This window comes from Camelus bactrianus, chromosome 8 (genome assembly GCF_048773025.1).
Source record: "Camelus bactrianus isolate YW-2024 breed Bactrian camel chromosome 8, ASM4877302v1, whole genome shotgun sequence".
NCBI lineage: Eukaryota > Metazoa > Chordata > Mammalia > Artiodactyla > Camelidae > Camelus > Camelus bactrianus.
In genome coordinates, this window is record NC_133546.1 from 14838697 (window position 1) to 14910588 (window position 71892).

Consider the following 71892-nt stretch of genomic DNA (forward strand, 5'->3'; position numbering starts at 1 on the left):
GGAACATGGCGCTGCAGCCGCCCTCGGGCTTCGACGGAGATGGCCTGAGGAGCATTAAAGGGCCGCTCAGAGGTCCGCCCTGTTCATCAGATGGACACAAAACGGGCACAAAACTCTTCACAGAAGCCTCTTTGAGTGACAGTCTTCCGCGCCAGTCGCCAAGGGCTGTCAAGGATTTTCAAAAGGGCCGCGCAAGGGGCGGGGACCCACGGCAGGGCGGGGAGTGACACCCACCGGAGCAGCAATAAGGAGACTCCCGGAAGAGGGCGGTGTCGCCGGAAGGATGACGTAAAAAGGCGTCGCGCCGAGGGTGACGCGTGGCGTAGATGACGTCCGGCTGCGCCTGTCACCCCCCGGGCTTGTTGCAGAGGAGGAGCAGGCGCCATGGCGGTTCTGCTGGAGACCACTTTGGGCGACGTCGTCATCGACTTGTACACGGAGGAGCGGCCGCGCGGTGAGGCCCGAGCCCAGCTCACCTCTTGCTGGACATCGGTCTCCTTTCCCCACTTTGCGTTTTCTGCCTAGTCTCCGGTTTAGACTGGTTCCAGCTTCTGGGCTGCTGGTGCCCTCGACCGGGCTGTTTCATTAGAGGGTCTTGGTTAGAAAAGTTTTTTTTTTTTTTTCGAGGAGCAGCCCTTCTCCCGCATCCGGTGATGGCCAGTCGAGTGGCGGGTACTTGTGGTTATTAAATACCTCTGTGTATGTGTGTGATACAGGCTGCGTATACAATGCCCATAGCTCCCGTGGCTTTACTGCGTTTTACTAGCCAGAGGAACACAACTCATATTTCTTCGTGTGTAATCAGTAAGTCTTTACGAAAGCAGGGAAATTGGGCTTGGAGCAGTGAGTATGGACATCCCTCCTGGATGGAGAAAGGGCTGTCCGGAGGTGTGCACCCAACCTTAACAAACACTCCTTGACCGTCCACTGTGCGAGACTTCGTGCCAAGCCCAGGGATGGGCATCTTGCCCTTCAGGGTCTTGTTTTTCCATTGGTGGGAAGGAGGCGCGGCAGCCCATTTAATTTCTTAAGTGTTGTAGTGGAAGAACGTTGCCATGGAAACCAGAGAACTGGAGTAATTCTTCCTGGTTGTGGGCGGGGGAAGCGAAGCTAGCAAAGAATACAGAACACTTGAACTTGTTCTTTCAAAGGTGAGTGGGAACGAGGGTTTTCTTAACAGTTTGCTTGGAATTTTATGGAAATAGCAAGTAGGCTGGCGTGGCTTGACGGTGGAATGGCAGACTGCGCGTCTGCTCGTATACGTTTTTAGGTTAGGTCAGGTCGTGAATAGCCTTGTGTGCCCTAATGATGACCAGAGTCTTTGAAAGGTTTAAAAAGCAGGGAGGTAGCAAACTTCTTGTTTTGGGAAGATAATAGGCAACAGTGTGGAGAATGTATCAGAGTGGGGAGAAACTGGAGCCCAAAAGAAATTAGTTACTATCGGAGTCCTGCCACCCGGAATGCGGATTATCAAAGAGGATGAAACAAGCTACAATACAGTAAGAGTGCCTCCTGACATACTATACTACACTTTATCCCACACTCAGCTATCCCCGCACCCCCACCCCCAGCACTACAGACTCAACCATACATCAATGCCTTTTTTATACTATTACCTCTACCCTACATTTCTCTCCACTGTTGTCCTTTTGGCAAACTTCCTGCTTACTCTTCACATCACAGGTCAAGCATGATCTCTTCTGTGAGGCTCTCCCGTGTCCCTAAGCAGAGTTAGATCGGTTTCTTCTGTTCTGTCTCAGGTCTTTTATAAATCACACAACAGGTATTTTGTTGTAACATTTACCTCTTGTCCTGGAATTATTTGCAAGTCTTGGTCTCCTCTCAAGAATGTAAACTCTAAGAGAGCCGGGACTGTGCCTTAGTTATCTCTATATCCTGAGCACCTAGTGCACTGTCTGACACTTTCAGGGCACACACCAAACATTCATTATATTGAGTAATGCAAATTGCATTGTTGCATTACTCTTTTGCATTAGGACTTGCATTAGGACTCTCTCTTTGTGCAAGTGGCAGAAACTCAGCCCAAACTGGCTCAAAGAAAATAATCGATTGCCTCGTGTTACTGAGGTAAGCTTTAAGGATAGCAGGGTCCAGGGGTTCACAGGATCTTATAGGGAATTGTATTTTTTTAATCTCTTGGTTTTGCTTTGCTTTGAATTTGACACTCTCCACTTGGAGCAGCACCTGGCAAGTGATTGGACATTTTTCTCTAGAACTGTGAGAAACTAAAAGGGAGGTAGGGTTACCCCATCTGATTAACACAGAATGGACAAGCAGTGTTTCTGCAAAGATAGCTTGGAACACTAAAAACTTAAGTTCCACCCTGTGTATGTATTTGTAAGCATGTGATTGGATTATCTACTTATATGTATAACTACTTATCAATCTATGGTAAATATATTCAGAATTATTTTCCTCCCTCTCTCTTCTTTTTCTTTCCCCCTTTTTTACTTTTTATTATAGAAAACTTGAAACATATACAGAAATAGAAAGAATCATGTAAATGAACCCTCACGTCCTGATGATCAGTTTCATTTAACAGTTGTGAATACATGTTTCATTTATATCCCCACCTCCAGTGGGTTTTTTTATAATAAATTTTTTACATGGCATTTATTTAATCTGTAATTATTTCAATTTGTATCTTAAATGATACTTAAAAAAAGATAATATAACCACAAATTATCACATCTTAAAAAATAAGCAATAATTCCTTAGTATCATTCATATTTTTCTATTATTTCTTAGGCATTTAAAAGAATATTTGGTAATTTGAATTAGGATCCAAACAAGGGCCATATGTTATATTAGTTGACAAAAATACCTTTTAATCTGCAGGTTCTCCCCCACCTTTTTAAAAATTAAGACTTTATTAGAGCAGTTTAAGGTTCATAGCAAAACTGAGGTGAAAGTACAGAGATTTCCCCTCTGTCCCATACCCCACACATGCACAGCCACCACTATTGTCAGTATCTCCCACCAGAGTAGTACTTCTGTAATACATTTGTAATGTTTGTACCATGTAACATGGTATATACTGTACATTTGTTACTACAGTGGTACCTTAGATGAACCTATGTTGACATTTCATTATCACCCAACTTCCATTGTTTACATTAGGGTACATTCTTAGTGGTATACATTGTGGGTTTGGACAAATGTATAGTGACATGAATTCACCATTACAGTATCTTACAGAATAGTTTCACTGCCCTAAAAATCCTCTGTGATCTGCCTGTTTATCCCTCCCCTGCCAGCTCCTGGCAACCACTTAGCTTTTAATGTCTCCATAGTTTTGCTTTTTCCAGAATATTATATAGATGGACTCATATAATATGTAGCCTTTTCAGATTGACTTCTTTCACTGAGTGAAATGCATTTTAGAGTCCTCCATGGCTTTTCATGGCTTGATATCTCTTTTCTTTTTGTGTTTAATAATATTGCATTGTGATTGTACCACAGATTATCCATTCACTTACTGAAGGACATCTTGATTGCTTCCAAATTTTGGCAGTTATGAATACAGCTGCTATAACCATCCATGTGTAGGTTTTTGCTTAGAGCTAAGTTTCCGACTCCTTTGGGTAAATACCAAAGAACATGATTATGTGGTAAGAGTGTCTTCAGTTCTGTAGGAAGGTCCATATATTATATTGGTTTATATGTCTCTTAAATATCTTTTAATCTGTAGGTTCCCCTTGGCACCCTCTCCCATTTTTTTCCCTGAAAAAATTTTGAGAAAGAATTTGGGTCATTTGTTCTGTAGCATTTTCCTCATTTTGGATTTCACTGATTTCATCCTTGTTGTATATATTTTTTTAACATTCTTCTATTCCTTCTGTTTCTCATAAATTGCTTCCTTGGATCTGGAACCTTGATCAGATTCAGGTTTAATGTTTTTGGCAAGAATATTTCATATAAGCTAGTCTCTACTTTCAACTATATCACATTCAGGAGGCACTTGATGTCTGGTTGGATCTTTTTGTGATGTTAAAATTGATTAGTGGGTTTAAGCTTGTCTAACTTGATACACCTGTTACGGTGTTCCTGTTAAGATTTTGGTAGCCACTGATGATCACTGCTTAGGTCCATTATTTTTGTTTTCTAGTTAAAGGACTATTCCTATATGTTGAATAGTAAGCCCAGAAATATATTTTTCTAGAAAAAATGATCAAAAGCCTGATATTCAAGACCCTCCAGTAACTTGGCCCTACCTTACCCCTCTAGCCTTTTTATCTTCTATTACTCTGTAATACTGGAGTATTATAGAAGTTATACCAGTCTTCTGGACCCTCCCCCAAACATTTAAATTCCCACTTCTAGACCATATCATAATGTCTTCCAGGCCTGAAATGTCCGCTCTTAACTCTCTGCCAATCCAATTCTTTTAATGCTCACCTTAAGCCTCCGTGAGGGCTTCTCATTTCCCTAGCCAGGAACAATCTATCTTTTCAACTCTTGTGGCATTTTTAAAACCACTTTTTACTGTCGTACTATTTAAATACACAAGTGGTATTATCAGGTATGCCCAGTATGTAACTATTTGTATTCAGGTGTAAGGACCTTGGTTTAGAAGCTCCTTGGGGGCAGGTACTGCCTAATATATCTTTCTGTCTGTTTTCTAGCTTAGTGCCTTGAGAACTTGTGAGCCTATTTCTCTACAACTAGACTGTGAACTTGTTAAGGGCAGAGACCAAGGTTTAGTGGCATTTGACTTAACAGCAGTGCCAAGTACCTAGAAGATACTCAGTCAATATTTATTGGATAAATGAGTGAATTTATTTCAGAAAGCTGAAAGTGTATGGATTTTTGTGAAGAGCTACTCAATCATTGTAAAAAAAAAAATGGTCCCAGATATTTGATTCTCTAATTTACACAATCTGTATTGATTTTCAAGATACTCTGTTCAATTATTTCCTATCATAATATCTTTAGTTTTCTTTTTTTCTCTTGCAAAGTTAATCCATCAATAAACGATTGCTTATCCGAGATAAATTTCAGTTTTCTGCATAGCTCAGATGCCCAAGAAATCCAAAGAAAAAGAGAATAAAAAGAATTTGAAATATATTGCCTTTTTCTAAACTTACTACCTTTTTTTAATGGCTTGGGACATTTGACTATTTGGGGGGGTTTGTATGATAATTTAGAAATTAAATTACACTAACTGTACTTTTACTTGGTTAAAAATGTATTTGTGAACTACTGTAATAAACTTAGTATTTACTTTCTTTCAGCTTGTTTGAATTTCCTGAAGTTGTGTAAAATAAAATATTACAATTATTGCCTTATTCACAATGTACAGGTGAGTTAGTGGATATTAGTCATATTCTTTGTTACTGGAACCATCTAGCAAACTCTGTGAATTAACAAAGCATCCTAAATGTTACAGAGGGATTTTATCATACAGACTGGTGATCCAACAGGGACTGGCCGTGGAGGAGAATCTGTTTTTGGGTAAGTTCTTTTATTTTTAAATGAGTGAAAATAGATTTGCCTCTTAACAATGTTAACTAGCATGTTTCAATCTGCATCTTAAAATATGGTTCAAGTATAGATTTTTCCCCCAAGTTCCATAAATGTCTATAGCAAAAAAAAAAAAGACTATTTTGAATCATAGTGGCATTTCTATAAAGAAATGGTAACTATATGCTAACTCTAGTGCCCTATATATAACTCTAGTCCTGTATTTCATGTTGAAAGTACTTATATTTTATAACCTTATTATGTGTATTTTTAGTCAACTGTATGGCGATCAAGCAAGCTTTTTTGAGGCTGAAAAAGTGCCAAGAATTAAGCACAAGAAGAAAGGCACTGTGTCCATGGTGAACAATGGCAGCGATCAGCATGGATCTCAGGTTAGGAAATGGGTGAGGAGATGAGTTTTGCTGGAGGGATCCCAGAAAATTATCTTTTTAAACTATCATGAGGGGAGAATTTTGATCAAAGGTATTTGTTAGAAGAAAAAGATTGCACTATTTTTTTCCATATAAAAAAAGCTTTATTATGTTGTTCTTTTAAATGTAAGGCATGTCCGTTGCGAGGAATTTAGAAAATACAGAGAAGTACGAAGGAGAAAATAACATTACCCACAAGCCCAGCCCCACTTTCATGGATCGTCACTGTTCACACTGTGGCCTGTTTCCTTTCAGTGTTTGTTACTTACTTCAAAACAGGTTATGTTGAGCACTTTAATTCATTGTCACAACAGCCCCATTGGGGTAGAAGCTTTTTTTTTCTCACAGTTTACATGTGAAGAAACTGAGATTTGGTTTGTTCAAGTATTTTGAACAGTTAGGAGAGCGTCTGTGTATGTGTTGATATTTTATGTTCAAGCTTTGTGCTTTTTACTTAGTACTAGTGACAATTCTTGCAGTTAATATAGAGTCTTACTTTTGTGTATTTTTTGTCAGTGTGTAACTGATTTCAGTTTGAATTACATATATATTTTTGTGTTTATTCTATGTCTTTCTATATAGTTTCTTATTACTACAGGAGATAATCTAGATTACCTTGATGGTGTTCACACAGTGTTTGGTGAGGTGACAGAAGGCATGGACATAATTAAGAAAATTAACGAGACCTTTGTTGATAAGGACTTTGTACCATATCAAGATATCAGGTATGGTTACGGTTTACTATCTGAATGTACTAGAATGTTTTGATGCTGTGTTGTTTGATATGTAGAGGTGATGGCGTACAGAGTATTGATTTTTGGATAATTCTGAACTGTGAATTAATACAAGACTTTAAGAATCTTTGTAATAGAGAAGACCTATTTTTAAAAAAAACAAGGTACTTGTACTAATTATTTATAATTGCTTATGTCAGGAGGAATTATTAATCCTCTAATTTAGTTTTTTAAAAATACAGATTATTGAGAAATATGGCAAAATCACAAAGATTTACACATTCATATTATATCTTAGTGTAATGTAGAGTAGTAAATATAGGATCAAACAATGAAAAATAGTACAATAATTGTGAAAGTATACTCTAGTAATATCCTTGTGCAATAACATTTAAGAACTTACAGTTTTTCTGGCATTAGAGTTACTTAAAACATTTGTTACTGTTATAAAAAGTAAAACATGGGTTTTGAAATAACATACACGTAACATTTGACTTGGATTTATTTTGTAAGGATAAATCATACAGTGATTTTAGATGATCCATTTGATGACCCTCCTGATTTATTAATTCCTGATCGATCACCAGAACCCACAAGGGAGCAACTAGATGTAAGTAGAGTCATCTTGTGATTGAACATACACACATATTAGTGCTTTGCATAGATTTCCCTTTATAGACTATTGAACTTATTTCTTCAGGATGATTATCCTGCTTGATCAAGAATACTAGGACAAATTTAGAGTTTTTTTTCTCTTCCATGGTGATACTCATTTTCTAGGTATCTAGTTCCCTAATATTCTTTCTTTAGTTTCTGTTCCACCAGAACATCTTTAGCTCTGGAAGTTTATATGAACACCTTGGGAAAATGTTTATCTTATCTCTTAACTCTAGATAAGAGTGTATGTAGCTTTAAGGCTAAATTAAATTATCATCTTGCGAAGGAACTTTTCAACTGGGGATACTCTGGAGCCAAGATAGAACCCAGAAATCTCTGTGGAATAAAGGAGACATTTCCTTCAGGTCTTTAAATGTATAAATTTCTGTTTATTAGGTTTCCTCAAAGCTGAATTTTCCTTATAATTGGGATTTGATGCTTAATTTCTAAGATCATTTATCTTCTGTATTCAGCTCTTAGTTGGATATCAGGTAGTTTTTATATAAATGTTTATTTTGATTTAAAAATAAATTAGAAGCCTAGTCTGGCTAGTAATTTTTGAATTAATTTAAACCAGTTTTCATAAGTTTGTAAGTTTGTTTCACATTTGTGAAACAAATGTGTTCTATTCTAACATATTTGCTGAAACTAAGAATAAAGCATAATGTCTCCCATGTTTTTTAGATGTTTCTATTCTTTAAATGTATATCTGAGTAACTTCTGCCTTACAGAGTGGTCGAATAGGAGCAGATGAAGAAATAGATGATTTCAAAGGAAGATCAGCTGAAGAAGTAGAAGAAATAAAGGCAGAAAAAGAAGCCAAAACTCAGGCTATTCTGTTAGAAATGGTAAGATAATTACTTTGTTCAAACACTTTTTCTGCAATATATTTAATACATATTCTCTGTGAGTTTATTTCTGGCTTTTTGATAGTCTTAAAATATTAAAAATTTAGCTAAGAATTTTTTTCTGGATTGAATTTTATATGACATAATAATACATATGAAAGTAAACAAATTTGATTCCATTATCAATATAGTGACAACGGCCTTTTTAAAAAATGGAAAGTGGGTATCCAACTTAACAAATATTAATTGGATCTCAATTGTTTATACCCACCTCATTTTTAAAGAATTTTTTTGGACTGAATTTTCGGTGTATTCAAGAATAATTCTTTATACATCTCAAGTATTGAGATTTAGTAGCAGAATTTAATAGGGTAAAATAAACCTAGGCAGAAATTGAACATTCTAAAATATACTCCATTTCTGTATTACTAAAAATATCTGGGGAAGAGTTATTTAGTAGTTGATTAATTGACCTACTAGGCATTTTTTCCATTTCTTATTTTTGTGGAAAAGGTATACCTTTCATTCACATAAATTATCAATAAATATTGGAATAGGTAGATAATAATTTAAGTTTTTATTACTGTTATTGTTTTATATAGTAGAGCTTTTAGATTCATTATTCTAAAATTCATACTAGCATCACTAGTCTGAAGGAACAAATGTTAAAGATTATAATTCAAGAAAACTTTACTGAATTTAAAAAAATTAAAAACAAACAGTTTAATAAGCACATTAGAATTGTAATTCATTGCTAGTGAGAATGTAAAGTGGGTAATTCACTTTCGAAGAGAATTTAGCAGTTTCTTACAAAGCTGAGTGATACAATCCAGCAATTGTGCTCCAAGGTATTTACTCAAATGAGTTAAAAATTATGTCCACACAAAAATCTGCACACAAATGTTTATAGTAGCTTTATTCATACTTGCCAAAACTTGGAAGCAACCAAGATGTTTTTAATAGGTGAATAGATAAACAAACTGTGGTATACCCATATTGAATACTATGTAATTATTAATAGAAATGAGCTATTAAGCCATGAAAAGACATAGAGGAACTTTAAATACATATTGCTAAATAAAAGAAGCCAATCTGAAAAGGCTACACACTGTGCGACTCCAACTGTATGACTTTCTGGGAAAGGCAAAACTATGCAAACAGTAAGAAAAAGATCACTGGTTGCCAGTAGTTAGGGGGAAGGAAGGATGAATAGGTGGAGCACAGAAGATTTTTAGAGGCATGAAACTATTCTGTATGATACATGGCATTTGTCAAAATCTATAGAATGTACAACACAAAGAGTGACTCCTAATGTAAATTATGGACTTCAGTTAATAATCTATCAATATTGGCTCACCAGTTGTAACAAATGTACCACAGTAATGCAAGATGCTAATTAAAAAGGTAAACTGTTGAGAAGGGTGGAGTCCATGAGAACTCTACTTCATGTTCAGGTTTTCTTTAAACCTAAAAATGCTCAATAAAATAAAAGTCTATTTATTAAAAACAAAAAAAGGAATCCATGAGTCCAAACTAATAATGAATATATGATAAGTAGATAATAAAGGAGTGCTCTTCCTTACAGTAGAAGGCAGGCTGGGGGACCATATAGAGATGTGGTAAAACTATAGATATGTAAGGGACTAGCCAAAAAGGAAAACTAAAAATTGCTCATTTGTGGTGAGGGAAGCAGAGGGTTGATGGAATCAGGGGACATTTTAGTTCTTAAGCTAGTTGGTGGCATCATGGGTATCCTTTATTTTCATACTTCATAACTTAGGTAAAGTTTACATAAATTCTTTTTAAAATATATCAAATACTTGGGGAAGAAAAAGTGGAGATAAAATCGGGCTTTGAAGCCAGGTAGACCTGGGTTCAAGTCCCAACTCTGTTGCTTACAACTGTATAGCCTTGGGCAAGTTAGTTATTTAACCTTTTTGAATTTCACTTTACTCATCTTTAAAATGGAAATTGCATGGTTATTTTAAGAATTGGCAAAAATGTATATGAAATGCTAAGTACAGTATTCACACGAAGTCAGAGTCAGGTAAATATTTTGGCTATTAATATTGTTACTGCCAGGAAGAATGGAGTTTTGAATTTTGAAGTCTATTTAGCTTTCTTTTCCTGAGCCTGCAGTTTATAATGTAAGTTTAGATGTTTTAGGGAAATTAACATTGTGGGCCTGGATAGGGTATTTATAGTGGAAATTAAACAAAGGAGTTGATTTATATTCTTGTTTATCTGTAATTTAGGTGGGAGACCTACCTGATGCAGATATTAAACCTCCAGAAAATGTGCTGTTTGTATGTAAATTGAATCCAGTAACCACAGATGAAGATCTGGAGATAATATTCTCAAGATTTGGGCCAATAAGAAGGTAATCTCTAGAATTAGTGAAAGATTTAGAAAAGTTAGGTATTAGTTGGTCATTTTCTAATGACATTTTTGTTGAGTCTGTGAACTCTAGGTGAATTTTATACTGGTGAGTTTTACAGATGAGTCTTTTGAATGGTAGGGAATGAAAATACGTATGAAAAAAATATATGAATTGAATGAGTCTCTCACTACCAACACAGGCATTTTCAACTCTAAAACAGGAAGTGAATGAAACAGTTTAAGTCTAGTTCTTTACTATTCTCAATAACCTTCTTTAGTATTTTAAATATCTGTCCATTTAAATTCTCCCTAGAATTTCTAGCAACCAAAAGTAATTTGAATATAAATTTTCTAAAATTTTTCTTTCAATTTATTTTCCTGGCATTATCAATGCAATGCTAGTATTTCTATGAGAAAGGGGAATATTTTGTAATTGATTTAAAAGTATTATTTTATGTTTAGAATTTCCTTTCATGTTTTTTTCTTCTATGAAGCCATTTTTTATTCTTCCTATTGAAAGAAAAATCTTGCCATAAAATATTACCTGATTTTATTTCTCCACCCACTTACAATGTATCGTGTTTATAAAAAATACTCCATTATTGCTATTTTTGTTTTTTTTTAAACTGTAGACATTATAGACTGACTTCTTGCTAAGGAAGATGAGGATTCCCTTCTGTTTCTGTCCTCCCCCCTTCATTCTTGCCTCCTGCTTTGGTTATGTCATAATTTTGGTTAGATCCTTCCATTTTAATGTGTATTTAATTATTGCTAACAGCTGAACCATGTGCTGTGAAGTGATAACTTTTTCTTCCTTGTATTTCTTTGTTTTATTTCATGTTTCTAAAATGAGGCTTAAGATGCATGAGGAAAAAGCATCAAGCCAGGGCCAACCTTATTGGCTCTTTCACTTAGTTCTTAAGATGGATTAGTTCTGTGCAATAACTATACCTAATTTGACTAAATTTGAATTTGGTTTATATAAAAATTTAAAACCTTTAGGTAGTGATAGAAATGTTAGGTACCTTGTTTGTAGTGATAGTTTCGTAGGTGTATACATCTGTCAGAATTAATCAAATTGTACATCTGAAATATGTGTAACTTACTGTACAGAAATTATACCACAATTAAGTTGTTTAAAAAATTTAAAAAATAAAATTCAAAACCCCCAAATTAGAAGTTTGCTAATAAACATGTCTATATGTATGAATGTACATACATTATTCTACAGTAACATTAGCTAGTCTATGATTCACCTATATTTGGACTAGAAATAAATTAGGATTTTAAAGAACTTTTAGCAGTAATTTCCTTTTGTCAAAGGACAGTTAAATATTTTTATCTTATTCTTTCTTGAATGTTTTAGAAATTCAGGATTGTAGGCCTAGGTAGGACGTTTATAGTAGAATCTGAATAATTTAGTTACTAGACTGGTAAACTATTTTTTAAAAAAATAATTATTATTGAAGTTTGGAGAAATACAGTTCTGTGAATTTAACTTTGCCTTTAATAACTGGCTTATTTTGTTTTTTACTTTTGAAAAGTGAGAGTAAATGCTTTTTCTTTAAAGTCACTTTTTTCCAAACTTTCTTTCAGTTGTGAAGTTATCCGGGATTGGAAGACTGGAGAATCCCTCTGTTATGCTTTTATTGAATTTGAAAAAGTAGGTCATAATATAAATATATTAAGTTTGTATTTATTTTGTTCTTATATGGTATTAAAGTGTGAAAAATTGTAGAACTTTTTTAGTCTCTAAGATTAGAAAATCAGTTTCCCCTTTCTTTAGGCACCTGGAAAAATAACCTTATTATATTCAAATTAGGGGATAAATTTGACATCTGTTAATGTTAGTGTATGTTTTACTTTAGGTTTATGTTCAACCTATGTGAATGTGAACATAAAAATTTTTAAGTTTCAGGTAAAGTCTTTCTCATTCTATGAATAATTTTTCAGTGTTATTTAGGTAAATATGTAATTGAGTAACAGAAAAGTGGACTGGGTGTTAAGATCTAGATATTAATCTGAGCTCTGTCACTGACTAGCTATTCTATGATACCTGACATTTTATTTAGAATTCTTCTTCTGGGCATTACCTTCCTTATGAATAAAACTTGAGTATTGGATTAGTACTTTCTAGATCTAGAATAGTAATGATAGTTTATGTATTCAGGTAACTTTCTTTAAGCAGGCATTTTGCTACATGACCTACATTTAATCCTCACAACTCTGTGAGATTTGTACTGTCCTTCTTTTCCAAATGAGTAAACTGAGGCACAATGTGGTGATGACTTGTTTAAAATCATGCACCCAATGAATGTCATAGCCTTCTGTCCTGCTGTTTTATTTTCAAAGAAATAGTTAATAACTCAGTTAACATTTTATGTAACAAATATTAACTACTACCTATATTTATAAAATTGTTCAGATATAAAACATTGTTAATATTCATAAATTTTGGGTATTTTTAAAAAACCATCAAATTTAGAGGGGGGTATATAGCTCAAGTGGTAGAGCACGTGCTTAGCATGTACAAGGTCCTCGGTTCAATCCCCACTACCTCCTCTAAAAAAAGAAATAAATGAGTAAGCCTAATTAACACCCCTGCCCGCAAAAAACCCCATCAAATTTAAATGTGAGTTATACAGTGACTAGGAATATTTGTATTAATTCTATTTATTTTCTGTACTTTTCTTCATCTGGTAAACAAAAGAGCTTGTATTTGCTCCTAGAATTTGAACTTAGGTATGTCTGATTCTGTTCCTAATGATTTTAGCCATTATGTGAGGCTATGCTGTTTCTTCATGCAGCTTTGGATTGACATGTGTCGAGTAGTAGCTTATTCTAAGTTACAGCTATTCCAAAGCATTTGTCAAACACCTATATTTCAGGCACTGTGATAGGTCCTTCGGGTACAAGATGAATAATAGATGGTTGAGGAGGACAGCACGTAACAAATTATACCTAGACCTGGTGCCAGGTGTACCAGAAGTAATACTTACAGGGTACATTGGTGTCAGCAGGAAAGAGATCTCTACCTTCAGGTTGCTATGAATACTTTATGTCGACTTGACAGTGTGATTCCATCATTAACACTAAGGATTATGTTGTTGATTTGCTCACAAGTATAATTTCGTTTCGTTTTTGTCAGATAAACTAATGACTGCCTGTGTTTCTCAGTCTTCTGCAGGTGTACCATTCACCACGAATAGGTCAACTATAGAGCGTAGGGTGATTCTAGACTCTATGAATTCTTTATCATGATTCAGCATTTCAATTTTTGATGGCTCTTTTGCAGCCTTTCTCTGTCCTTGAAAATCAGATTAAACTACATTATTCTGCTTCATAATTCTCATGAGTGGTAACCTCTTTTTAAGTGTTCATTACTGAGTCTTTTTTTTTTTTCATGTTAGACAAGTTCTTTATGCTTTGGATAATCTGGTCAAATTTTTTTAAAAAACTGAATAATAAAATACATACAGAAAACGTGTAGCTCATGAGTGAACATCTTGATAAATTATCAGAGTTAATACACCCATGTAAATCACCACCCAAGTCAAGAAATAAAAATGTTAGCAGAAGATAGTTACCAGAATCCCTGAGGCCCCCCTTCTGTCACCTTCCGGTAACTTCCCATCACTGCTACTTCTGGTATCATAGATTTATTTTGTCTAATTTTAAACTTGGTATCAGTGTAAACATAGTGTGTGTTTTTTGTGTCTAGCTTCTTTTGCTCATTGTTACATTTGTAAGATTTATACATTATTGCATATAGTTTTTAACTTTTTTTGGTTAATTTTCATTGATATGGTATTTTATTGTGTGTATGTAAATTTTCATTGACATATAATATTTCATTGTGTGTATATGAACTAGAGTTCTTTTCTGCTATTGATGGACATTTGGGTCCTTTCCAGTTGACTGTTACGAATGTAGTACTGTAAACCATTTCTATCATGTCTTTCAGTGTACAGATATGCATTTTTGTTAGGTATATATCCAAGAGTGAATTGCTGAGTAGGTATAGCTTTAGGAGATGATTCCAATCAGTTTTCCAAAGGGTTTGTCATAATTTTCACTTCTACTAGCAATGTGTGGGAGTCCCTATTACTCTGTATCTTTACCGATTCTTGATATGGTCTGTCTTTTAGATTTTACATTCTACTGTGGTTTTACTTTGCATTTCCCTGATTGAGCCCCTTTTCATATGTTTATTGTCCTTTGAATGTTCTTTTTTAAATGAAGTACCTGTTCAAGACTTGGCCACTTTTTGATTGGGTATTTGCTACCTTTTTATTGATTTGTAAGAATTTTTTATATTTTCAGGTTACAAACTTTTTTTGGTTGTATGTGTTGCAAGCATCTTTTGCTCTGTGGATTGCCTTTCCCCCTTTCTTAATGGTGTCTTTTGATGAGAAATTTCTAATTTTTAGTTCAGTTTGTCAGTATTTTTCTTCCATGTTATGGCCTGTTTTAAAAATACTTGCCTACTCCGAAGTCATGAAAATATTCTCTTTACTGTCTTTTGAAGCTTTGTTCTGAAATTATCTTTCCCATTTAGATCTGAAATTTGATTTTTGTGTACTATGTGAATCATGTTAAATTTCATTTTCCTTATATCAGATAGCCAGGTTACCCAGCACAGTTCATTAAAAAGGTTACCTGTTCACACAGCTCTTCAGTACCACCTTTGTCATAAATCAGGTGTCCACATACATGTAAAGTCTTATTTCTGGATGCTGTACTGTTGTACCAGTCTGTCTGTCCTCACACCCCTGTCAAATTGTGTGAATTACTATAACCTTACAATGTCTTAATATCTGGTAGTGTGAGTCCTCCAACTTTGTTCTTGAAATTGTATTGAAAATTTGGATAGTTTTGTCCTTTTAATTTCCATATGTATTTTTAATCTCAATTTTGAAGAGATTCCTTAACTATTGTTTGAGTATACATTCATCGAGTACAAATATTCTCCTCCTGAAAAAAGTATCAGAGAACTTTTTCTTTAGGGAATTGGCACAGTGATGGAATTATGTCTGGAATTATAAGTATAATCAATTAGATTAATCAAATATACATTAATTGCCTACCACGTGCCAGATGATGTTCTAAATGATATAGATTCAAAGATGAATGAAACTTTGTGTATATAGTCATGGAGTTTATAATTGGTTTAATTCTTGACATACATAGTAAATAAATATGATTATAACTGGTTCTTTTATCTGCTTCTCTTTGAATTGTTTCTAGTTGAGTTGTGACCAGATCAAAAAATGAGTTTCCAGGAATCTAGGAGAAAATTGATCAGTGCTGGGTTGAAATGTGTCATTTCCAGTCTTCAGATGTCAGAAATGGAGATGTAGGGTTCGTCACGTTACTGACAGAAGAATTTCTGTGTAACACATACCTTGGTATCATAGGCCCACAATCTATTATCCAAAACCCTTGGGAATAGCTATTTTTTCCATTTCAAACTTTTTCAGAATTTAGAAAGGTAATTCTTATGTGTGTATATGTGTGTGTGTATGTGTGTGTACATGTACACATATCTGTGAATTTATTTGATAATCCTCTGGGTCAGCATTCCATAGTCACAAAAATACTTCCCTGATGAAACAAATTAATGTTCATACTTAGTGGAATAATCCAAAATCTAGGTCAGGTTTTGCTGTCACATGGATTTTAACACCAAATTTATAAAAACAGCTTTCAATATTCAGGGTATTTTAGGGTTTTGAGTAAAAGGGATTGTGGATTTATATAACACTATTGACAAGTACATGTATTTGCACTGTAATCAGACTGCCTTGGTGCAAATTCTGGTTCTCATACTTGCCAATTGTGTGACCTTTGGCAACTTCTGTACCTCTCTAAGTGTCTGTATTCTCTTTGAGAAAACGGAAGTAATAATAGACAATACCTCATAGAGTTGTGTTATCAGAGTTAATTGAAATAATAGACCCCAAGCATTTAACAGCATTCAGTGCATAAATAAGTATTCAAATTTTAGTTTTAGTAACAAGAAACTTTTTGTACTTTCACTATTTGTTCTAGCTGCAGGAATCTTTTCCATAATGATTTATACTTGAGTTTTTATAATTACTGTCAGGAAGAAGATTGTGAGAAAGCGTTCTTCAAAATGGATAATGTACTTATAGATGACAGAAGAATACATGTGGACTTTAGCCAGTCTGTTGCAAAGGTTAAATGGAAAGGAAAAGGTATGTTGGTTCATCTTTCTTTGTTTCTGTTCTGCTTTGCATGCTTGTGCGTGTGTGTATGTGTCTCCTTTGACAGTGCTGTTAGAGATGTTCAGTGGTGTAACTGCTGCCATTTGATTTCACGTAACTTGTCTGGCACGTAAGATAGAAGAGGGTGTGTGTGAATGTGCATTATGTGTATTTTAAACTGATGATGAATATATTTTCTATGTTTGACTGTAACTAATTACTTACAATTACCCGTTGTAGACATGACATGTTTCCAAAGCAGGTATTATGACCTGGTGGTGGTTTGGTTCTTCTAGAGGCAAAACTCTTAAAAAAATTTTTTTTTTTCTTAAGAGTGTTTGTTTTAGTTGCCATATGGTACAAAATTGAAAAGATCTATGAAAAGGTGGTGGAACACAGTCTCCCTTCCACTCCTGCTCCTCTACCCAGTTTCCCTTCCCAGAGGCAGCCTCTGCTACCTGTTTCTTTTGTAACCTTCTACATATATTCTTTAAATACATATAATTTCACATATTTAAATATGTATGTTTATACACATATATAGTATATATTTATTTGATGTTTAGAATTTCATGTTTTTCCTGTATATATATTATGTATATATAGTTTTCTCCTCTAAAAAAGGAAATACACACAGAGTTTTCTCCTTTAGGCAAGGAAAGCACAAGTGGATGCAAGCCATACATACTATTTCTGTACCTTGCATTTTTTGTTTTATAACACATCAAAGAGATAGTTTATATCAGTGTATAAAATGACAATATTCTTTTCAGTGTGGCACAGTGTTCTGTTGAATGTATGTGTCACAACTTATTGAACCAGTCCTACTAATGGACAGTCAAGTTGCTAATCATTTATTTTCTGTGTATTATGTCCTATCCCTAAACATGTGGCATTTCCCACATATGCATATACACGTCAGATAAACTCCTGGTAGTGGCATACCACCCTGAAGGTTGACTCTGTGGTATGCTGAAATCATGTGGGTTTTTGATTGTCGATGCAACGTTTTTAAAAGGTTTCACTCTAGTAGTAATTCACCGTGCAATGCTAAATTGTACTAGGAACTTTAGGACTACTTTCTTTTTCTGTAACACTTTATTTCTCATGATTTTTATGAATTCTTTTTTTCCACATGTGATAATTATAGCTATGTGATCAAAAGAATCAAATAAGTACATTTAGGAACTATCAATGAGCTGGTGGCCTAAGCAGTACAGTTCTGGTCCAGTAGTCCCGCCCAGTAGCTCTTCTGTGGGGCTTTTTCCCAGAAAGCTAATTAAATTTTGTCATTTGGGATATATATATATATGCAGTGAGTATTTATTTATTTATTTGCTATTTTTTAAAACATTTTTTATTGAGTTAGTCATTTTACAATGTTGTGTCAAATTCCAGTGTAGAGCACAATTTTTCAGTTATACATGAACAAACATATATTCATTGTCACATTATTCTTTTCGCTGTGAGCTACCACAAGATCTTGTATATATATTTCCCTGTGCTATACAGTATAATCTTGTTTATCTATTCTACATTTTGAAATCCCAGTCTGTCCCTTCCCACCCCCCGCCCCCTTGGCAACCAGTTTGTATTCTATGTCTGTGAGTCTGTGCAATAAGTATTTTATAATTCCTCATTACAGAGAAGGAACTTGAGGCATAATCTTGTGAAGTATTTCACCCAGTGTCACATAAACATGATTTAAACAGGTCCTAACTAGTTTGTCGCTTTTTCTCAATTGTCTCTTCCTAACCCATTCTCCCACTGAAGAAATGATACTGCCTTCCTAAGTAGTTTCAATGTAGTTTATTTACAAGATGACTTCTCAGTGAATTTCATATTTTTCTAAAATAAAACATCACATAGGAGACATGCTTCAGTTTCACATGTCCCATCATAAATGTGTATTTTGTTGTTAATCTCTGTTAATTTTGAGATAATTTTGTATATTATGGATTCACATTTAGAAAGTTGAGTGTATCCTGTGCTCCATTCCCAGTGCTCAGTACTTTCCCTTATAGCCTTATTTAATGATTCCATAGCTCTGTGAAACGTTGATGTTATTTTCAGTTCATAAATGAAGAGAATGAGTTTCAGAGAACTGAAGTGTCTTACCTCGGACCTCCCAGTAGGGTCAGGATTTGAATCCAGAACTTCTCAGTTTAATCTGTTGCTCCTTCTGTCATAACATAACTGCCTCATCCATTGTGAGACTGGTAATGGCAAGCACATGGCAGATAGTTGTTTCAGTGATGAAACAAGGCTTGTTTGTTACAGTTACCAGTATTTTAACTCTTACAGCTGTCTGTTTCACGTTTATATGAACCATTGTCTACTGGCCATTTTTGTTTCTAGAGCCTCTGGAATTGCCAGGTAGATTCATCTTGTCCTTGATGTCCTCCCCCCACCTTTTTACTTGTATTCTCTCCTTTGTTTAAAGACTCTGGTGACAATCAAGGTATATGTAGGATTCGCAATCAAAACACCTGTTTGCCTTCCTTGTGCCTTCAACTTGGCCCTTCTGTATGTAGGAAGCATTCCTGGTGGAAACAGTTCCTCTTGCTGGTTGAGGGGATAGGAAAGGCAGTTGAGTCACAGGTCTAGGATGTAGGTATGAACTGGGTCCTCATCTGGTAGGAGACTAGGTTTGAAAGAAGGAATGTTCTCTCTTTTCCTGGCCCTGCTACTGTAGGCTGGTTAGGGTGTAACAGTAGGTCCTGTTTTTCTGAAGGAATTGGTGATTTCATTCTTGGCACTTGTGAGGAATAAAGGTGCTCTTAAGGAGAAATTTCAAAGCTGAGACAGTTTATCTTTGGTGCTCTTGCCAACCTCCCCCGCCCCCCATCTCTTAAGGGACATTCTGCATACATCCTGCTGTCCTCTCTCTGCTTGGTGCTCTGTTGAAATTTTAGGGCAGAATGTCTCTTTTGACATATCAGAGGTCTTTAAACCCTCACTTCTTCCAAACTTGTAAGCCTCTCAGATCACATACTTGGGTCCCAAGCCCTCAGTTTCCTTTGGGCCTAATATTCTCATGGACTTCATGGCTGTGCTTAAACCCTGCGTTATTTTCTGGTGATTGTATTCTCTGTGTAATTTAGGATTTGGAAGTTTGGTGTTGTAATATTCATGTATATCATTAGGGGGCAGCATGTGGCTACCTAGCAAAATGGATGTCTTGAGATATCTGATTTCAGTTAAAATAGTAATGGAGAATGAATTGCTACAATTCTTTTTTCTTCTCAGCCTTTTCTATCCCCTGAGATATATGCCACTTATAAAATAGCTCTTATATATTATACCTTTATAAAATAATTACTGTTCTTGGTTCATCAGGTGATTTTTCTTACTAATTTTTCCCCCCTTTTTAAAATAAACAGGCGGGAAATACACCAAGAGTGACTTCAAGGAGTATGAAAAGGAACAGGATAAACCATCTAATTTGGTTCTGAAAGATAAAGTAAAGCCCAAACAGGAGTATCCTTCACAAGAACCAGTTAATCAGTATGTGTTGACCGTCCACTCCGGAGAGTACTGTGTGATAGAAAGAGTCACAAAGGCCGTAGAAGACAAGGTTCCTGAATCCCGGTGGCTTGTGGAGAAATCACTTAGTTTATCTTTATCTCTTTTCACTGTTTTACATATGGATACTTTATACTTTACTTTTTCAGTATATTCCTTGTATGGAGAAGGTTAGTGTTGAAAGAAATCTTTAGCCTAATTCTTTTACCTCCCTGCATTTAGGTTAAGGTTAACACTTACTCTCAGATGATCTGCAGGTAAGATTTGTATTTTCTGTGTATAATCTTAATGTTTTAAATTTCTCATAATCAGAAATTTCTTTTTCACAGCTAAGCTAAACCCTTTGTGTTAACCCTTCTATATGTTTAACGTCTTCGGAGATGGTGACTATGTAGATAACAAAATCCTGTCATTGTCTCACGTGAGTAGATTCTTTCGGCATAATACATGGTCAGTCTGAACAGGTGTTTAGTTGGGCTCCTAATGTGTGCAAGAGTTGACTTTTATAGGATTAAAAAGAAATCCTTTGACTTGACCCTTTAATTTACAGATTCTTCTAAGTTTTAGTTTGAGACAAGTAAGAAGCAATGAAACATACTGTTCATATTATGTCATTTTAATTTGTTCATTGATGCTCTCATTATAAATCTATCACTCGACACATGGCAAAGGTTATTTCTTTTGTGATTCTTTCTGGTAAATGGTTTCTTTGTTTCCTGGTTTCTGTTGGTATTTTAGGGATTCTCTTTTCCCATACTATATAGACATTTTTTTCCCAAGTATTTATCAAGGAAAGATGAATATCAGGTTGACCTGTTAGATACATATTTTTAATGTATTGGCTGCCTGCAATGCATAAAGCATTGTAAGGTGTTAGAGCTGGAGTAAGTGTGGAGTATACTGACATAATCAGCATGAGGAGAGGTTTCACATGCAGACAGAACAAGCAGAAAACAAAAGATTGGTCTGAAAAGATGAACATTAGTGAGGGGTATGATTGAAATCTTAGAATCATAAAAGGTATGGGTGGAATACACTTGAAATTTATTCACCAAATCTTTGAAATTAAGTTGAGGCCAACCATGAGTAACTGCAGCTGGAAGAAGGGGAATGTGCAGGGCAAATGGAAGGAAGTCCGGTCGTGGAGTATAAAGGAGGAGGCACCTTCCCCCTGTAGAGGGTGTTCAGGCTGAAAAGAAAGAATATCTAGGATTAAAGCATTTTAAATTCAAGATTTAAATTCAAGATGATAACTTAGAGTTAAGAAAGGAACTAGTCATGTTTGAGAATAAAGCTCTAGCCCAGGGCTGTCTAACAGAATTTCTGCAGTGATGGAAATGTACTGTATCGCCACTAACCACATGTGGTTATTGAACTTGTGAAATGGACTGAGGAACTGAATTTTGAAATTTGCTTAGTTTTAATTAATTTAAATTTAAACCAGTACACATGGCTAGTTTGAACAGTGCTGCTTTTAACTTTTTGAAGTTGATGGAGAAGACAGACATGTCCTGGTGCAAACCACTGTTAACCCCTCTCAAACAGAACACTGAATGAGAGAGAGGAATCCCTGAGTCTTACCCTGATCATCATCCTACTGATGCTCTTTATGTTCTCAGTAATTGATAGGTTTCGTTTATAATCTCAGGTACAATAATAGAGGGACAGAACATATATTTTAATATGTAACATATTTTTTTTACATGTTACTTTGTTACTCTGGTGAGGAAAGGGGATTCTGAGGATAATCTGAGTACAGATAAATTACTTAGAAAGGCATGGGATGTACTTTATAGGTCTTGAGAGAAAGAGAAATTGCTGTAGAAGTGTTATTAAGAGAATTCAAAAACAGAAGAGGGAAGTTTAACTTGGCTGGACTAGACCTCAGGGAAGTAATGGGGGAAAAGAGGTCAGGGAGATCACAAAGTTGTATTCAATTCATAGGATTTTGGAGCAATTTGACATCTTCTAAAAGTCTTGATTATAGTGGTCAGTAGAAGATAGTGGATAAGTGAGGAAGGAAGAGATATAACAAGTGTGTTGGTGGTGTTACAAGCATTCAGCTGACACTTATTTGGCATCTGTTACATGCCCAGTGAAATTTAGCAGTGAGACATAACCCCTGCTCAGAGGGACCTTGTGTTTTATTTTGGAGTTGGAGGAAGAACAGACATTAAATAATCTCTATTAATTATATATGTCTGTAGTGTTGCAAGGAAGTACATTTGTTGGATATGGAACGTATAGTAGGGGTAAGTCGGAGGATCCTTAAGTCATACTATAAGTAGTGACATTAAAGCTGCAGCTTGAATATGGTGGAGAGGAGGGCTGAGGTGAGATACTGTTTCCTTTCACCGTGATCCATTATTTAAGAAATAAAGTTTAAATCTTGACCCAGTATAGTCCAAGTGAATCATTCACACACATACGTAATTGAAACCAAAATGTCATAAAAAATATTTTTATTAGGTGCCATGTACTGTATTTTCTATTCTTTCTTTTCTTTTTTTTTTTGATGGAGGTACTGGGCATTGAACCCAGGACCCCATGCATGCTAAGCATGAGCTGTATCCCTCCCCCCTCTATTGTCTATTCTATGTTATTTTAAAATGGTGGCTTTTAGTGACCCATTAAATAGATTTTGCACCCCATTGGTGGATTACTATCAGCTGTTTGAAAAACACCACTTGGAAACACTTTAGACAGGGAGCAGCATGTGTAGGCATATACTGAGGTGAAGTCATAAGCAAGGGCTTTTGAATTCATACCTGAAAAAGGAAAACTTCCAGCAGCTACTGTGGAAATGCTGGGATGCAGTATAAAGGAGAAACATTGGAGATAATGGAGTGATAATAGGATGGTGCACAAAGGTTAAATAACAACAACAACAATAATAATAATAGGATGATGCAGGCTAAGTAGCCATTGTGAGCCATCTTGTGAAAAGCCAGGAGGTGCAGTGTTTCCTGTTGAATCTTGTACAGAACTGAGGCATCCCTGGAAGCACAGACCTGGCAGCATGAAAACAGCCATGAAGCTCTTGTCCCAGGGGAAGTATGTCTGCTTTTACTCTAGTCCCACACGCCACTGAAATAGCTCTGTGTTTTGGGCTTCCTCCTGAGCTTTCTTTTGAAAACCACTATTCTAGTCCTTGTCAGCCTTCCTCAGAATCTGTTTTAGAGTTTGAGATTATTTTTAGCAGAGGTTGTAATAGTTTTACATTTTCTCTTATTCTAAGACATTATAGTGTATTAGAAAAAACACTTATTTCTAAATTAAAACGTATTATAATTTTTATAACACATTCGTGTGAAATTTATTGACTTACAGTTCTACTACCTACACAAATGAAACTTTTTATTTCTCCTTGTTTCTTTCAAGCCTTGCTCTTTTATAAAGGTGCAAAGTTGTAATCACTGTATGGTATATATAGTTTTTGCTTCAGGCTTTTTTTACTTTTAATTTTTCATAAGCACCTTTCCAGGTTATTTCATAGGACTCATTTGTCATTGTTAATACTTCCTTTATCATAATAATATCATGTGGAAATACTCTGAAGTATTTAAGTATATCTTTATTACTAGGCTGTTTATTGTTCCCAGTTTCTGTTATTAAAAATAATCCTATTATGTATGCAGTCGGCCCTCTGCATCTGCAGGTTCCACATCCATGGATTCAACCAACTGCAGGTTGAAAATATTTGGGAAAAAAATTTCCAGAAAGTTCCAGAAGGCAAAACTTGAATTACCCTGTGCAGGCAGCTATTTATGTAGCATTTACATTTATTAGGTTTTATAAGTAACCTAGAGATGATTTAATGTATAAGGGAGGACAAGTGTAGGTTATAAGCAGACACTGTGCCATTTTATATAAGGGACTTGAGTATCTGCGGCTTTTGGTGTCTTCAGGGAGCCCTGGAAACAACCCCCTGTGGATAATGAGGGACAACTGTACCTTTGTTCATTTAACTTAGTGTTATTTTAATTTTTTGGTAAATTTGTATTTGAATTTAAATATAAATTGATATGTATTGCTAAATTTTCTCCTATAAGATTAAACAAATTTACACTCAGAAGAAGAGTCACATGAATATATTTTTCATCTTTTATACCTTTTCTGGCATTGGGATTTGTAATGTCTTAATTTTTTCTGGTTAAAAATGTTCCTCATTTTCTAAGTTTAAGATTTTTCATTATTGACAAATATGTTTCCTTATTTTTTATGCTACTTATATTTTCATTTGTGAAGACAGTTTTATTTCCTCTCCGTATTTTTTGCCCACTTAGCAATTGATAACTCTTTATTTAAGATTAGGGTTCTTTCCATTTTTCCTGACTATGTAATGAAGTAAAATATGAGTTAGTTTTGTTTTAAAAACATACTCTATGCTTCTGAGATACTTACTGCTTTAAAAGTTTACCTTTAGCTTCCTGGCCTCCCTTTGTTTACCAGATTCTTTGTTTTGAGTGTCAGTTCTCACATTTTCCTTAACTAGCTGCTACAGTGCAAAATATGATCTTGTACTAGAGGACCAGGCAGAAGACTCAAAATCAAGTCACTCACACACAAGTAAAAAACACAAGAAGAAAACCCATCACTGCTCTGAAGAAAAAGAAGATGAGGACTACATGCCAATCAAAAATACTAATCAGGTAGTTACTGATGTCCTGACTTGGTAGAGAAATAAGTACCTTATCCCTTTGTAAATTACATTCTGATGATGTAATGTTGGAGGTAAGGGTACAGTTTTGAATAGAGACGGTTGTGTTCCTAACTCTAAGATGTCAAGTGGTTTCACCAGGGTAATGAACTTTAATTTTCAAGAATATAATACAACAAATTATAAAATACTGTTTTCAAAGTGACTTAACATATCATATAGTTCCACATTGTGAAGCAAGAGTGATTTCCATATCTGTGGACACTCACTTACTCCCCATCAAAAACAAGTATGGTAATGCTAAAAAAAGTTCTTCTAATTCATCGTATTAATTTATCATTAAGTGTTATGTACAGCACTTACAGCTCTTGAAGTTTTAGGACCTGAACACCATCTATGTCCTTCTGTACTCTATGTATGAAATAAAAGCAGCACTTAGAACTAACCTGATCATCCTCAAACCATTCCTGAACAATACATTTTCTGAGACGATAATTAAAAATTCCCCAAAGGAAATTATTTATAAAGAGAAGAGTCATTTCCAGCCTGCATTTTGGCTCTCAGTTAAGTGAACAGCAGATTATATTACAGCTCCTTGCTTTGGTTTTGCCACCTGAGGACGTTTGAACTGGCCCTGGTAGATGAGGAGGCAGAGGGAACGCAGGACGATGAGAATGTCAAGTAAAGACGCAGAGATGGAAAGATGGAGTATGGTTGGCAAAGTAAAGGATTTGCTGTCAGAAAAGCCAAGTTTAGGTTTCTACGTTGCTACCTCATCAAGTTATCTAACTTTCTTGGTCACAGTTTCCTCTTCTGTGAAATCAAGATAATATTTATCTCCCAGGCACATCGTTAAGATTAAGTGGAAAAAAAATGTGTGTGCAAACATTTCCTACACTGGCTGTTACTATTACTTTTACTATTATAGTCAAATTATTATGTTTTAAATCATTTGGAATAGTTTCTGTCTGTAGTAAGGCCATTAACTGGATTCATATGTCAGTTTGTTTATTTTCTATGTTTAAGGATTGCTTTAAAATTTTTGTTTTGTAGTTTTAAAGACTGTACTGTTCCAAAGTAAAATCTACAAAATAGTACTTACAGAGAACCAACTTATATTCCTGTCCTTTCCCCTTTTTCGTCTTTCCCCAAAGCTAACCATTTTATATGTTCTATGGTTTATTTTTTATTTAAAAAATTTCAGCAAGTGCATATTTTATATATATTCTTATTCCCCAGTTTTCTAGACAGTGTATCTTCCTGCTTCTTGCTGTTGTCCAGCAGAGGTCCAGTCTCTCTTCTTTCCATAGCCCTTTTGCTGTTCAAAGATTCCCATCCATCATGCCCTGCTCTCAGTTTTTAAGTTACACCCTTGTCAGTCTTTCAAGTAATCCTCACATGAATCAGTAATAGCTAACATCTTCTGTGTCCTTACAATACGAGGTGGGTACTGTTGTCTCCATTCACAGCAAAGAAATTAAAAAAGTAAAGAGGTTAAGCTACTTGCACATGGTTTTACACAGCTAACATGTAATGGAACCATAAGTTAAATTCAGACTTGCACCCCTATCTGTTCTGCTGCTGCTCTTACCTGGGATGTATTCCTGTCAGCAGATTTCTTTCCTAAATCCAGCTAATTCTAATATAATTTGTCCCATGGTATAAAATTCCAGTGTGAACTAAAAGGAACATCTCTCTCTTTCTTAATTTTTATACTCTATTAGCCAAAGACCACCTCAGTCTTTTTTAATGGTGGCTATATCACATTTCTATGAATGCTTAGCATGTTTTCCACTAAAAATCCTCATTCCCACTGACCGCTCACCTCCCCCTGCCGCATATGTTCCTTTTAGCTACAGCTCCTCATCCTGCACTTGTACATGGACTCCTCAATGATACACATTAGTGTGTTTGAGATAATCTGAAGACTGGCTGCATTTTAAGCCTGTGGTTCCCATCCTCTCACCCCTGCCTTTTTGTGAATCTTTTTTATCTTACTGTTTGATTGCTTAAAACTTTACAGTAGCAAATGTCCTTCTCTTTTGGCAGTAATCTCCTAACTTTATTTCTCCCCTCAAAGTATCTTAAAGCAAATGTTTTTTGACTTTATACTTCGATTTAATAATGCAGCTGTATTCATTTTCTTTCTAATAAAACAGCATCCATATTTAAGATTTCAGTGGGCATAGGCTTTTTCTATTATTCTGATTTTTAGCCCTTTGATTTTAGTCTCAAGAATACATAATCATTAAAGGGAGTTTTCAGTGCTATGTGATTTTCAGATATGGCTCAAATTTTCCTATTTGTTGGCCTTTTTTCTTGGTGAGCTTAGTTTCCTAAGAATGTTTTAACTTAGATTTCTTCACGTTCTTTGTTTTTTATTGAATGACAGCCTTACTGTTCAATTCAAAATCTCTGTTTAATTTTTCCACCTCATGTCTTAATTCCAAGGTGGTTGGTTACTGTGTTGTTGAGGTTTGGGTTCTAGTGAGGTTACAGGAAGTGAGTACTCAACTGTGGGTTGCCTGGCTGAGAAGTACTCAGACTGGCTGGCTGTCCTCTGTGGTTTTCATAGGTGTCAGTATTCTTATAATTTGGGACTCTATTTTTGCTGTCATTTTAATCACTTAATGTTAGTGATTTAGGTGTAACTAAATCTCTGACTTATTCCCAGGGACCTCAGCAAGGACCGCTTTTGGTTGATTTTTAAATTTTTAAAAATTTTTTGTGACTACTATGCATGAAATCATTGGCTAGGTTAAGTTGATTGCTTTAAATTGGCCATTTTATGGTTCTTTCTTTTTTTTTTTTTCAGTTGCGTGCTGGTTTAATCATCTTGTCTTATGTCTGAAATGTATAAAATGATAAAAATTTTTAGAAGTCCATGCTGGAAAGGACTTAGAGCTCATCTGATTCATTTCCCTCAACTTAGATACGAAGGTTCTGGCCCCTAGGCCCGTGGGCCTTGTAGTTCAGTGGGACCGCTGGAACTTTAACGTTTACTTTGATTTAGTCAGGTGTGGGAGTTTTTCACTACTCTGTACCATGCCCTTTTCAATTTTATATGAAAAGTTACTAATCAGTTAAATAATTACCTACAACTTATGTGGATCTCCTCAGTCTCAGTTTCCTTATCTCCACGGTCAGGATAATACTGTACTCCAGAAGCACTTAGCACTGTGCAAGCACATACATATAGGGTCTTTCTAATACTGCTTAACTTTTCTCCTTCATGGGAACAGTGCTAAACCTTGCTTTCTGGTTTTCACTTCTACTCCTTGCGTTAGCCTTCTCGCAGCCAGTCCAAACCCTAACCCATTTATCTTTGAGGCTCATTTCAGGCACTTTATAACTTCTCTATGAAACCTTCCCTGATAAAGCTAACCTCAAGAGTTTTTCTTGTTTGACACATCTCCTGAATGACAAAGACCATTTGAACTTAGAGCTGCCCGACTTCAAAGCTTGTGTAGCTTTGAAAACTATACCAAGTAGGAGAGGTTGTAAGGTTTCAGTCCATTTCATATTTTCAGCTTCCTCAATTTTTTTGAAGAATTAAGTACTGCGTAATCTTTTCTCTCTCTCTCTTAATTTAAACCCTCAAAGCACTCAAGTGCTTATTTGTATACTAATGTGCTGAAGACTTTATAGATTATACGTCTCTCCATTTAAAAAGTTTTTTCCCTCAACCAGTACAGAAATAAGTAGTAGGTGTACAGTCAGAATAGTACATGGATATTTACATTTCATACATATTGCAGGAAGCACAAAATAATTCTTTTACCTAGGGATGTCACATTTTGCTCAAAAGTAGTTGGTAAAAGGTCAAACTAAAATACCTACTCATTTTACTACCTCTAGGACTCTTACAGAATGACAAGAACTATTGGCATTGTGTGGGAAATCATGAATCAGTTTCTAATGAGGTGTTCCGTAAACACTGATCATAATAATCATGTTAGATCTGTTTTCACACACTGCAGTCTCTCTGCCAGCCATAATGTGTGGTATCTAGACAGCATATGGAACAATTATGAATCCGTTACTTAAAACCTAGTCCTTGACCTTGGATATCGCCACTCTGGATTTTAAACCTTGACATTCACATCTGCTATAATAATGTCTTAGGTGACAGAGTTGGGACCCTTGGGAGTTCAGTCCTTAGAATTTTGCCTTTCCTTTGAGAAATCTTTTAAGAAAGTTGAACTTTTTGAATTGTTCTTGAAAGAGCATTGGCTCTGATCTCTTTCAGTTTCAGCCATTTGCTAAGATATTCATTTTAATTAGAGATAAGACACAGATAGAATGGTTGTAACTAGCCCTTTTCTATATGGAAAAGTTACTACTGCTACTTAAGAATAGAACCAAATGTACCCACTGGGTAGTCTTTGGGGCAATGGATTATTTCAGTGTTTCTTAACTCATTTAAAAAAGTATGTAAATACTGATTTTTTAATAAAAACATCTATTAGTTTAGTTTAAATAAAACAATTTATCTGAAGATTTAGAGAGGAGCTGTTATTAAATCAACACTTTAAAAATAATTCCTCAGACCAAAGTATTCACAATCTGTTTTCTTTTTAGACTGATTTGTCTAAAACCTCTTCTAGCTATGTTATTTAAATGATGTCTTCTTTATGGGATTCTCCTGGGAATATTAGTAGTTTTATTGCAGACCAGTGATGGAACCACGTTTTTGGGAATTGGAGAAGGGACAGAGAAAGAGGTGACCATACACAGCCAGAATTCTTGGTATTGCAATTTTGCCCCAAAGACTTATTTCAATTGGGCTATTTCAGTTCCTTGTTTTTAGATCTGATCCTTCAGGTTAGCTGAAATAACAGGTACACAGTAATGAGATGGATGAGAAAATGGTTAAGTCTTTTTCTTAGTTATTTTTGCTTTTTAATTTACAAGATTCTTGGCATTAGTGGTAGTGTTCAAATTTGAGCTGTTAAAACTGCTTGCTAATGGGGACTTATTTAAGTTTTATTAATTGACAGTGCCTACAAAATGATTATTTTACTGATTCACTTATAACTCTTTATTCCTTTGACAGGATATCTACAGGGAAATGGGCTTTGGTCACTATGAAGAAGAAGAAAGTTGTTGGGAGAAACAAAAGAGTGAAAAGAGAGACCGACCTCAAAACCGAAGTCGGAGCCGATCTCGAGAAAGGGATGGCCACTATAGTAATAGTCACAAATCCAAATACCAAACAGATCCCTATGAACGAGAAAGGAGCAAAAAGAGAGACCGAAGCAGGAGTCCCAAAAAATCCAAAGATAAAGAAAAATCTAAGTACAGATGAAAGAGGAATCAGACCTAATTGGCTAACATTTACACTTTCTCGTATAACTTAGAGTACCAGATGTTCAGATTTTGTGTCAAAGCAGTTAAAGACTCTGCTTGTTATTATTATTATTTTTTCATGGTAGGATTATGGCCCTTTTAGATTAACACTGATAGTATAGGGCGCTGAAAGACAAAAAAGAATTAAACATTTTCTTTGTATACTTTTTTACACTAATTGTTATACATAAATAGTAGTCTTCATTTTTATAGTCACTCATATTTTTCAGTCCTTTTTAAAAAATGATTTCATACCTACAAAAATACACAAACATGTATATACAAGGTATAAAGAATAATAATTTGTACCCATCAGCCAGCTTAGGAAATGATTATTACTGGCACTTTAAAAGTGCCCTCGCCTCTTCAAGTAATTATTACTCTGAATTTTGTGTTTGTCATTCTCTTGTTATTACAGTTTTACCACATATGTATGTATTCCTAAGTGGAATGTTAAGTTTTGTATGTTTTTGAATATTTTATACATGGTATAACGTATGTTTACTTCTGTGAATTGCTTTTTTCAACCTAATGTTTTTTGAAAGTCATTCATTTGTACTGCCGTATTGTGTTACATGAATAGAGCGTAATTTATCCATTCGTCTGTTGCTGCATGTTTGGGGTTTGTTTTCATTTTTGCTGTTGCAAACAATGCTGCTATGAACGTTCTGTATCTAGGAGTGATTCTCTTGGTCATGTGATACTGATCTTCATCTGTGTAAGATAAGGCCAAATTACATTCTCCAGTGGCTGTCCCAGTTTATACCCCTACAGGCACTGTATGAATTACCTTTGTCTTGCATCATTTCTAACACTTTTTAATTTCAGACTTTTAAATTTTGCCAATCCAATGGCTGTTAAGTGGTATCTTAATTGTCGTTTCCAGCAAGAAGACTACTATTATTCTTGTGTTTGTTTTGTAGGAAACTTTCTTCTTGTTCTTTTTCTCTGTTTGCTTTTAAGGTTTCTCTTGATTGCTGCTGCCGAGTACTTTGATCATGGTGTGCTTAGTGTAGGGTTTCTCCTCCACCTCCCTCCATGTTTCTTCTGCTGGGGGTGGGTTTATAGTTTTCATCAAATTTGGTATTTTAGGGCTATTATTTTCTTTTTTTTTTCTTTCCTTTTTTTTTTTCCCTGTCTCTGTCCTCCTTTCACTTCTTTCCCTCTGGGACTGCAGTTGTATGTTGGGCTACTTGAAATTGTCTCACAGCACTCTGATGCTCTTTTTTTTTTTTTCCTAAGTCTTTTTTTTTTCCTTTTCCTCTATGTTTCAGGTTGTATAGTGTCCATTGATATGTCAAGTTCCTTAAGTATTTACTCTCTTGTTAATCCCACCCAGTGTATTTTTCACCTCATAAATTACATTTTTAAACTTCAGAAGTTCCATTTGGGTTGTTTTTTTTTTTTGTATCTTCCATTGTCTCTCTGTCACAGGCTTATGCTTTCCTCTTTTTTTTCTTTTTTTTTTTGAATTTCTGAAGTATATTTATAATTGCTGTTTTAATGTACTTGACCATTCTGTATCTGTGTCATTTCTTGTCAGTTTATATTGATTGATTTTTCCCTCATTATTGGGTTGTAATTTCCTTCTTTGCCTGCCTGGTAAATTTTGGATTTTTTCATTGTTAGGTGCTGGGGTTTTTTGTATTCCTTTAAATATGTTGAGCTTTGTTCTGGGGCATGATTAAGTTATTTAGAAACAGTTTGATCCTTCCGTGGTTTGCTTTTAAGTTTAATGGGATAGGACCAGAACAGCTTTAAATCTAGTGCTACTTTGGCCCACTACTGAGATAATACCCTTCTGAATAATCTTCCCTGTGCCTGGTTTATTATTAGATTTCTCCACTCTGGCTTTAGGAACAAGAGCTATTCTGAGCCCTGTATGAACTTGAATTGTACCACCTATTCTTTTCTGGTGGTTCTTTCCCACCTTTGGGTGGTTTTCTCAAGTGCATACACTGATTAGTCAAAGACTCAGGGGAACCCTCTGTAGATCTGGAACTTTCCCTCTGTAGTTCCCTCCTGTCTCCAATATTCTGCCCTACAGACTGTACCTTGGCCCCCCTGAATTCTCCGCCAGGAAACTCCCCAGCTCTCCCTGCAGTAAGCCCAGGCAGTTGTCAGACTTCCCTGCTTTGTTCTCTCAAGAGTCACTGTCCCTTCACAGTTGTCCAATATCTGAAAAACTTTGTTGTATATATTTTGTACAGGTGTTTAGTTGTTTAATATGAGGAAGATAAATCCTGCTGGAATGGAAGTCTCATTGTTTGAATTTGTGTTTCATAAATGCTAACAAGGTTGAGCTGTTTTTCATATATATTCATTCCTGATTGCTCTGTGAAAAGCTTATTCCATGTCTTTTGCCCATTTGATATTATGTTGTTTTTTTCTTATAGATGTCTTTAAGGAGTGTTTTTTTAAAAATGGATTGTGGATACTAGTCCATTTTTACTATTAGATGTTGCAAACATCTCTCAGTTTATGGTTTCTTTTTTTTACCTATTGATGCCCTTGAAAGAGCACAAGTTTTAAATTCTCCTCCAGCTTTTTAATATGAAAAATTCATGCATATATAGAAACACGCAAAACAATGAACTTCCATATACGTTCCAACCAGATTTAACAGTTAATAACATTTGGTCATTGAGCAAATTGAAAATAAATTGAAAACATCATGATATTTCATCTTTCAGCATTTCATCATACATTTTCCAAAAAGCAAGTGTATTACCACGATACTATTATCACACTGAAAAAAAACTGAACAATAATCCCATGATATTTAATATATATGCAAATTTCTCCCATTGTTCCAGTGATATCATTTTTAGGTGTTGGCTGGTCTTTAAACCCACACTCAACCAAAGCTCATGTTTTGCATGTTATTTTTGCCATTTTACTCTCTTAATCTAAAAGAGTTTCCTACCCATCCACCCACCCTAACCACCCTTTTTTTTTAATTGACTTCTTGAAGAGTTCAGGCCAATTGTTTTGTAGAATAATGCACGTTCTGGAATTATTTGATGGTATCTTCATCGTGTCCTCTATCCTATTTCCTATAAACTGTAAGTTAAGTCTATAGATGTTTGATTAAAGTTAGCTTATGCATTTTAGGTAGAAAATTTTAAGTTAAATGTCAAATTTATTAGCCTTTTCCTGTGTGTTTTGTGCTTTTTGTATTTTGTTTAAGAAATCCTTAATAAAGGTATTCGCCTATATTCTAAAAGTTAAAAACTTTTTTTTACATTTAATTTTAATCCATACTGTGTGTATGTGCATGGTGTGATAACAGGGATTCAAATTCACTTTTTTTTTTCCACCAGTTGTCCAGAACTTACTATGAATGGTTCATCTTTCTCCTATTGATCTGTCATACAGGTTTATATATATGGGTTTTGTTTCCTGGGCTCTCTGTTCCGTTGGTTTATTGTTTTTTCCAGTATCAATATCAAACATCTACATTTCTTTGGCTTTAGAGAAAGTCTTGATTTTTAAGCAAGTTCCCTCAATTTGTTTCATTAAGAATGCCTTGGCCCTTTTTTCTGTGCAATTTTGGAACCAACTTGTTAAGCTTCCTAAAGAATTCTGTTGGGACTTCAACTGCATTGCATTCAAACAGATTACTTTGTGGAACCAATATCTTTGTAATTTTGCATGATTCTGTTCATAAAGATAGTATATCCCTCCATTCTTTGAATTTTCCTTTTAAAGCTTTTGAGCATCTTTTGTTAGATTTACTTGTTTATCTTTTATGCTACTATAAATGATATCTTTAAAAATATTTTTTCTGTTTGCTCACCTAAGGAGTTACATTTTTGATTACTGCTCTTATATGGAGCCATTTTGCTAAAGTCTTAGATTTAAAATTCATAGGGTTTTCTTGGGTCTTTCATGTGGACAATGATAACTTCAAATAATGATGACTTTTTTTTCCTATCCCCATTCTTTTTTTTTTTTAATTATTTTTAAGAAAAAGTATATACTTATTTTGATGGTGGTGTTCCTACAATGCTTCCTGGCTGAAATTTCTAATACAGTGATAAAATTGGCCTATAATTTTCCTTTTTTTGTGTTACTTTTGTCTGGATTTAATGTCCATGTTATAGAATAAGTTAGTGATTTCTTCTTTTTTCCCTATAGAAATAGAAGAGAAATATTTAGAAGTATCTATTCCTTGAATATTGGATACAGTGTGCCTGTAAAATTGACCTTTGTATTTCTTTGTAAGAAAATTTAACTAATGATTAGATTTTGATGATTATAGAAGTATCAGCTTTCTGTTTCTCTCAAGAGTTTAGTCATTTTTGTTATTGCATTTTTTCCTTTATTGACATGAGGATGCTCATAGTATATCTAGTAGATTTTTTACTGCCTTTTAAATTTTATCTTACTTGGTCCTTATGTTACAATGTGTCTCAGAAATAGCGTATAACAAAATGGATTATTTTTAATATGATCTTAACCTTAACCAATGAGTTTAGTCCTGATTGCTTACTGGTATATTTAGATTTATTCCTACCACTGTATTTTGTGCTGTATGTTTGTTTGTTTTCCCTTCATTTTCTTTTGGATTAACTTAAAACATTAAAAAAAATTTACCCCCTTCCCCCATCTTCATTGTTTTGGTGAATTGCCTTTGAAATTTACCATTCATACTGAAAATATAATGGTAATATCTTCACCTTCCTCTGTCATTGAAGATCTTGGAAATCTTTAAGTTTAAATCACCCCTTTTCCAAATTTTGTGCTATAATCCTTCAGTATTTTAGTCTTAGCTTGTGATTTTTAACCTTACAAATTAGACCTTATTGTTACTGTTTTTATACAGATAATTGTTAGATTTACCCATTCTTTTTGCGTGTCAGATATTCCACATAGGATAATTTTCCTTTTTCCCAAAACAGAACCTTTGATATTTCTTTAGTGACAGTCTGTTGACGGTGAACCCTTAGTTTTTATTTATCAAAAATGTCTTTAATTCACGTATGTTCTTTAAAGTTGATTTTCTGCATACACAATTCTAACTGAATACTTTTTTTCCTCAGCACTCTACTATCTTGATTTTTTTTTATTGCTGTGGAGAAGCCCATTATTATTGCAAATATCATTTCTTTGGAGGTAATGTGTCTTTTCTTTCTGGTTGCTTTTTTGTTGTTTTTTCTTTTTTTTTTTTTAATAAATAGATTTTGTTGAAGTCAGTGCCTCTATACTGAGACAGAAGATTGTGTCTACATAAGCATACATTGTAACATTTCAAAGCTTCTAAAAGGAATGTCTTATAATGGGCACATCTAATGGGCGATAATTACATTTCAGAAGCATTTTCAACCATTTCTAAAAAAATGCTTTAACATCGTCATATTTGTTGTTATTAATTAAACTTTTCATTTTGTGTTGTTATTAAACTTTTCATTTTGGAAATAATTGTAGATTCACATGCAGTTGTAAGAAATAAAACAGAGATCCGTGTACCCTTCATTCAGCTTCTCCCAGTGGTAACATCTTGTAAAACTGTTGTTCAGCATCACAATCGGAATATCGAAACCAACGCGTGAAGACAGAGCATTCCCTTTACTACAAGGGTCCCTCCAGTTGCCCTTTTATAGCCACGCCCACTGCCCTGTCTCTCCTATTCCCTCCTTAACCTCTGGCAACCAGTTAATCCGTTTTTAGTTTCTGTAATTTTACTATGGTGAATTTTATATAAATGTAATCACACAGTCTATAGCCTTTTGTGATTGGCTTCTTTGTCACTCAGCTTAATTCTCTGGAGACTTTTACAAGGTTATTGCATGTATCAGCAGTTAATTTCTTTCTACTGCTAGTAGTAGTTCACCCTATGGATGTACAACAGTTAACCATTCACTTGTTGAAGCACATGTGGGTTGTTCTTAGTTTGGGGCTATAATGGATAAAGCTGCTACTGATTTTTGTGTGAACATGAATCTCCATTTCTCTTGGGTAAATACCCAGGAGTACAGTTGCTGAATCATGTGGCAATTGCAAGTTTAGATTTTTCAGAAACTGCTGAACTGTTTTCCAGAGTGGTCATTCTATTGTACATTCCCACCAGCAATGGATGGGTGATTCAGCTTCTCTGCATCCTTGCCAGTGTGTGTTTTCCCTGTTTTATTTTAGCCAACTGGTGTACGTATAGTGATAGCTCATCGTGGTTTTAATTTTCATTACCCTAATTACTAATGCTGTTGAACATCTTTTCATGTACACATTTTGCCATCTTCATATATCCTGTTTGGTGAAATGTCTTTTCATGTTTTTTGCCTGTTTTTAGTTGGATTTTTTTTACTTTTGAGTTTTGAGAGTTCTTTATATGTTCTAGATACTAGTTCTTTGTTGGATATGTGTTTGCAAATATTTTCTCCCAGTGTGTAGCTTGTCTTTTCATCCTCTTAATCAAGTCTCTGCAGAACAAAAGATTTTAATTTTATTAAAGTTCAGTTTATCAATTTTTTCCTTTTATGGACCATGCTTTGGGTGTTGAGAATAAGAATTGTCTAGCCCTAGACCCTGAAGTTTTTCTCCTACTTTTTCTAAAAGCTTTATGGATTTAAAATTTAAATCTGTAACCCAATTTGAGTTAATTTTTGAGAAGATGTAATATGTAGGTTGAGGATATCCACTTGTTCCAGCACAACTTGTAGCAAAGGCTCTGGCTCCTTTTAAAGGTTTTTCTTTGTCTTTGGTATCCTAGAGTTTCACTTTGCTGTACCTAGATATAGATTTTTAAAAAATTCTTTTTTATTGAAGTTTAGTCAGTTCACAATGTTAGTTTCAGGTATACAGCAAAGTGATTCAGTTATACATATACATACATACATATTATATATATGTATGTATTTTCAGATTCTTTTCCATTACAGCTCATTACAAGTAATTGAATATAGTTCCCTGAGCTATACAGCAGATCCTTGTTGTTTATCTATTTTACATATAGCGATATGTGTCTTTCAATCCCAAACTCACAATCTATCTCTTAATAGATATAGATTTATTTTATTTATTATTCTAGGCATATAATTTCCTATGTTTAATGGCTTCACATTTTTTCACTATTCTGGATACTTCTCTGCCATTTTGTCTTCAAATATTGCCTCTCCTCTATTCATTTTTGTCTTTTTCGTTTGCAATTCCAGTTTTTTTGTAGGCCTTGAATTCTGTTCCTTGAATCTTAACTCTTATGTTTTCCATATGGTTCATTATGAATAATTTCTTCAGGTCTGCATTCCAGGTCACTCATTCTTTCTTTCTTCATATAAATTCAATCTGCTACTTAATCCATCCACTGAATTTTTAATTTCAGTGATTCATTTTTAGAAGTTCTGTTTGATTCTTTTTCAAATTTGTATGGTTTTTATTTTCTTTTGTTCCTTGCTCATTGGCTTAAAGTTTCCATGTGCATGCATAGTGCACTTCTGAACCACAGGACATAGTGAGAGTTAACAAAATATCAGAGAAAACATGTGTACAATTAGGAGCTATCCCCATCACCTTCATTGCAGAGCTGGGAAGATGCCTGCAGATTTTTTCTTTATTCCTTAAAGCTGCAGATGTTTTTTTTTTTTTTTTTTTTTTTTCTAGCCTAGTCTTTCTCTGATGGTGAGCCCTTCTAGTCTCCTGGCTTTGCGTGAAAATCTTAGATTCAGTTTTCTGACTTTCAAGTTCAAAGCCTAGTCTTCATCAACATCTTTCATCACTGTGGTCTGAGGCCCTCAGTCCCCAAAGCTCTACAGTCAGGGCTGATGATTTGCTCACCATTTTTTCTTTCATATATTTTTGGTCTTGAGGACTTTCCCCAACTGTCTTACAATGTCATTAATGCATTTAAAGTATGACTGCTGTAACTTATCTGGATTTATCTGCCATGCGGATGTTTTACAAGAAGTGGGGAGAGGGTTATAGGGGAGGTCACCATTCAGAATATCCTATCTACCATACTGCTTAGAGCAGGTGTCTCTCTACTATTGTACATAATTCTTACCCATCAATAGAAAAAATAATGTAATGACATTACATAAGAGACTATCACCCTGAATCTAGAAAAATAAGTACTGTCCATGCAGAAGATTCTAAACTGTGGTCTGAAAGAATGAATGAGCAAGAGAGAAATGATGGTTGAATGAAATAGGAGTAGTGAGAAGAAATCACTTACTGATAACTGAAACTTGAATTCAATAGGTTCAGTGGGAAAAATAAATAGTAAAAATTTCTGAACCTTACATTTCAAGGGAAAACTATCCTTAATTGAAATAGCTGATATTTTAGGTATGAAAATCTATAGTTTTAACAAAGACGTATGCATGGAAACACTGAGTCCTGTTACTCAGAAAGTGATCTTAATAGTGAGGACCTGTAATCATAGTGTCCATCAAGTCTCCCTGACTAGGTACAGGGCAGTCATTGTGCTATTTTACTATTACTAACATCTAGGGTAAAGTAACTGTGTTTCCTATTTCTTCTGTTTTGCTTCTCTAGGTTTTAAGTAAACTCTTAAATCATGGTTCCAGTAATATATCTTATTCACTTTTGCTAAAACCAAAAAAAAAAAAAAAAAGTGAGCTATAGATTTTTTATTTTTCAAAAGAAAAAAATAGGTATCTTGAGATGAAAATTGCTCATTCCTTATAACTTTGCTGTAAAGTTTCAGGTTAATCTCCCATACCAGTTGAATTTTCAAAGATTTTGATCAGAACTATTAAAGGCTAAAAAGAGAAACTTTGAATGGATTCATACTTTCACAAATGTCTTTTAATAAGCTGGTTGCTTTTTAGTTACTGAAAGATATTTTGTATCTATGTTTTCCATTTGTCATAAAAAATTTTAATCTCAAGTTTGACATTTCTTACCCATCCAGGGTGAGTCACAAAGAATGCATTATAGACAGTAAAATCGAAATCTACAGAAGCCTTACCTTTCAGTGACTGTTGCTATGAAACCATGTTTTGATGGGAAATTTTAGAGAAGACTGTGCTTCCTGTTGTTAAATGATAGAATATGGAGATCCCCTTAACCTTCAAAATTACCTTTTTAAAGCAAGTAATCTCCATTATTCTTTCCAATGGGACAATCTTTATTCTTACCCTGTTTTACCCATCCAGGACTGCTAATTAGGTTTAATTTTACGTCTGCCTCCTCTCCTATTCCTTGTGCGCGGAATGGGAGATGGGCAGAATTTTTGAGAGAGTTTTGTGTACAATTAAAAAGTTATATTGCTATGAATTTACTTTACCCAGGACACTAGGACACTTGAGACACATAAAGGATTGAAAATATGGTAACGTACAAGCAAGAGAGCTTTTATAAAAAGAGAAGTTGGAAGAGTGATGCTTTGTTGTTGTGAATTTACAAGACCACAATGGCTTCTGGTTTCTGAAAAAGAGAAAAGCTTTCTTTAGTTTTGTTTCCTCCAGGCAGCTTGGTCTGGTGGAGAGAGCTTGGGATTCCGAATCAGAAAATGAGTCAAGAGCAAAGACAATGACATTCTCCAGGTCCGTCCATGTTGCTGAAAACCTGGAGAATGTCATTCTAGGTGAAATAAGCCAGAAAGAGAAAGAAAAAACACCATATGATATTACTTATGGGTGGCATCTAAAACAAACAAACGAACAAACTTATTTACAAAACAGAAACAGACGCACAAACATAGAAAACAAACATGGTTACCGGCGTGGGGGAAGGGGTTGGAAGGGATAAATTGGGAGTCTGAGATTTGCAGATACTAACTACTATATGTAAAAATAGATAAACAACAAGTTCATACTGTATAGCACAGGGAACTATATTCAATATCTTGTAGTAACTTATGGTTAAAAAGAATATGAAAATGAATATATGTATGTTCCTATATGACTGAAGTTTTGTGCTGCACACCAGAAATTGACACTACATTGTAAAATGACTAGAGCAAAGGCAAGAGGTAGAGAGCGAACAATATGGTGGTCTGACCAGAGCAGAGGACTGTGAAGGGCGGTGAGAAAGGGAAGGGAGATTAGGAAGGGGAGGCACCGAATGCAGAACTGAGAAGCTTGGATTTGATTTGCCCACAGTGGAAAATTAGAACATATTGCTAAGAAAGGAGGTGACATTAGGACAGTCGAGAAAAGTTATCTGGGAATTGTGTATAGTCACTCAAGGGTTGTCACCAAACTCCTCAGATGGCACCATGCACGATTCATTTGATATCTACTGACACATGGATCCCAATCCAGATTTACATCAAAATAGGCTTCCTGGAGGAGACATATAAGCTGACACCTCCTGCATTTGATATCCAAGCTGGTGCAGTGCTGGAACTGGGATTAGGCAATAAATAAAAATGTAAAAAGTCACACTATCTTAGTGACCTAATCACTCATTAGGCATTATGGAAAATCAATCAGATCTCTTTGGGATGGCGGCCGAGGGGCATGCTTCTAGTAAAACTTTGATAAGGTGTAGGGTTGAATGGAGACCCCCTGGTTGACGGGGGCTCACTTTGTGCTGCGTTGGTGGGATGTGCAGCAGAGGGCTGTCCTGAGGACATGCACATTGTCAGGTTCGTGTCTGCACATCTGCACGCAGGACAGTGCCTCACCTCGAGTAGGAAACCAGCCCCACAAATTCTGTGGTCTCAGCAGACAGCAGTAACATATTTTTAACTTTATCATAAGTGATGTTTCACTATTATGTTGATAATTATCTACTACTCATTCTCTGAAAATAAACCAAAGACACATGTTCGTGGCCTTTCCCCCTGGTATACGCTTATGGGAAAGATTGTGACGGGCCTCCCCATAAAACCTGCTTGATCTCCAGGTTTGTCTCAGCTGTCTTCTCGCCGCACACCCCCCTGCAGTTGTGGGCACAGGCAGTGCTGTGTTGAGTGCAGGCAGCTGCTCCCTGGCCGGCCAACCAGCCCTTGGGCCCAAGGACTCACTCTCCAGCTCCTTCCTGTCTTCTCACTGTGTATGGTAGGCGTGCACTTAGCTGAGTGAATGGTTACCATGTCTGAGAGCTCTGAGGATGGTGTTTTAGGGGTTGGAGGCGGGGAGATTACTTTCACAGGGCTGCCATTACAAATGACCACAAACTGGCCTAAAACAACAGAAGTTGATTCTCACCGTTCTGGAGGCTAGAAGTCCAATATCAATGTGTCGGCAGGGCCCTGCTCCCTCTGAAGGCTCTAGGGAAGAATCTTACCTTGCCTCTTCCTAGCATAGAGTCGTGGTCCTTGGCTTATAGCTGCATCACTTCAGTCTCTGCTTCTCTACACCTGGCCTTCTGCCCTGTGGCTCTTCTGCATCTCTGTATCCAAACCTCCCTCTCTTTTCTCTTATAAAGATGCTAATCATTGGATGTAGGGCCCACCCTAATCCAGTATGGCAGTGTCTTATCTTGATTACATCTGCAGACAACCTACTTCCAAATAAAGTCAAATTCACACACAGTGGAGGTTAGGACTTTGACATATCCTTTTAGGGGGCACAGTTCAATCCACTGCAAGAGGTGGGGTGTTTGTAAAGTTCAAGAAAAGCCTCCACAGCACTTTGGCCAGAGGCCAGCAAGGAAGCTGTGGAGAGAATGCCCAGGGGAGCCTGAGAACCCCAGTTTCTAGATGTAGAGTGTGTTGCAAGTGTTCAAATGTGACCACCTACAATCCGCTGTCATTAGCCCAGGAGTAAGGCTTTACCTTAACTCATTCTTTGCCCTTAACTTGGGTTCCTCTACCTGTTTCCCTTAGACCTCCCTCCTTTTGACATGTAGTCTCTCTTCCTAGCAATGGCTGGAGCGTTAGACCATCTCATACCTCCCTAGGGGCTTTTTGTGAGGGAACCACAGTCTCCAGAAAAGGTGGGTTCCCCAGAGTCAGCTTTAATCCAAAGGAGCTGAGTGGTTGCAGCAGCTTAAGGGAGATTTTTCCAAAACGCCAACTTTATTTTGATTACATAGATACAATCTCACAATTTAAGTGGAGAATGTCTCCAGTACCAAACACAAAGGCATTTGAGTCCTCAGTCAGCTACTCAGACACTAAACAACAGGGCCAGGAATTCGGTGACCAAGCTTGGAAAGAGAATAGAGTCAGGTGGAGAGCACCCTGGAAAAATCATCACTTTCCTTACCGTTGGTTGATAAGAAGGTCTGAGATGCTTCCACGGTTAGGTGACATTTGGAATGCCAGGCCCTTGCCTTGATTAGAACCAGTTTCTGAACCTCGATCACCCTGAGACACCCGGTTTTCCCAGCCTTCTGGCTGCTTCATGATGGCCCAGAAATAAAAATCACAACAAAGCTACCTGTGTGTGGAAGACGTATTAATGATTCAGTTAATTGTATTTTTAAAATGAAAAAGCTTCCTAAAAAAAAAAGGCTTGTTAAGTTTTTCCTGAGCTGAATTGTTCCCCCTTGAGCCTAAGTCTCAGCCACAGGGAGCAGGTCAGGCTTCTTGTGTCTCTGAGCCTCTGCCTAGATTTCCCTCCATCAGGAATGTCCCAGGGATCCCAGACTTCTCCTGGAACACTCCTATCCCTTCAAAGTCACCAAACCACCTTTTCCTCTGCAAGGCCTCCTCTGCCCCCTCACAGTAGTTCTTGTCCAGTAGTTCTGAATCAGTGGCAATTTTGCCTTCAGGGGACACTTGACGATGTCTGGGAACATGTTTACTTGTCTGATCGTGGAGGGTTGTGTTACTGGTGTCTAGTGGGTAGAGGCCCACTGAATACCCTCTGCTGCACGGGACAGCCCCCCGACCCCCCCCCCCCCCCCGCTGAGGTGGCTTTAGTCCAAGTCTGCTTCACTCGAACACGTACAGTGTGACTGCAGCTCTGTGTTTACAATCATGTCACTCAGGGACGGACACTCTTTAGTTGGTGCTTATGTTCTCAGCCCAGTGTACAGTGTGAAATGAAACTGAAATGAGCTTAAATGAGTCTTTATCGCCTTGATCCCTGCAGTTATTTATGGTAACATCTCAGGTGGCATGCAAAGAAACTGAGACATAGATTTTATTTCATAAACTAAAATGGTTTTAAATGCACAATTGTTTTAAATTAGATCATTGGGCCAAGCCAGTAACAACTGCAGTTAGACGACTGGCTAAGCAACAGAGCAAAGCCAGCTGCTTCCCATGTGCTGCCGTGGGTACCGTGGCAGACACGTTCCTGCTGGTGACCAAGACGGTTGTTCTACAAGTCTCTGTCACCTTCTGACAGTTTTGCAGTGTTCCCTGGGTGCTAGACTTTGCCATAATGAGTTCCAGCAATCCTATCTGCATTAAAGTTTGTGCTTATAATAAAAACAGCAAACTGTGGAGCGTTTACTATATATGCTGGGGGTGGAGTGGGGGAAGGTATAGCTAAGCATGCACGAGGTCCTGGTTCAATCCCCAGTACCTCCTCCAAATATAAATAAATAAGCCCAATTACCTGCCCCCACCAAGAAGGAAAAAGAGAAAAAACATTAAAAATATATATGCCAAGCACTGTTATAAGCAGTCCACATGCATCAATTAAATTCCCAGGATATCCTTATGAGATAGATGTGATTATTATTCCCATTTTACATATGATGAAATGGAGACAAGGGGAGGTTAAATAATTTGCTCAAGGTCACACAGCTAATCACATCAGGGCAGCCTGACTCCGAGATCATGACACCAAGCCGCCTATCCTAACAAGTATACCATTCATTAAAAAAAAAAAAAGATCATGATAAAAGGTCTGATTACAAAAAATAGAAACTTACAACTTTAGAGACAGTATAGGAAATATCTTTACAGTCTCAGGATAGGGAAGGATTTCTTAAACAAGATTCCAAAAGCACAAATGATGAAGGAAAAAACAGTAGTTTTGATGACATAGAAGTGAAAACAGCTGCAGCCGCAAAACACTGTAAACGAAGCTGAAAGGCAAGCATTTGACCGGGAGCTGGAAGTCCCGGCACATACGGAAGATAAAGCATGAAGAACAGATGAAGGTTAATACCAATTAATAAAAAGTCTACGTGGCAGGAAAATGAACAATAGGGGGAAAAAAGAAAATTGTACGCCCCAGAAACATATGAAAAGATCCTCAAGTTCAACAGTAATCAGGGAAATTAAAGTTAAAAAAAAATCACCCTGAGAAACGATACACCATTTCTCACACATCAAGCTGGAAAAAAGCAAAAAGTCTCACACTCGCAAATGTCGGTGGAGAGACAGAGAAACAAGAACTCCCACGCGCTGCGGGCGGAGGAGTCACGGGCAGGGGCTGGGCGTCCCCAGCAGGGCCGAGCCTTTGCGTGTCCTGGCCCTGCCAGTGCCTACACTCTGCTGGCGCTCGGAGAACACGGATTATACAGTAGGAGACCGTTCCCGGTGCTCCCTGATGCCGTGGACAGAGCCGGGGGAGCCAAACCAGCAGTCCTGCCTCGGTCTGTCCTCGGGCTTCCAGGGTCCAGGAACCACGGAAACAACCCACATCATCTGCCCACACGTTCGTGTGTTCCTCCCTGGGGAGGGTCCGTACCCCGCATTTAGGACCCACTGTCTCAACACCTCCAGCTGCTTCCTGAAAGCACAGACCTCTGTCTCTCACCGCAAGGGCCAGAGTGGAGAAAAATAGCCTGAGGGCAGACTGAATGCCAGGCTTAGAGCAGAAGAGGGAAGTGTGCCAGGCCTGCTGTCTCGCCCTTCTCCAAGCCTAACAGCTTTTAGGGGCAAGTAGATGTGGGCCCAGTTGCCACCGCTGGTGGGAGGCTGCTGTCCTCGGTCTCTCGAACGGAGAGTCCGGTTTGGGGTCAGTGATCAAGTAACTAAAACTGTAACCTCCGGCAGATCTTATTTCTTGTTCCCTTTGGGGAGAAATAGCCTAAACAGTGGTTCAAAACTTTCAGCTTCTTAGAGTCATGTAAGCGAAGTCTTTTTAGCTGTAGAGAAATCAAGATGAGGTTTCTCTAAATCAGATACTGGAAAGGCACCATATGGTGGTTCTTTTCTTATGGAGACAGCTGAGGAACAATTTTTCTGGTCTACAAAATGTCTCCAAGATTTCAGACACAGAATTCTGGGGTCTCTGCCAAGTACTTACTTGTCTGATAGTTGAGCAGATTCAAACAACTTTTCTGCAAAACAACTTGCTGCTTCCACTGTGGGGCCTGTCCTGTGCAGAGTGCTGTTCACCTGGCGCTGAACACAGATCAGCGTTCTTAAGTCCCCTTGCCCAAGCTCATCTTTTATTGAGTGCACAGCATGGTGGCACTTGGCAGTCTCTGCAGAGAAGTCCCTCCTTGATTGTTTGCTATCCTATACATAAAAATCCCATGACTCAGTGTCTGGTATTTGGAGGAGATCGTCCAAGGAGCCCCTTGGCAGTATGTGGCTGTCGCTTTATTCCACTAGACAGTTAGACAGTCAGAGAACAAGGCTCCTGGACAGTGTTAGCTCATTTCCGCATAGAAGCCCTTCCCTGAGTTGAAACGACTCAGCTTTTTATGAAGGCCTCTGATGAAGGATGGGCATTTGAACCCTCTACACCTTCTGTAGGACTTGAGCAGAAGGTATTGTCCGATACGTTATTCCATATAAGGACTTAGACTTCTCCTAAAATTTAATCCCAGGAAAATATTGATTTCTCTTGAAAACCATGCATGTTTTACTAGGGATTTAGGAGCTGAGAGGCCACGGGTGACCGTGCATGATGGAGCCTGGTGGCTCTGGGTTTCAATCCTGACTCAATTACTTACTGAGTGAACTTGGGCAGTTTAATTACCTTTCCCCAGCCCCAATTACCTCATCTCAAAAATGGGAATAATATTTCCTGTGCCAGAGAGCTGTTGTGGGCACCAGGACACTCTGATGGGAGGTCACCAAATACCGGGAGGGGCTGAACGAATGGCAGTTGGTATTAGAAAATCCCTGGTGCCAGAAAATTTGAAGCTGGGATTACTGCTCCAAGGAAGCGACTGTTTTAATCCAGGTTCTAGCAAAACATTCTTTTTTTCTCTGATGTTTTCTGATTGCACTTTTAATTTGTATTTCCACAACCCCCTGCTCTCTGTGCTTTAATATTCCAGACTGCCTCCGATCGTCTGTGGGATACGATGCGAAATAAAGAAAGAAGAGCAGCAAACACCAGTAACTGGTGACTGTCCTGTTTCCTCAGCACCAACTCCGAGGCTCGAAACCCAGCGTGTCCAGCTATGACTGTGTGTCCTTGGACAAGTCACTTTAGAGACATAGTCATTTGCTGGAGGGTGGGCTGCTATGTGGTTTGTGTTCTTTCCTCTTATTCTGACCCTTGATGGGCATCCCCCAGTGCAGGAAATGACCACAGAACGCAGTGTCTGTGGCTCTCTGTGGTCTCTGGAGAACTGTGATCACTGGGTCTGGGTCAGGCTCCACCTGCTACAGTGAGAGGGAAGCGGCTGCCCACCCCAGGCAGGGGTGCAGAGAGAAGTCCAGGGTCACATGACCCCTGACAGAGGCCAGTGCTCTGGTCCTCCAGCCCGAAGAACTGTGTGACCTGCTTGGGACCCTTGTAATGGCAGGGACATGCTCATGCTCCTGGGGAGTGTGTCTCCGCGGCCGGGTCTGTCATCCCCCTGTCCTGCCCACCTTGGCTCCTGCACACTGTAGGGTGCTTTTTTTTTAATTTTATTTTTTATTCAAGTGTAGTTGATTTGCAGTGTTAGTTTCAGGTGTACAGTGAAGTGATTCAGTTATACATATATCTATCTATTCTTTCTCACATTCTTTTCATAGCTCATTACAAGAAATTGAATATACTTTCCTGTGCTTTACAGTAGGTCCTTGTTGTTCATCTATTGTGTATGCAATAGCATGTGTCTGCTACTCCAAACTCCTAATGCAGTTTTGTTTATATGGCTGTCAGCACCCACCCTCCTAAGGAGAATCTAGGATCAGATGCTCTTCTCAGCTGGTGGCAGAAGCGGGAACTTGTAACGGACGTGCCCACGCCTGGAGAGCTCATGCTCTTCTTCACTTTGTGGTCTCCTGGCTCCCGTGCGGCCAGCCTGTGTCCTCACTGAGTGCATTTTGCATGTGGTTGTTGAACTTTGATTCGGTGACTCATACTGAGGCGCAGGCTTCAGGCTCCCTCCCTCATTTGATTGCTTTCTTCCTTTCCATTTTTTTTTTTTAAACACAAAGCAAAACTACCTTTGCAGCTGAATGTGACTCTGGCGAAAGGAAGTGGAGCTTTGGCCCGAAGTGGCTCCCCGGGACACCTGGCTGGCTGGGAGGACAGCGTGTGACAGCTGCTGGGGGCTTGGCCAGCTGCGGGGAGCAGGGTGTCCGCGGCAAGGGCCCCACGACACACCCGGCTGGTGAGTGCTGTCCCCTGGCACAAAATGCTGTCAGACTTGGGTCCAGGGGTGGGAGGAGAGAGGCAAAGCAGATGAGGAGGGGATGGATGGAGGGCAGTTCTTGGATGAGTAGGTATCCTGAGCAATCCCACCTCCCACACCTTACATTACTTTGAGGGCTCAGAGAGAAAAAGGGCTTTTGAGCAAGAGGGCTTTTGCAGGAGAAAGAGTAATCAGAGGAGACTCTTCAGTTTAAGTAAAAACTCCTGCTGTGGTCTTAGAAGCTGTTTTAATTTTATGAAAATCAGAAGGAATAAAACTCTCAGGCCCACTTGAAACCTGTCTCCATGCTCTTGAAAGCATCTTCTAGACTAGAAATTGTTTTGTGGGTGTCTCGTTTCCTGGCAGATCAGGAACATTTGGCAGCAGCCCCAGACACCATCTCTTCTAGGGGATGGGTCTGTGGGCTTCGAGGAGGCCTATGAGGACGTTGAAATAAGTCTTCATCTGATGGCAATGAATATAATGTTGGCTAATTCCTTTGGCTAATTCCTTGGAGGTCGCCCTGACCCCCAAGATTATGACCTCCTCTCCAGGGCCAGATGTTGTCAAGCCACGAGTGCCAACACCCGACAGTGAATAGGTTGAGAGTGGCATAGAGTAGAGGGTTTTATTTTAAACTTTGCTTCAAAGTTGCCCTGTGGCATTAACCAGGGTGTAAATACTTGAGTGTACCCCCGAAGTAACCTACGGCAGTTCAGCAGAGCAGGGGACCAGTTCCCAGGAGAAAACAAAGGCTGGGCCAGTGCACGGATGCTCATAGCAACATTATTCACAACAGCCAAAAGGTGGCAGCAACGCAAGGGTCCATGGACGGGTGAATGGATAAACACAATGGGGCATATACACACAATGGAGTATTATTCAGCCTTAAAAAGGAAGGAAATTCTGTCACATGTATCAACATGGATGAACCTTGAAGACATATGTGAAGTGAGATAAGCCAGTCACAGAAGAACAAATACTGTGGGTCCACTTACATGAGGTACCTAGAGCAGGCAAATTCACAAACACACGAAGTAGAACTGTGGCTACCAGGGGCTGAGGGAGGTGGGGTGGGGAGTCTGATGGCGACAGAGTTTCGTTTTGGGAAGATGAAAATGCTCTGGAGATGGATGGTGGTAACGGTTGTTTAATGCTCCTGAACAGCACCCTTAAGAACAGTTAAAAATGGTAAATTTTATGTTATGAGTATTTTGACACAATTTAAAAAAATTATAATTCCCTTAGAATAAAAAAAAAAAAAGGCCAGGCCAAAACCACAAATTTCATGGGCTGAAGTCTTTGCTTCGCTGTGACTTCCTCAAACTCTGACAACTCCCCTGAGAGCCTCTAGGTCTGAGCTGAACCAGAAAACTTGTGCATGACCCTTCGAACTTTCTCTTCACCATGGTGGGCAACTTCTGGTGGCTGGATGGGGTCGATTTCTCCAGAGCTGACAGAGACTTGGGGGTCAGAGCCGTGTGCTGAGTGCACTCGTTCCAGGGCTGGTGCAAGCTGGCCCTGCTCTGTGACCCCTGAGCGGCCCTGGACAGCACCCTCTGTGGGGAATTATCACCCTTGGGGGTCTAGTCTCTCCCATCCATTAGCTGTGGGCTCCTGGGTGGCTAAACCTCTCTTTCCCTCAGTTTCCTCACCTGCTGCATGAGTAGGGAGGTAGCCCTTTCCACGTCCCAGGGACTTGGGACTTCTGAAGACGACGTACGAGGAGGCACCTTCTAACTATGAAACCAAGTGCCCGTGGGAGCTGCTGGTTCTCCACGGCTCCGACCCCCCTCATTGTCTCATTCTTCTGTTTCTCTTTTATTTTCTTCCTCAAGGGCTCTTCCAGCCAGAGGTTACAGACTTTTGGCCCAGAGCCCTTCCCCCCAGATTGGCTGACTCTAGATCTGATGTGACCCCATCTTTCCACCTGTGAGGTACTCCCCTCCAACTCCTCCCTTCCTCTCCTGCTGCTCTGTCGGGCCCCGAGCCCGCCTCCACAGCCTGGATGGCGGAGCACAGGCCAGCGTGGCATGCTGACCACTGTAAGAGCTCAGGAGACTTGGAAAGACTTTGAAAGTGTTACTAAATCATCTGTACTGTTTGTGACTTCCAGTCAAGATTGAGGAAGAAAACCAAAATGAAATTGTTCATACTTTCAGGTCTTAAAAATAGAAAGGAAAAAGTAGCTGCCTGCAGTGTTGCAGCTCGTAGACTGTAACGGCTGAAGTGGGGGGGGTTGTGAACTGAGACTCCCACCCCAGTGTTCTCCCTTATTTAGAAATTTTAAACAGAAACCAAGTTATTTTAAAGTCTCAAGGGGGGAAAAAAGCCTCTGAAGTAGGTGAATTCTTTCAGTTAATTCTGTCCCACGCATCAATTTTCAAGTCTCCTCGGAAAAGGCACTCTGTTGGAACTTGAGGGTTCTCAGGAGAGCTGCCAAGCGTGGGGCCTCACTCCCACTCCCCCACCCCAGGTAAAAGCCCCAAGTGCTTTCATTTTGAAAAGGTTCATGTTTCTGTCATACCAGAATACATAGCTGCAAACCAAATGAACTCTCCTTGTAGCTCTAACTTGGTGACCAAAGAGAAGTCACCTGACCCAGTTATATTTTCCATTTCTGCAAAGACAAGGTGTCGCCTCTGTCTTGAACACAACTCAAAGCAACACATTATTTGCGGCATCTCCTTACGGTCAATCTCTGACATTTACTAGCTGTGTAGCCTTTGCTCTGTGCCACTCTGAGCTTCAGTTTCTTCATCTGTGAGAAGGGAATACTTTCATCTCCCCCTTCTACCCGCCTGAGGTAATGGGAAGTTCAAGTCTCTGCATGCAAGTGACATGGAAACGATGAAAAACAACATGAAGACTAACGTTTATGTTCATGTTGCCTGTACTGTCTCTCTTCTCTTTCCTTCTGTCTCATTTTTGCCCCCTGCCCTTTCCTTTCTCCCACCCCTCCTCTCAAGCTTCCCTTCTTTCTCTTTCTTCCAAACCAAAATAAGAGCTACAGTGCATGCATAAGCAGGGAAGGTGGCGGTGGGAGTAGCAGGGACCATCAGGATTGGGAGGGCTTCTCGGAGGATGTGACAGTGGGGTTAGGCCTGAGGGAGGAGGAGCAGGTGCTCCGCAGAGGGAACCCTGAAGGAAGGCCTGAGGGCCCAGGAGACCAGGGTCTTTCAGGGACAGGGAGCAACCTCTGGAGTGAGGCTGGCCTGCCAGATGGATGAGTGTCCCCTTCCTCTACAGAGCCTGGGCCAAAGCTAGATGCCCACCCAAGGGAACAACCGTTCTGAGAGAAAAGGACTGGTCACCAGTCAGGGAGGAGAAAGCGAGGCTGGACTAGAGACGTGTGGCCAGCTGGAGTGGAGGGGGGTCAGGCGGGCTATGAGGGGCCCTGCCTCTCATGCTGAGGGTTTTGACATCTACTCTGTGTAGGATGGAGGGACATTGATGTTTGGGAAGACACGGAGGTCTTGGGTCAGTGGCCCAACTTGACCAAGGTTGTTGTGAGTGGGAGTTTGGCGGGCAGCCCACCTGGGAGCGGGTGCCCCGTGGAGGGGACGTGGCCCTTCTCTGATGGGGAAGTCCAGCTCGTCCTTGGTTGTCCAGCTCTGTGAGGCCTCCCTGACCTTTCTTTTCCCCTCCGAGGAAGAGAAGTCATCCTTGCCTGAGCTGTGAAAGCACATTTTTCTAATTTGCTCATCATCGTGATATCTGGCTCATTGTTCACACTTTCTGTCTGTTTTCCTGAATAGCTTGTGAACAAAATGAAACTGGACTGAGTTATTATTTTGTCTTTTTAGAACTGGGCCCCAGCACAGTGCCTGCTGCCTAGAAGGTGATCAGTGTCTGTCACATGAATGAATGAATGACGAATGAAGGAAGGGACAGACTCGGGCATGGGTGGTGTGAGTGTAAAAGAGACCATGGTTACAGAAAATGTCCAGGAAGTAGTATTAATGACTAACTGCATGTAGACGCGAGGGAAAGGGACAAGTCAAAGTGACTGAGATTTCTTCTTTGGGCTCTGGGGGATGCCATTCGATGAGATGGGAACCCAAGAAAAAATATTTGAGGGGGGAAGATAATTTCAGCTTTAGACATTTATTAAAGAAAAAGCTATTAACCCCCTCGGATACACTAGGCACTATGCCAGGTGCTGATGATTCTGGTGCAAAGAGGTCAGAGAGCCAGTCACAGTTTGAAAACTAGATAAATGACAATTTGATGTGTCATAACAGAGGTTTGAGCAAAGTGCCTGGGACATGAGATGCCCAAGCCACTCATCCACTCTGCGGAGTCAGGGAGACCACTGTGAGTGCATTGGAGCTGAAGCCTGACATTTGCCAAACCAAAAAGAGCATTCCATGTAGAGAGGAAATCACATGCAGAAGCACAGTGATGAGAACGTTCTGGAATGCTTGGGGAGCTGGGAGAGACTCAGCGTGGTTCTAGAGAAAGGGCTAGGTGGACCTGTGGTGGGTGGGAGGTGGACAGGGGTCAGCGCTGCCTCCTGACAGCTCAGCCGTTTGCTTAGGAAGTTGGTGTCTTTCTTGTAGTCAGGACGGGGTCAGAGGCTTTCTAAGCAGGAGATGACATGGTCGGCTTGTTCTAGAAATACAGTGCTGGCTACACATGGGGGCTGGGCCAGACGGGACTGAGGAGGGGACCCCCTAAGAGGCCGTTGCTGTGCACTGGGTGTGGGATGAAGAAGGTGGACACTGAGGCTTGGGTAGGGCCGGCGGGCAGTAGGAGACAGGCATGAGAAGGGCTGGGCTGAGGGAGGGAAAGACACCGGGCCTCTGTCCTGGGGCCCTGGGTGACACGTTTATAGGCCACCAACATGGAATCATCTATCTAGAAATACCTATTGAGAAGCTCTAAATTTAAGAAAATATGTTTTGGTTTCAGAACCCTCTTTCACTCTCAAAAACTATTAAGGACCCCAAAGAAATTTTATTTGTGTGGGTTGTATCTATCTATTGCTCTGTATCTTATTAGAATCTGAAATTATGAAATTTTAAAATATTCATTTATTTTAAAATCACAAACCTATTATATTAATATAAATAATGTCTTTTTATGAAAAAAACCCCTCTATTTTCCAGATCCAAAAAAATCTGCAAGAGGACTGGCACTGATTTACGTTTTTGAAAATTTCTTAATATCTGGCTTAATGAAAGACAGATGTCCTCTCATATCTGCTTTTGTATTCAAACTTTTGCAGTATCACAATGAAATGTAGTCTCTGGAATACTTCATGGTACACTTGTAAGAATCAGAGTGAAAAAAAGCAAATTACATCTTAGCATTAGTATGGAAATGGTTTTTACCCTATAGACTCCCTGAAAGGGTTTTGGGCTCCCCCCTACCCCACCAGGTTTCCAGGGACCCCACCTTGAGAACCACTGAAGTGGACTCAGCAAATGTCTGGTGAGTGACAGCGTTCTGAGTTCTCACGACACTTTATTGAACAGCGTGTGTGGCACTCAGCTTGCAGATTTACAGCTGTGTGCGCCTGGTGCTTTGCAGGAGGTCTGAGCAGGAAGTGAGCTGTGGGCTCGCGGATCTAGGGGCTGGTGGAGGGTGTGAGATGGAGGGAAGGTGGCCTGGGCAGGACCCTGTCATTGAACAAGTCAGCAGAAGCTAAGGAAAGACTGAAAAGGCTTAGGAGGAGATCCAGGCCAAGCTGCACAACCTGAGGGAGAAGAGAGTTTCAAGAAGGAGGTGGCCCCCAATTTTTTGATTTAAAGTCACAAGTAAGGGAGTGGTCCACAGAGTCGTCAGCAGCAGAGAGGTTGCATAAGGCGAGGAATGTGAAGATTCAGTTGGGTGTGGCAGTTAGGAGGTTGCTGGTGATCTGGGCGGCAGCTGTAGCGTTTTAGCCATCAGGGGACTGGGCAGGTGAGGGCTGACAGGTGGTGGCTGCTGCAGAGGCATCTCTGTCCAGGAGGTTGGCTGACAAATGCCCCTGACCTGCCAGCCCCAGGTATTGTGAGTTCTCTTCAAGTTCCAGCACTACGAGGAGAGGCCATGAAAAAAAAAAAAAAAAAAAAGGAGAAAGCCACTCTGGGAACCCAGAAGAGAGATGAGAACATTGCAGAGGATTCCAATAGGAGACTAGGACTGAAGATGAAGAACCTGTAACACTGAGAAGCGGATAGGGTGAATTGACAGATGTGCGTCAGTGTGTGTTGAGCATGAGTTGGAACAGGGAAAAATCAAAGACCATCTAAATTTCCATCATTTGGCATATGACCACTCTTCATTCATTCATTCATTCGACAAATATGCGTTGAGAGTCAGCTGTGCCAGGCACCGTTCTAAATGCTGGGGGTACAGTAGGCAGCAGAACAGATAAACTGTCAGGGAAAGATTTCCAAAATGCATTTTGAATAAGGAAAGCAAATTGCTGGACAATATGTACAATACGATACACATTTACGTAAAAACAACCTCCCTAAAACAATACATGTGTGTACCTTCCAGACCTGCAGGTAAACGCGTAGGACAAGTGCTAGAAGGAGGCAGGAGAGAGGCAGGCGGGACTGGGGCATGTGCAAGGAGACAGCGTAGCTTTTTATTCTTTATCTGTCTACATGGTTTCTTTTTTTCACAGTAAATGTATTTTCACGGTAATTTCTATATTTTAAAATGCTTTCTGAAAGATGTAGGTCTTCGTCAGTAGAAAAGAGAGAGGGACCCAGTCTGTTCAGAGTGTTCCTTTTGGCTTAATCATCTTTTTTTGGCAAACGTCTGTCGCGGTGCAGCCCCCCTGCCCCCCACCCTCGCCCCAAAGGTGTAGGTCAGGCAGTGATGTCTGAATGGAAAGGGTCACATTTGGGTTAGGACCTTCCATTTTAGAGGTTCAGTATGATCTGAATTAATCACTAGGGAAAGCCAGGCCAGTGCACAGAGCTGAACTGGGTCAGAGCATCGTGTTCTGGGAATAGAATTCACCAGGGGCATTTTCCCTTGTTTCAGCTGAAGCGCTGTATTCATTTGCTGAAGCTGCCACAATAAAATGCCACAGACTTGGCATTTATATATATATAAATAATGTGTATACATTTATATATATAAATGTGTATGTGTGTGTATATATATAAAATGTGTATACAATTGGTCCTCCATATCCCCAAATTCAATCAATTGTGGATTGAAAATATTTTAAAAAAAATTCCAGAAATTTTCAAAAAGCATAACTTGAATTTGCTACACTGGCAGCTATTTACATGGTCTTACGTTGCATTTACAACTATCTGCAGAGCACTTACATTGTATTAATCTAGAGAGGCTTTAAAGTATACCTGTGGATGTGTGTAGGTTATGTGCAAATACTATGCCATTTTATATGAGACTTGAGCATCCACAGAGTTCGGTATCTGCAGGAGTCCTGGAATCAATCTCCCTGCCTCCCCAGGATGCTGAGGGATGACATATATATAAATGTGTGTGTGTATATATAATTTATTATATTGTATTTATTATTATTATTATTGCTTCACAGTTCTGGTGACTAGATGCCTGAGATTATGGTGTTGGCAGGACTGGTTTCTTCTGAGACCTCTCTCCTTAGCTTGTAGATGGCCTTTCCCCTCGTGTTTTCATATAGTCTTCCCTCCTGTAACCATCTGTGTCCAAATCTCTTCTTATAAGGACACCAGGGCCCACACTACTGATATTCACTTTAACTCAGTCATCTCCTTAATGCCCCGTCTCTGAATACAGTCGCATTCTGAGAGACTGGAGTTAGGGTGTCAACCTACGACTCTGGGGGCTGCGTGGCCCTCTCTGCTGCCCTGGGTGCCTGTGGCCAGTGGTCCCCGAGGGGCTGTGAGTGGGGAGAAGGCTTGGGAGAAGCACTAGTAAAAGCAAGGTGGTTGCTTCTGTGGCTCCTCAACCTCACTGAGCAACTGAAAATCCCCAGGGGGCCAGGCGTCGACATAATTTCCTGACAGATAAGGCGGGGAGGGAGCACACATAATTTGCACGCAGTAAGCCCACAGCCTGGCTGCCCAGAAAGCACCTGATGGATGCCTTTTCTCTCTAGCTCATGCTGTTGGGGCTCCACCAGGAAGAAGCCGGCGGCAGGACCCTCGCCGGGTGGCTGGCCAAGCATGGAGCGCCAGAGCAAGATGGAGTTCTTCCAGAAGCTGGGCTACGGCCGGGAGGACGTGGTCAGAGTGCTGGGCAAGCTGGGCGAGGACGCCCTGGTCAACGACATGCTGCAGGAGCTGATCCAGACGGGCAGCCGCCCCAGCGCCCATGAGGCCGGCGCTGCACCCCTGCTCGTCCCCCGGGGCTCCTGTGGGACCCCCGCCTCTGCCCAGCGCGGGCTGGGAGTGGACCCAGAAGAGAGGAGCAGAGGCCCAGCCAGTTCCTTGCGACCCATCGTGATCGACGGCAGCAACGTGGCCATGAGGTAGCTTTCTTCATCCGGTAGCCACAGGGTGGGAGAACTGGCCCTCTTCTCGGTGGTTTAGTACAAAGAGCTTGAGGCCAATAGATGGGGCTTGGAATCCCTGTTCCATCCTTCAGCAGCTGTGTGGCCTTATGTAAGTCAGTTAACCTCTCTGACCCTCCCTTTCTCCATCTGTAATGTTGGTCTATAGCATCCCTAGAAAGCAGCTGTAAGAACTGGAGCTGCAGACAATGCCTAGGGCGGTGCCTGACAGAGTAAGTGCTCAACAAATGGCACTGTTAACTCAAAGCCAAGCCCTCTTCTGAGGACGCCAGGAGATAGAGGAGCCAGGGCTGGCCCTTGGTGAAGGTGGCATCTTGTCTGGAGTCCCTCCCTAACCAGCTGCGTGACTCTGGGAAAGCTGAGGTATCTCAAGTTTCCTCTTTCGTGATACAGGCCAAGAGATAGTTCCTTTACTTCCCTCGAGGTTATGAGAATCAGATGGGAAAATGCCTTGAACTGTGTTGGAAGCCCTCTGCCGGGGGTTGTGAGTGGCGCTGGTGGTGTGGTCCCCTAGCTTGGTTCGGGAGGTGTGCCTGTGGCTCTGAGCTGCAGCAGCAGCTGTTACACTGGTGTACTGTCATCTTTGTGTGTCTCGGTGATGAGAGTACCACACCCCACCTCCTTACTGTTCCTGGCCAGGCTAAGTTCAGCTGAGAGAATCTGTGGCCTCACCCACACTCCCTGTGGGGCACAAAGGAGGCTTGGACCAAACAAATGCATTATTCTACTATTTGGCTGAGCGACAGCTCAGCAAAGGGCAGAGCCATAGGAAGTCGGTCACTGACAGCTGCTAATCGATGCACTTCCCTTTCCGAAAGCTGAGCCCTGGTGGGAATGGAGAAAAACAGTGTTATTGGCACAGAATGTGTCAACAGGGCATCCTTTGGCTGACAGGTTGAATGGTTTTCCCTGGGGATTTGGGCTCCCTCTGGATTGAGTGCCATAGGACACAAATTTGGAAGAGTTAACTCAAGATGGCCCAGCCTCTGGGGCTGTTCCTATATGCCCTGCTTGGTGTGTAGGACAAGTTATTTCAAGTGTTTGTTCAAGATTTAGCCAGCCATGTCTCCCTGGGCTTCATTATATCAACAGGGAGTAGAGTCCTGTTTTCTCCCTGGGGCTGAGGAGCTGGTCCTCGGGTCTCTGAAGCATCCTCACGCATGCTCCCATGTAGACACCAGATAGGCGAGCCTCTGAAATCCTGCTTAATTTGAAATCTCTGGGGAAGTTAAAGGGATATTTTGGAATCCAGTAAGTTCTGAGGGTCATAGAAAGAAAGTCAGTGGGGCTGTGAGGGATCTGGCCTCTGTCTGGTTTGGACAAGGCAGCTCTCCTTCTGGGCAGCAACAGAAAGATATCAGCTGACATTTAAAGTAAGCTGGTATCGCTTAAGTCGAAGACCTTTCCAGCCCTTAGATGATATAGGCTCTGTGATCACAGATCAAAAGAGCAGAACGGCTGTAGCGGAAAGAGGCTGCTGCAGGTGCCACAGGAAAGCACAGGCATTCTGGCTTTGGGGACCAGATATTTTTTAGGAACAGTTACAACAGGGTGGTGGTGGAGGGTTTTCTTTTGATGAAAGTCTCTGTTGCTGCTTGGAATTCAAGTTTAAACCACATCCTCTATTTGCACGTGACCATGATGTGTTCTGTGTAAATCCAATTAGTCCCCTCCTACATTTGTAAACAGTTTAGTCCCTTCATGCTCCATCGGTGTGGGTTACAAATGGGAATCCATCCCTCAGGCTTATTCTGAGGAATGAAATGTGTGTGCACATTACATGTATGCACATACACATAGACATCCCCTTTCCTGCCCCATGCATCCCATCAGCCAGGGAAAACAAGAGAAACTGCACAACCACCACCTGATGGGTGGGACTTGATTTGTTCAAAGGCACGTCTGGGAGAGATTTGGGTCTGATGTGCAGCTCCAAACCTGATCCTTCTCTTGCAATAACGCCCCCTGTGTCCCCCCGCCAGAGCCTCAACAGGACCCCTGATCCCCAGGCTCTGCCAGGTCCTCGGTTGTGAAGGATAGAGCCCAGTGTGGGGCGCATCCTTAGAGGGAACGGATGGTTGAAACTCAGCGTGTTGTCTAGTTGTTATCTGTTGACCTCAAAAGTCAGTTAACCTCAGAAACATGATTTCTGAAAATTCTCCTTCACTGAGGTTTTGTAGTGTCGCAGACATTGCCATTCTCTGATTTTGAAGATGATGTTGTTTCATGTGCTGTCTGGTCCTGCAAGGAGTGGGGAGGAGCTTAAAAGACAGGTTGGGACGTGTGTCCTTTCTGCCCCGAGCAGGCAAGAGGTGTGTCTTCTGTTGGCAGTAGCATCGTCTAGGGTGCCTGTGGCTGACTTACCGACTGTGCTCTGTCCCCTGGAGCCTGGGGCAGCGTCTGCCGTTGCTCACGGAGAACAACAGCTTGACTCTTCGGCCAGAATCGTCTTTGGGAAGTTGTGTTTCAGTGGATCCTTAAAGACCAAAATCTGTATTAGCTTCTATTGCTGCTGTAACAAATAACCACACAAATATAGTGACTTAAACCAACACAAGTTTATTGTCTTGTAGTTTTGGAGGTCAGAAGTTTGGCATAGGTCTCTCTGGGCTAAAATCAAGGTGTTGGCAGAGCTGTGTTCCCATCTGGAAGCTCTAGAGGATGCTATGTTTTCTTGCTTTCTCCAGCTTCGTGGGGCTGCCTGCATTCCTTGGGTTTTGGCCCCTTCCAGCTTCAAAGCCAGCAATGGCCTGAAATGATATACAAAATGGAGCACAAGGTACATATATGTAGTTTCCTGGGGAGAAGATCTACAGCTTTCAGTAGATACTTAGAGGGTCTGTAATCCCCAAAATGTAAAGAGCCACTGATGTAAAAATGAGCAATTATAGATAATGTCATGCTTTATGGGAGGCTCTAAGCCACGTGTCCTCTGTTAACACAGAGAATGTTAGAGGGGCCATTAGTCCTTGCCTCTGACTGTCTCAGTGGAGAAAGGAGAGAGGAAGAAGCACAGGGAGGGCCTAGGTGGGCTTGGCCAGTGTCGACATCGACTCTATCAGACTCTGGCCTTGTGCTCTGACCATGCCACTGCTGTAGAAGTTTCCATGGGCTCCTCTCCCAAGGCCTCAAAATGTGTAGCCCAAGGCTGTTTATAGTGGCCACACTATACATCTGAGGCTTGGGGTGGCCACGTTCTGGAGGTCAGCAGCAAGGGTCACTGGCCATGTGCTTTTTAAAAGAAGTCGTAATATATTTGTTCGGAGAACACAAGAGTTGGCCCGCTTTATGAAACACCTTCTGTTTAAGATATTTAAATAGAACCATACCACCAAATTAAAAAAACCTTCCATCTCCTCATTGTAACCACACAAGGAGTCCATTTGGCTCTCATAAGCAGACCAGTGGCATCACTGATCATTTCCTAGGTAGTGGCTCAACTTCAATGAGATTTCTAAGTTGCATAAAATGGGGACCTGAGAAGCCAGATCATATGCTTTCCCCGTAGGTTTGCCGAATCCCTTGTATTTCATGAAGGAAACCAGGGAGGTCAGAAGCAGAGGACAGAACATGGGGCTTAGAGACTGAAGATCTGCGTTCTGACCTCTAGCCTCAGGCTGCCCAATAGAACTCCCTGTGATGATGGCAAGTTCTTTACTTGCACCGGCCACTTACTACATGGGGCTACCGAGCACTGAAATGTAGCTGGTGTGGCAGAGGAGCTGAATTTCAAATTTTCTTTCTTTTGAATTAACTTGAACTTAAGTGTCAACAGCCACATGTGGTGTCTACATAAGGGACTTACAGCTCTAGCTCCTCAGTTTACCCGCTGCACGACCTCCATGTGAGTCACCTGACCTTTTTGAGCCCTGTTGATACAACTAAGAGATTGGACTAAATAATTATAATCTAAAATGGCTTTTTATCATTAACATTCTAGAATTCAGGGTGATTATTTTATGCATGCAGGAAAGAAATAAATGCATTTTTCTTATAAAGGAATTTCTCTTCTGCAGAGATTCCAAGAGAGTAAATAACTTGTCCAAGGTCACAGAGCAGTAAGGGCCAGGTCCTGGATTCAGTGCTCTTTCCAAAGCCCTGTGTTTCCTCCAGCACCATATATCTTTGGGCTGCAATTTCCATGTATTTTTGGTCTCAAGGTGGGAGACCCTGACCCCACAGGTCATTATTCCGGGGTCAGAACCTACCTGTGCTGACCAGAGCCCTCCCCCAGCACCATAAGCCCCAGATGTGCCCGCTGCAGACAGGACACGCTTGGCCCCACTCCTTCATCAGGGTCCCAGGACACCTCTCTTGCTGCTGCCAGCCCGTGAGGAACCCTCAGAAAGTCACATGCGCACTGAATGGTGGCTCTAATTAACCAGCGGCACACAGACTGGTTTCCAGGCACAATTCCAACTCCTTCAAGGGGTGCATACATGCGTGTGTGCATGTGTGTACGTACATGAGAGAGAGAGAGGTGAGCTGAATGCTGGAGTCGCTGTACGCTTAGCCTGAAGAAAAATGTCCAGCAGGTTTTGAAAAGAAGGTAACTTTCATTGAAGCATGTTACCAGCTGTGCCATGGTGTTTGGGAAGAACATTAATTCTCACCGTCAACTCCCACCAGCATTTTCTTGCCTGGCAAACTCACAAATACCCACAAGTACTCACAAGTGTTGTACGCTCTGTAGGCAAATTTAGGAAAGGAGTGACTTGAAGGCCCTTCAGCTTGGGGGAAAACCACCTGATGATTTCACATCCTCTTACCGGCCCCAGCAAGGGTTTCATTTGAATATGTCTTCATTTGGGGTGTACAGGGTTTTTTGTTTGGACTGTTGTTTACCTTTTTAAACTCTTAGCAGAAGCTAGTATATTCTGGAGAAATGAATTGTCAGTGATGAGAGAGCCAGATTCACAGTGGGAGGTCTGCATCAGGCCCTTCTCCACGGGCTACCGTTGCGGGTGCACTTCTGGGCTGTAGGGTCACACCTGCTTCGGAGCCTCTGAATGGACTCTGACTCTGAAAGGACTCTTAGGGTCTACACCCATTTCTCCTTGTATGAGATGAGGGAGCACCCTCTCTCAGAGGTCAACCCCTTTCTTCACCTTGACCTGAGCTGGGAGGGAGAGCTCAGTGAAAGGCCAATAAACTCAAGATCCAGAGTATTTGCATTTTAACCCCAAATAAGAAACAGGGTCGATTAGTGTTATGATTTTACATCTCACACCCCAAAGGAATCACAGCTTATTTTTTCCTTCCCACCCACCCCAAAACCACTGTCTCACTCTACATGGGACTGTTTTGTGAGCTGCTAATATCTGCAGAGACTTCTTGGGCAACATTTAATGATGCACTGGTGTCCAGTTAGACTGCCAGTTACTGTAATGGGTACACGCTAATTGTGTTTGCCACACTTGTCATGTAGGCAAAATTTGCCTCAGGTGCCACCCCACTTCCCTTCCTACCTCCCTTTATTCAAAACCTCCCACTCCTGTTTCCTTTACCCAGGGCCAGGCGCTCAGCTTGCTACCTGTTAATAAGCGCTAAGTTCCCTCCCCAGGCTCGAGCATTTTAACAGCTGGTAATCTATGCTCCGAAGGAGCTGCTGTCTGGATCCCAGGGGCAGAGACTGGAGAAGGGCAGGACTAAATGGGAAAAATGGAGATGGGGAGGAAGAGTTGCAGCCCAACAGACTGGGCTCTGAGATTCGCTGTTGGATCAGCGAGCTGGGCACATTGCTTTGCTTTAGTTTTGGATAAAATGGGACTAAGGTCGCTTCCCAAGGGCTCCTTGCGATGATTAAATTAGGCACATGTGCAAAGTCACCAGGTATGCAGGACTTTTTACAAATACTAAAAATGAGATCTAAGAGGCCAGGGTGAGGTCTGCCTCGTTCACTGCTCCCCAGGCCCCCAACACAGAACCTTGCTGACGGAGATGTTCATCGCTCCATGCTGAGTGAATGGGGGAGAAGCATAGGGGACGGGGTCCTTGGGCTTACATACTTCCCTCTGTGTGCGGGATGTGCGCTCCCCAGGTGACCATTGAGCTTTAGTGCCGGACTGGGAGCTCTGCTGGCTCCTAGAGACAGACTGCCCTGTGGTGAGGAGGTGGCCCCTGCTTGTGGCATCGATCCTACCATTGCCCAGGGCTTTCTGGCCAGAAATAGGGCAGTCATGATGGGGTTTTGAGGTTGGTGGAAAAACATGGCAAGGGTTGAACGGTAGACAATCTTTGCATTTCAAGAGACCAGAAAGGCAGAGGGCAGGAATAAATTAGGAGTTTGGGATTAACATATATACACTAGTATATGTAAAATAAATGACCAATAAGGACCTACTGTAGAGCACAGGGAACTATACTCAATATCTTGTAGAAATTTATTATGGAAAAGAGTCTGAAAAACTATATATATGTATATTTATATATAAAAATATAACTTTGTTGAATTACTTTGTTGTACACTTGAAACTAACACAACATTGTAAATCAATTACACTTCAATTTAAAAAAGGGGGGGGGTAGGGTATAGCTCAGTGGTAGAGTGCCTGCCTAGTATGCACAAGGTCCTGGGTTCAATTCCCAGCACCTCTATTAAAAATAAATAAATAAATAAATAAATAAATAAATAAATAAATAAACCTAATTACCTACCCCTCACCCCCCCCCCCCCAAAAGAGAGAGAGAGACCAGAAGGCTCATGAGGAGATGCTGAGGTAGGGTGTGTGCAAAACAGTAGACCAAAATCCTCCATTCCAGAGAAACCAGCTTAGGGGTTCTAGAGATGAGTCCCTAACCTCCCTGTGCCTGGAATTAAAGCTGGAAGAAAGGGCATTTCTTAAGGAGAGAGGAAAGATATTGGCTTCACTGATGTGCTATGGGCAGATATATGCTTCCTCCATCTTCCCCTGGTCTTCGTGGTACTTATCTGTCTTTCGGAGACTCTTGGCTGAGGGTCCATCATCGTGGTGTCTTGTGTCAGAGAGGCCATGAAGACAATTTTTGCTGCATGAAGCTGATGGTGGCACCATTCCTCAGCTCTTCTCTTCCTGAGCTTCTGAACCTCCAACCTCCTCCCTTCCACATGCCCCAAGCCAGGGCACTGCAGGCTGTGGTCCTGTCCAGTCACTGGAAGTTTGTCCCCTTACAGGGATTGAGATCATGTCACCCCCCCACTCCTACCCCAAATCACATACCCATCAAAGGCTTCAGGGACAGAAAGTTGGCTTTTGAACAGTTAAAAACAGATACGTAGTCACAGAGAAGAGCAATCAAGAAACACACTTTAAAAGAATTGTGGCAATGATATGTTTACTTGAGAATTGACTGAGAATAGACTTTGCTGCAGCCAAGAGATAACTTATTTGGAGACAGGATGGGAGTGTGAGTGTCATCAAACATTCACGTTACTGATTCAGCGCGCACAGAAAAAGTAGACCTTATTTTCTGTGATAGATATAATCTCTTCACCTTTAAGGGCGTAGGGAGGAGCAAACTTGAAATTTGCCGGTTTGTGATATTTCAGTATCTTCTGTCTTTGGGACGACTCAGGCTTTGCATTTCCTCTCCCTTCCCCTGCTCCTCTCCCAACTGGCATCTGGGGGCTTTGAGACCTGGCCCTGGCTGGGAGAGGGCGTCTGGGACCCTCACTGGGCTCTGCTGTGGAGTGGCTGGGCTGGCCTGGCTTCAGGAATGGTCAACATAGAGGGTCATTGGTCCCATTTGGCCTTTTGGGGAGCCATGCTGGCTTAAAGTCCAGTCCCCTTCATGGGGGGCCAATTGTCCATTCCCAAGCTGCACACAGTCCTCCAGGCCTAGGGTTGCCAGGGATCCAGGGGCACTGCGTTCAGCTCACCTGTCCGCCCCTTTCCTCCAAGGCAGCGCTGCAGCCCCATGGGATGCTGCACCCGCTGAAACCAGGATTTCTCTGAGAGGCTTGGAACCGCCCAGGCTGTACTGAATACAAGCCTTCAGCCTCCTCGTTACAGCCATCGTGGTGTTTCCACCCTCCTTCCTCTCATGGCTCAGCGGGTGCAGGCCTGGGGGTGCAGGGTAAGGACTCAGTGACTGGCCTCCTCATTCTTCCTCCGTCTCTTTTCTTTTCCAACTTCCCCTGGGGTGGAAGGGTCTAGCTTTCCACTTCCTCTTCCTTTTTACCACAGACTGCCCCACTGATATTTTCTCCTTATTATTTGCATAAACATCATAGCAGAGCCTCAAAGGCCAAAGAGCTATTTCCTCTAATCTGGAAGACTCTACAGATCTGGGTGGCAAAGCCTGGTTCTTGAAGTGTTACTGGCGCCAGAGAAATGCAGAGTTCTCTTGTATCGTCACAAAGCCTGACTTCTAATACTATTTTGATCAGTGTTTCCCAGACTCCCCTTTTCTCTTTGCAAACCTTGACCTATCCTAACCCCCTCTGAGAAGACAGCAGAAGAAGCTATGCTCAAGAGAAAGCCCAAAAGTGAAAATTTGATGTGTTAGCCTTGCCTGGATGTGGAGAGGATGTGAGAGTCGTGGGGATCCTTGGCCCTCTAAGCACCAAGCCCTGCCCCTCCCGCCACCCCTCCCACAACTCTCCCCTTCGCTCACTCCACACTGGCCTCTTTTGGTCCCTAGACATATGAGCCTTTCTGTCATCAGGGTCCTTCCAGCCAATCCTTCCCTGCACATGAGCTGTTCCTTCTCCAGCTGCTCACAAGACTGGTTTCTTCTCAGTCATTAATTCTTTCAACATGTTTTTACTGAGCCCAGTGATCAGGCACCACCATACTAGGTGCTGGGGATTCAATGAGCAGCAAAAGGAACCTATGATCTAGAAAGAGGGAGACCCAGTTCATCCCATGGGTGACTCTACATGTTAGGAGGGAGAAGGACAGTGCTGTGAGGACTTGTAACAGGGTAATCTGACCGGGTTAGAGGCCAGGGGATGCTTTCCTGAGGAAGTGGCGATGAAGCTGAGTGTGAAGGAGAAGGAGTAATGGACTTGGCCGGGAGGAGAGGAAACAGTTGGTGCAAAGGCCCTGTGGTGGGAGTGGAGGGAGGTTCATGGCAGGACCAAGGGCTCAAGGAAGTTCTGGTGGCTGAGGTGGAAGTAGTGAGCAGAGGGTGATCTTGCCCCAAGTCCGGGCTGTATCCCATCACTGGCCAAGTCCCACCGTTTCTGCAGTCTCAATATCTCAAATCTATGCTCTTGTCTCCCTCTCCGGCAAAACGCCGCTGACCTCCATCAACTAAGGCTGAGGGATGTTTTCAGGCTTCACTGGCCCCTCAGAGCAGCATTCAGCTGCCTCCTCCCTGTGGCTTCCACGGTGCAGCCTCTTCTGCTTTGCTGCCTTCTTTTCTGATGGATGCTGTCTGTCTCTTTTGTATGGTTTGTCCTCCTCTACCTGCAACCAGTGCTGAGTTCCAGAGTTTCTCCAGGTCCAGCCCCTGGCGTCTCACTCTCCTCCAGGCAATCGGCAATTTTCTCCACGTGTGGTTCCAACAGTTGATTAAACAGATGACTCAGACATTTCATCACCAGGCCTCTCCTTTGAACCTTAGCTGTTTATTTAACATTTCCACTTTGAGGTCACAAAGGCTCCTCCAACTAAACACGTGTCCATGACCAAACTCACGATCTTTATCTCTAAATCCTGCCCTCCTCCAGAATTCCCTGCCTCACGGGCCCTCCATCCCCTTATGCAAGCCAGAAATCTAGAATTCTCCTCAATGCCTTTTTCTCTGTCACCCCTGTATCCAATCAACTGCCACGTTCTGGAGATTTTACCATCTAACTGTCTCTCAAGTTCGCATCCTCTTCTCCTGGATGCCCTACCACCAACTCGGCCAGGTCACTGTCAGTTTTTGCTTTGATGACTATGACAGCTTCTTCACTGGTGTCCCACATCCACTCTTGCCCTCTTCCAACTTATTGTCCTGTGTGCTGCCAGATTCAGCTCTTTGAAATAGACATCAGATCAGATCAGATCACATCTAACACCTTAAATTCCTTCTACGGCTTCTCATTCCTCTTAGGAGCAAGACTAACCTTCAATAAGGCATGCAAGTCCCTGTCTGGTCTCGAGCATCCTCTTGCACCAGTCTCTCCTTCCTCCCTCCACCAATCATTGTCTTCAATGGAATTTATGGGCACACTGGCCTCCTCACTTGGACTTGGGAAGCCCAATAACACATTGACAACCCTCTTGACCCTTATTAACTTCAGTTCATAAGAATATCTTGTCCAGTAATCCTTGGAATGCACTCCTCTTGGATCCTAAGGCCCTCCATATATTATCACAAGCTACATGGTTCCAATTAAGGGATATATTTTGCAAAGAATGACCTATTTTCAAAATGCAGATTTGCTTGATTCCCTTTGATTAAGAGACTATGATCCAGTTTATTCCCAGGGGAAAAAAAATCACTCTTTAGAAACCCTTTCTGTGTCTCTATAGATTTCTTTGTTTTTCTCGTTGTAGCCATGGAAATAAAGAAGCCTTCTCTTGCCGGGGAATCCAGCTGGCTGTGGACTGGTTCAGGGACAGAGGACACACCTACATCAAAGTTTTTGTTCCATCCTGGAGGAAAGAACCACCAAGATCTGATGCCCCGATCAGAGGTACGCTGGAGCACATGCTCAAGAAGTGCTCTACACCTTTCCTTGGTAGTATTCCTGACAGTTACAGTCAGTTATCTACTTAGCTATTTGTTTGATGAAGTCTGTCTTCCTCACTGGACTATAAGCTCCATGAAAGCACTGACCGTGAATGTTCCCTGTTACAGCCTTAGGTGCTCAGTAAATAGTTGTTGATAGATAAATGAATAAAGTAGTTAATCTTTTAGTGTAAATGATTAAGTTCCAAAAATAATGTCTTACAACTTTTAACACTGCAGAAAGATTGGGTCTGCATCCCACCCCTCATAGAATATAGGAACTGAAGGAGACATTTATTTGGTCCAGTGATATTTATTTACTGAATATCTGGTTCAATCTCTTCATAAAAAAAAAAAAAAGGAAACTGAGACCCAGAGAATTCTTTATTTTTAATTCTTGCACTAGCTAGGAATATTTTAAGCTACAAATAATAGAGCAGGTGGTATAAATAAACAGGGGTTTTTGTTTGTTTGTTCACCTTTCTTATAAGAAGACGACTCGTGCTAATTCATTGCTGGCATGTTTCAGCTGAGTCAATGTCAGTGTTGATGGTGGGGCTGACCTCTTGGTGATTCTGGGAGGTTTCACTGAATTTCCCTCCAGCCTTTTAACCACAAGTTTTTGGTTTTGTTTTCAATTCTAACAACGGTCACCATTTGCTTCTCTTTCTGATTCTCTCCCATTATTTTTTAAGTAAAATGCTATTCTTGTTTTATGGATGCAGTATCTTTTTGACTATTTCTATACTAAAACAGACTTTTAATAAATTCTCTTAAGTTCCATGAATCATATTTGTTTTTTCTGGGGTCAGTTCTCTTTGTTCATGTTTCTCTTTCTCTCTTTGTGCTGTTAAATCTTCTTCTCAAAAGTCTGGTGATCCTTTGCTTGTCAGTGTTTACTTGTGAATAAAGAACCAGGTTGGTTAAATACATACCTGTGCAATTTCTATGGGTTTTCTCTCCCGGCATTAGGATCTTTCTCTAAAAGGCAGGGCTGACCATTGGTGTTGACCAGTGGATTTTGCTTGAACGCATCCTGCATGGAGCAGCCAGGCAGCTGGGCACCTCTGTCCACCACGTATTCCAGTGCTGTAAGGATGATGGTTTTACTTTAGAAGGTCAGAGGCCACCTGGGAACCTCCACTTTCCTAGTTATAGCCTCACCACCGTTATTGTGACAAGGCCAGGAAAGGGTAGATGCAGCTGCCCTATGAGTAGCCTTTCAGTTAATCATCCAATTGCTGCTGACTTTCTTCTCCCGCTGCAGTGCTCTGGGACTTTCAGGGAAAATGGCTTCACCTTCACTGTGCACATTCCGGGCTGTGGCTCTCTCTGCACTGTGCAATCAATACCATCCTACCTGCTCCCTGTCTTCCTAAAAGTTGTCAAAATCCTGGGTTTGCTGCTGTCCCCAAGCCCATTTTTAATGGGATTATGGATCCCCGCTCCTTTTTGTATTTCTTTCCTGCCCTTTCAATGGGTTTATGAGGAAGGGAGATAAATACTCTGTTCATCATGAACCGGTTATCCCAGATTATTCTCTATGGTCTGAACATGGACAATGGTGGCTTATAACAGTTGTGTAATATTTAAATACAGTATAGGTAAAGAGTAGGGAAATCATTCTAGTAGGGAAGAATTTTTAAACAAGCCATGGCAAGTGCAAAGAAGAGGGAAAAAGTCATAAATTTGACTTCATTAAAATAAAAGCTTCTGTTCATTAGCAGATACCACAAAAACAAAAAGATAAAAAGACAAGTCTTTGACTGGGAGAGGCAATACATCACATATCCCCGATGAAGGATTATTGTCCAGAATCCATGGAGAACTTCTCCAAATTAATAAGACCAAGACAAAGGACCAATAGAAAAATATGCTAAAGCATGAATAGGCCTTTAACAGAAGAGAAAACACAAATGGCCAACAAGCATACGAAAAGATTCTCAATTGCATTAGTAACCAGAGAAGTGCAAAATTAAATCACAGCAAGAGGTGACGTTACACCCACTAGATTGGGAAAAATTCAAAAACCTGCAAATGCCAAGTGCTGGCAAGGTCGGCTTAGATGCTGTGTTGGGAGTAACTTGACATAACCACTTTGGAAAACAATTCAGCATTATCTTATGAAGTGCCTTCCCCTACAAGTCAGCAATATCACTCCTAGAGGCAGACCCTAGAGAAATCCTTGTTCTTCTGTCCCAGGACACTTCTGTGCAAAACTGATAGCAGTTGTTACTGAGTCCAAACTTGTCTGGCTCACTGCATGACAGGCCAATAAATCTGGAGACGGGGTGTTGGGGCAAGGAATAACAACTTCATTTGGAAAGCCAGCAGACCGAAAAGATGGCAGACTAATGTCCTGGAGAACCATCTTACTCAAGTCAGAATTCAGGTTTCTTTTATACTAGAAAGGGGAAGGGGTGTGGTTGGTTGTTTCCAACTTCTTGATGTCAGAATCTTTTGTTCTTGCAGCTGTCCCTGTAGATCAGGTCACGATGTTCCTGTACACCTCCAACAAGACAATGTTATCCTCTGTTCCGCAACTTTGAATCTCTAAATGAATGAAAAAATGTTATACTCTTAAAGATCTTAACCTTGAGAATGGGCCCTCCTGTATATTTCAGGCAATAGGCAACATTCTTTACAAGAGGTGCAGAGCAAGCATGACTAAGCACAGGATACAGAACACAGGGTTAGAGCTAAAGGAATGGATGTAATATGGAGTCATATTTGTTCTTCCCTGTTACACAATGACATGGCCACACTTCACCTACCCAATGTTCAATGAAGAAACAAGTTGCAGGAATATGTGCAAGATGATTCCATTTGTGTTAAGTCTGGAGGTTCATAATCACATTGGAAAGAGTCCTTTTGAAGGGTACATATATATGCATTTTAAAAAATGAAAGCAAGGGAATCATAAACACAAATTTCTAAAAATTGAGTTATCCTAAGAGGAGTGAAAAGAGATGCAAACTAGGAGGGGCAATGTAGACTTCAAAGCATGGGCTGTGTTCTGTTTCTCAAAGGGAGTGCTGCACACAGGGCATTTAATTAGTTAATTATAATTTTTAATTAAAGTATAATTGACTTACAATATTATATTAGTTTCATAGTATTTGATATTTTTATACATTACAAAGCATGCACGCATGGCATTTTAAAAAAATGAGTCTGTATACCACACATGCATTATGTACTTTTTTAAAGTCTGGGAACCACATCATATAGGAAAGGACTTAGACTTGAGGGAAGAAACGATTTGTGAAGAACATGCTAATGCTCTTCCATGTTGGGAGTAACCGTTATGTGTAGAAAGGACTTCTTTTGCGTGTCTCTGAAGGCAAAACTATTATCAAAGAGTGGACCATCCAGGGATGCAGATTTTAGCTCCTGACTAGAGACCCTGTAACATCTGCACCACTGGATACAGGCTCCCTCCTCCCCAGCTTCACGGGGCCCTCCCCACAGATGCTGTGAGGCAGGTGCAGGAGCCATTTCCCTCATTTTATAAACGCAAAACCTGATGCTCAGAGAGGGGTGAGAACCTGAGAGCTAAGACCAGACTCCTAATCCTGGCCTCTCCCTGTGACATTCTTGTGTCCCTCAGAGCTGTCAGTTGTGGGCTGCTCTGTCCTGAAGGTGTCCAAGCAGACTCCTGTGTTGTAGGGAGGGTGGACACTGGCCCTTTGCTAAGGGCTCACGTGGGAGACTTCCAGGTGGATGCAGGACTCCTAGTCATCCCTAAGGCAGTGCTAGGAGTCTAGTTAAAATAGGAATGTCCTTCTCCAGAAGAAGGCCTCTGGCTTCTGTGTCTCCTGTGGTGGGGCGTGGTGGCAGATAACCATCACAAGCACAAGAGCTGGGGCTTCACTTTTTCTTTCAAAGTGTGACTCCTTGGCTGGGTCCTGTCCTCTGGATTGTGGTCATGATACAGGCAGGACAGAAGCAAAAAGCCCTCTTGACCTCAGGCTGCTGGCAAATTCCCTCGATATCTCCCCGCTCTTCACCTGCTGGGCTGGGCCCTGGGAAGGGTGGAGTACTGGGGTCGGAGGTTGGGGGTGTGGGGGACACCAGCGGGGAGGGGGAACCCTGAGAGGAGCAGTGATCTCAGGATGGTTCTGGGGGTGGGGCGTCCTTCTGAGAAAGCGCTCTGTGCCTTCTCCGCCCCGCGACCCCCAGAGCAGCACGTGCTGGAGGAGCTGGAGAGGCAGGCGGTGCTGGTGTACACGCCGTCCCGCAAGGTGAGCGGCAAGCGGGTGGTGTGCTACGACGACCGCTACATCGTGAAGGTGGCGTACGAGCAGGACGGGGTCATCGTCTCCAACGACAACTACCGCGACCTGCAGAGCGAGAACCCCGAGTGGAAGTGGTTCATCGAGCAGAGGCTGCTCATGTTCTCCTTCGTCAATGACCGGTACGTGGGGCCGCGGGGTCCTGGCTCCTGGCACGTGGGGGCGGGGCGGTGACAGGCAGAAGCCACTCCCACCGGCCCGGGCCCAGCGGGCCTTCATCACGCCCCACCCCCACCCCGGGGCCTGGAGACCCAGCCCAGAGGCCACCCCATCTCTCTGTCCCTGTGTCCCCTCTCTTTTGTGACCAGCCTTCCCACCCGTCCCCTACCCCCAGGGCTGTTTTTCTTTCCCAACTGTTTATGACCTTTCTTTTCCCAGGCCCACATCTAACTGGCCCAGCACCCAGTTGTCTTGACAGGTCAGCCAAGCATGGCTTTGGGCAGGGGGCAGCGGGTACCATTAACTTTTTGTTTTTATTTATTTACTTATATATTTTTTAACAGTTGTAAAACTAAGTTTTATTTCAGCTGACACTCTTCCATTTGGGGAAGGAAATGTCATATATAGAGGCATTTGAGATTATCCATTAATTGAATTGTCATTTCAGTTAATGCACTGTAGGCGGTTTTGCCTTTTTTTTTTTTTCCCTTTTTCAGTTTTATTAAGTAGAATTAATACAGTTTGCACATATACATTATATGCATGTATACAATATACTGCACATAGCTTTTTAGTTTACATACATGTACTGATCATTGTTTCTAAGAACAGATTAGAGCTTTAGCTTTTTAAACTTACATAGTTATCAAAGGAATGAAGCCAACTACAGAAGAAGAATCAACAGAA

General features: G+C 40.3%; 2 protein-coding genes across 6 annotated transcripts in view; both read left to right on the forward strand.

The window, feature by feature from the left end:
• The first annotated feature begins 297 nt into the window (after window positions 1-297).
• On the forward strand, window positions 298-33512 carry PPIL4 (peptidylprolyl isomerase like 4). 4 transcript variants are annotated; one of them, XM_010965692.3, is made up of 13 exons: window positions 298-454; window positions 5256-5323; window positions 5411-5475; window positions 5759-5876; window positions 6498-6640; window positions 7163-7259; window positions 8038-8154; window positions 10410-10534; window positions 12130-12196; window positions 16640-16751; window positions 20144-20240; window positions 24790-24937; window positions 30002-33512. In XM_010965692.3, exons 1-13 carry the CDS (start codon window positions 385-387, stop codon window positions 30251-30253), a joined length of 1479 nt encoding a protein of 492 aa, XP_010963994.1. In that variant the 5' UTR covers window positions 298-384; the 3' UTR covers window positions 30254-33512. The 4 variants fall into 4 exon arrangements, with proteins under 4 accessions (XP_010963994.1, XP_074224292.1, XP_045380444.1 ...); XM_074368191.1 differs by lacking the exon at window positions 298-454 and adding an exon at window positions 476-672; XM_045524488.2 differs by lacking the exon at window positions 298-454 and adding an exon at window positions 691-1151.
• Window positions 33513-46241: 12729 nt separating this feature from the next.
• ZC3H12D (zinc finger CCCH-type containing 12D) overlaps window positions 46242-71892 on the forward strand; it is a 31665-nt gene continuing 6014 nt past the window's right edge. The window contains exons 1-4 of one of the 2 annotated variants that reach the window (XM_074368193.1): window positions 46242-47616; window positions 55694-56065; window positions 66577-66716; window positions 70934-71168. In XM_074368193.1, the coding sequence (XP_074224294.1) occupies window positions 55761-56065; window positions 66577-66716; window positions 70934-71168 (680 nt within the window). In that variant the 5' untranslated portion in view covers window positions 46242-47616; window positions 55694-55760. Of the gene's footprint in view, window positions 47617-55595; window positions 56066-66576; window positions 66717-70933; window positions 71169-71892 lie in introns of those variants that run through there. The other variant, XM_074368192.1, reaches the window with a different exon arrangement.

Bases quoted from the DNA above. Each gene is read 5' to 3' on its own strand.
- PPIL4 (XM_010965692.3), top strand. From the start codon at position 385: ATGGCGGTTCTGCTGGAGACCACTTTGGGCGACGTCGTCATCGACTTG. The intron at 455-5,255 runs GTGAGGCCCGAG...ACTTTCTTTCAG, and splicing joins CACGGAGGAGCGGCCGCGCG to CTTGTTTGAATTTCCTGAAG. The intron at 5,324-5,410 runs GTGAGTTAGTGG...TAAATGTTACAG, and splicing joins GCCTTATTCACAATGTACAG to AGGGATTTTATCATACAGAC.